This window comes from Pinus tabuliformis, chromosome 1_1 (assembly GCF_031772625.1).
Source record: "Pinus tabuliformis cultivar Carrire ecotype Pingquan chromosome 1_1, CPIR1, whole genome shotgun sequence".
Taxonomy (NCBI): Eukaryota; Viridiplantae; Streptophyta; class Pinopsida; order Pinales; family Pinaceae; genus Pinus; species Pinus tabuliformis.
The window spans coordinates 937,188,009-937,260,097 of record NC_142297.1 but is presented as its reverse complement, the minus strand read 5'-3'; the positions used below and the strand labels follow the sequence as shown (position 1 = coordinate 937,260,097).

The 72,089-nt window shown below is 36.8% G+C and overlaps 1 protein-coding gene and 1 long non-coding RNA gene across 2 annotated transcripts; both read left to right on the top strand.

Annotated features, from left to right (window-relative positions):
- Window positions 1–28,907: 28,907 nt before the first annotated feature.
- Window positions 28,908–29,520, top strand: LOC149217549 (uncharacterized). Its single transcript, XR_016250684.1, has 3 exons — window positions 28,908–28,981; window positions 29,090–29,174; window positions 29,288–29,520. It is a non-coding gene; the product is annotated as an uncharacterized LOC149217549 (long non-coding RNA).
- Window positions 29,521–32,674: 3,154 nt separating this feature from the next.
- LOC149217548 (cysteine-rich receptor-like protein kinase 42) lies at window positions 32,675–34,238 on the top strand. Its single transcript, XM_089390270.1, has 4 exons — window positions 32,675–33,140; window positions 33,237–33,471; window positions 33,607–33,748; window positions 33,867–34,238. The coding sequence occupies exons 1-4, from the start codon at window positions 32,675–32,677 to the stop codon at window positions 34,236–34,238; spliced, it is 1,215 nt and encodes a 404-aa protein (XP_089246396.1).
- The last annotated feature ends 37,851 nt before the right edge of the window (window positions 34,239–72,089 follow it).

Sequence of the window (72,089 nt, the reverse complement as noted above, 5' to 3'; positions counted from 1 at the left end):
GGTAAATTGTCTTGATAGATCGAGAAAAATTCCTAGCAAATGTCGTAAAAAGGATTGCATCCCAAGGTATTTAAATGATGATGTCTACAAGGGGGTAGTCCTCAATGTTGATAGGCCAAGGGGACGAGACATGACATATATGTTATGTTTAATATATATCATATGGGCCATGAAACCGAATTAGATGGGACCATAGGGTTGGTGATGTGGCAGTGCCACATAGACAAACATTATGCAATGGACCTTGCCTAAAGGGTGGAGGGATTCCAGATGGGGTCCATGTGGTAGAACAATGATAACATGGCAAGATTTTAATGGCATGAATTCAAGCAGTCATATGTTTTTGAAAAAATTATATCACCAAAAAGCTCTCGATGAGCCGGATACAATGACGATGTCTATTTTAAGTTTTGAGAAGTTTGGAAAATGATGAATTTTTTAGACACCATTTCCATGACAAGACTATGGAGGTTGGGTCAATGATAGTAACACATATTTCTACGCTTATTATGGTCTTTGAACTAGAAGGGGGTATGCTACATTATTAAAAAGCGAAATTGTTAACATAGATATTTTATCATTATTGTGTTGAGAGGTGCATTCTAGAACCTAGTATGAGGGAGATGTAATTATTTCTATGCTCAACTAAAGTGTCATGTGTCCCTTTTGAAATAAAAATAAAATATACTCTAAATAAAAAATAATGTTAGCTTTACTAAAAATAAAAATGAATATACAAGTTTGGTTTTTAATTAAAAGCATTTCAAAACATTAATTACAACCTAGTTTGAAGGAGATGTGGTAAAAATATTTCACTGTTACTTTCATATATATAAATAAAATATTTCATAACATAATTTTATATCAATTTTATCAATATAAAGTAATTAAATGTAAAGAAAAAAATTATATTTGCCTGATAAATATTTCAATACAAATGGTTTGAATATCCATGTTTTTAATATATTTCAATATAAACTTCTTTTATATATAATAATGTTTATGATAATCAAATATTTCAATGTTTAAAAAAATTAATTGTTTAATTTAGTTACTTCCTAATGAGAACTAAATGTGTAATTCATTTAATTTTTAATATAAAATTAATATGCAACATTAAAAAATATGAATAATAATAAAAATATTCAATACAAGTGATAAATAAATGATTTCAATGTCAGCTATGCATATATGTTCATATTAAAAATATATTAATAAGAGAAAAATATTTTAATATGAAGGATGTAGTCCATAAATAAAATATTTAACATAAGTCAACTATGCATATATCTACATATTATATAAACAATTAAGAAAACTAAATTGTTATCCTTAAAACATTTTAGTATTTCAATGCTCAAAAAGAAGTAATGGTCAAAAGTAAAATAATTTAGCTATTTCCTAATAAAAGCAAAAAGTAAAATAAATCATTACCCTTAAATCATTTTAGTATTTCAATGCTCAAAAGGAAGTAATGGTTAAAAGTAAAGTTGTTTCCTAATAAAAACAAAAAGTGCACGTCATTAAATGTTTAAGATAGAATTGATATGTGGCATTCAAATAATAATAATAATATTCATTGTGGATATAAATAAAATATTTCAATGTCAACTATGTATATAATTATTATAATATATATATATATATATATATGGACAATGTACATATAATATAAACAATTAAGAAAACTAAATTGTTATCCTTAAAACATTTCAACTAGTCTTACTATTATTATATGTATTGGCTAGTCAAATGTGTAAGTTATTCAAATTTCAATATAAGTTGATATGTGACATTCAAAAATATTAATAATAATACAATTATTCAATGTGAGTTATAAATAAAATATTTCAAAGTCAACTACACCTATATGTAGATATTATATAACACAATTAAAAAAACTAAATTGCTATCACATTTTAAAATCATTTCAAACAATGTCACTATTTTATGTTTTGGCTCATTTTCATGTAAGTTTTTTGGTCAATTTTGTTTAAAATATAAGAAAAATTAGTTGAAATTTGTCTCTTTATGTATAATTTTTTTTTTTCCAATTTTATACACTAAAAATTTTTTCATTAAAATATTTTGTTCCTCTTTACACTTGTAGATCTGTAATTAAGATGATATATATTGGTTACTAAAATAATTTTCAAATGTTTCACATACATAATTAAAAATTCATATATATATATGACTGTGTTGCACGGGTACCCGCACCCGGGGGTGGGGTTCTCGAACCCGTCCCGGGTTCTCGCACCCAAGTACCGGATTCGGGTACGGGTTCTTCCCAGCCGAACCCAGAAGAACCGGGTTCTTCAAAAAAAAAAATTGGGTTCTTTTCCTTTAACGGGTTCTTGGGTTCTTCGGGTGCTTGGGTTCTTCGGGTTCTTCGGGTTCTTCGTGTGCTTGGGTTCTTGGGTTCTTCGGGTTCTTCGGGTTGGGTTCTTTGGGTTCTTCATAAAAAAACTATATTAAAAATTTAATTTTCAAATAATTTTTTTTTATTGAAATTTAAAAAATGATATGCCATAAACGAATGATATGCCATAGAATATAGAATATATGCCATAAACGAATGATATCATTTTTGGAGTCATTGATGGTCATTGGTCTGGATTGTCCTTCAGAGATGGTTGTAAGGTCTTCTGAATGTTTCTCAAGGAAATTTTCTGCCATCATTTCCAAAGATTACAGTTTCCAAAGACTATCTTTGTTCACATTCCTTAGCATTGCTCTGTGGGCATCACGTGCTGCTCAAGGGTAATGAATCATTGTAAAAATTTATCAACAGTGATAAGTTTTCCAAAACTTATGCGCGACATAGTATTCTGAAATCATATATGATTATGATATCTCAATAAAATATATGTAGGCTAATCCCACTAGAATCTCTTGGGTTGTGTTATATTCTTTCCATGACTAGCCCACGTAGTTAACTGGAGGGTTAGAGGGGGGGCGAAGCCCCCCCTTCGTTGTGCCAATTGCGCAGTGGGGGGCTCATAGGGGGTTTGAGGGGGGTAGGTAGGCCCCCTCTACGAGGTTTGGGGCACGGCCCTGGGGAAATTTTTTTTGGACCCTATATTAGGTTGGATGAACCTACCTATGGTTTTGTGCATGGTTTTTCGCACATGGTTTTGAACGTGATCGTTTTCGGTCCATGGTTTTGGACGTGATGCTTTTCAGTCCATGGTATTGGATGCTTTGGCTTGTATAAATATGTATTGTAACATTGAAAGGAACATAAAGAAAAATCAATCTAGTAGTCCTAGTTTTGGGATCCAGGGGAAAATCTCTGTGTATATGTGTTTTACGTGTTATTCTCTCAAATTGTTTATTTTCTATGTTTTATAAGTCGTATGCAGGAAATTTCTGTACAGGGTTAAAACCTACATTTGGCATCAAAGTTGTTTTGGCTTCAAGGGGACACCTTTGTTGCTGAGGGGTTTTGCTCGGGCTTGTGGTAGACCCTGTTCAGTGGGAGATTTGTGCAATCGACTCTGGTGTTGAAAGAAGATGGCGATCAGTGGAAAGATAGAGATCGAGAAATTTAATGTTCATAGTTTTGAGTTGTGGAAACTCAAGATGGAGGATCTGTTGGTGGATAAATATCAGTGGATCGCGGTAGATACGGGTACTAAACCAATGGGAGTGTCCAATGAAGAATGGAATAAGTTGGATCAGAAGGCAAAGAGAATAATAGGATTGTGTGTCTCAGATTCAGTATTGCTGAATGTATCAGGGGAAGCTACGACGAAGGTTTTGTGGTACAATTTAGAGACTTTGTACCAATCTAAGTCTCTGGTGAATAAACTGTTCCTATAGAAAAAGTTGTATAACCTGAGGATGAAAGATGTAGACTCGGTGATAGAGCATCTAAATGCATTTAATACTGTGGTAAGTCAATTATTATCTGTTGATATTAAAATTTCAGATGAAGATAAGTGCATCAGTTTGTTGTGTTCTCTACCAGATTCATGGGATAGTCTGGTTATTGAAATAGGTAGCAATGCAACTGCCTTGCAGCTTGATGAAATAGTCTCATCCTTGCTGACAGAGGAGATGAGACGGAAAAATATGGAGAGCCAGAATGGTGATGCCTTGTCTGTACGAGGACGGTCCCAGAACAGAAACAAAAATAAATCATCGAGTGGGAGATCTAAATCTCCAGGAAAACTTGTAAAGGTGGTGTGCTGGAAATGCGGAAAGGAAGGGCACTACAAAAGCTACTGTAAATCTAAAGCTCTTGACAAAGGAAAGGGATCTGATGATGCTCCGTCTGCAGAGGCGAAAACCACCTCAGATGAAGGTGGGGATGTGTACTTGGCTTCTTCAAGTACACATGTAGATCATGAGGGATGCTTGATTGACTCAGGTGCATCCTTTCACTTCAGTCCCCATAGAGAGTGGTTATACGAGTATGAGAAATATGATGGTGGTGACGTATTCTTAGGGGATGGTAGGAAGGCTAGAATCGTTGGTCGTGGAAAAGTAAAGTTGAAGTTGCAAGGTGGAAGGGTTAGAACACTTCCGGGTGTTCTGTATATTCCTGCATTGGCCAGAAATCTGATTTCTGTAAGCAAGCTGGATGATACAGGTGCAAGACAGTGTTCGAGAAGGATACCTACAAGATGGTTTAGGGAGCACTGGTATTGATGTGGGGAGTTCGGATTGGCACTCTGTACAAGATGCAAGGTAGCACTATTGTTGATGGCTGCAATAGTTCTGTGGTTCCTGAAAGTGGAGCAGAAAATCTAGCGGTCTCTAGAGAGAAGACCATGCTTTGGCATAAAAGGCTTGGACATATTGGAGTGAAGGGCCTTCGAATACTTCATGGTAAAGGTATGGTAGAAGGTATGAGTAATAGCTCTCTGGATTTTGATTTCTGTGAAATTTGTGTATATGGGAAGCAGAATCAGGTAAGTTTCCCCTCTGGTGGTAAGAGGGTGAAACAGATATTAGAGCTTGTGCATAGTGATGTGTTTGGACTTGTGAAGGTTCCATCACTGGGTAAGTCTGTGTACTATGTATCATTTATAGATGACTTCTCAAGGAATACATGGATATATTTCCTTAAGAAGAAATCTGAAGTCTTTTACAGGTTTAAAGAATTTAAGGCTTTGGTGGAAAACCAGACAGAGAAGAATATAAAGGTGTTGAAAACAGATAACAGTGGAGATTTTTGCAGTAAGGAATTTGAATAATTATGTAAGAAGTGTGGTATAGCACGGAAAAATACTGCTCGATATACACCTAAGAAAAATGGAGTTACAGAAAGAATGAACAAGACGTTTACGGAGAGGGCAAGAAGCATGCTCAGTGGTGCTAGGTTAGGACAAGAATTTTGGGCAGAGGCGGTGGAGACAGCATGTTACCTGGTTAACATATCACCTTCATTAGTGTTGTAGGATAAGACTCCACAAGAGGTATGGACTGGTAAGAATCCCTCTCTTTCACATCTAAGAGTATTTGGATGTGATGCATATGTACATGTTCCAAAGGATAAAAGAACCAAGTTGGATAGTAAATCTGAAAAGTGCATCTTTATTGGGTATAAGGATGGTTTAAAGGGTCATAAGCTTTGGAACCTAGTAACAAGGAAGGTTGTGTATAGTCGAGATGTGGTGTTCAGAGAGGTGAAAGATGTTATTAAACATGAAGTGCAACCAAAGGAACCTGAGAAGATAGAGTTTGAGCTTAAGGAGGAGGAATCAAAATCTACAATAGAAGAGGAATAAGAAGATCAAGAGCCACAAACTCCGGGTGTGAGAAGATCAGTTCAAGAAAGAAGGCAACCAGAAAGGTATAGTCCATCTGCTTTCTGTTCAAATTTTTCTTTATCTATTACTGATGATGATCCCAGAACTGTGAAGGAAGTAGTAGATTTAGAGGATGGAAAACTTTGGAAAGAGGCCATGGTTGATGAAATGACATCTTTGCACAAAAATGAGGCTTGGGATCTGGTGGAGTTGCCGGCTGGAAGGAAACCCATTGGTAGCAAATGGGTGTTCAAGAAGAAGACAAATGCAGAAGGAAAAGTGGAGAAAAACAAAGCTCGGTTGGTAGAAAAAGGTTATTCCCAGGTGTCGAGAATTGATTTTGGTGATATTTTTTCTCCTGTTTCCAAGGTAGCTTCTATTAGATTACTTTTATCTGTTGTTTCTGCTTTTCATTTTGAGGTAGAACAGATGGGTGTGAAGACAAAATTTCTTCACGGGGATCTAGAAGAGGAGATCTACATGAAGCAACCTGAAGGCTTTGCGGTCAAGGGTAAGAAAGAACCGGTATGCAAGTTAAAGAAGTCTTTGTATGGGTTAAAACAGTCACCAAGGATGTGGTATCAGAAATTTGATACATTTATACAGGGACTTGGCTTCACCAAAAGCAAAGAAGATCACTGTGTGTATTTTAAATTAATTGGTGACCGTGTTAGTCTTGTATGTGGATGATATGTTGTTGGTTGGAAATGACAAAGAAATTATTTAAGATTTGGAGACCCAATTTTCCTTCGAATTCGACATGAAATATCTTGGTGCTGCAAACTATATTTTAGGCATGGAAATTAAAATAGATTGGGAAAAGAGGAAGCTATGGTTAAACCAGAGGAAGTATGTCGAAACAATACTACAAAGGTTTAATATGTAGGATAGTAAATCGAAGAAAGTTCCTATTCCTGTAGGTGTGAAGTTATCTTTTGAACAGTGTCCCAAGACACAAGAAGAGGAAGAGGACATGTCCCATGTTCCATATGCAAGTGCAGTTGGTAGCTTGATGTATGCAATGGTCTGTACTAGACCAGACATTGCACATGCAGTGGGAGTATTGAGCAGGTTTATGTCAAAACCAGGGAAGGAGCACTGGACAACAGTGAAGCAGGTTTTCAGGTATTTGCATAGCACTAGTGATTATGGTTTGTGCTACCAAGGAAGATTTGTATTGGACAGAGTTTTGGATATTTGTGGCTTTGTTGATGTGGACTGGGCTGGAGATCTAGATCAGAGAATATCTAGAATTGGGTATGTGTTTAACCTATTTGAAGGTGCAGTCATTTGGATGAGTAAGAAACAATCTGTAGTGGCACTATCAACTACAGAGGCAGAATACATGGCAACCACTCATGCAAGCAAGGAAGCAGTTTGGTTGCAGAGATTGTGTTCAAGTATGGGGTTAGTACAGGGAGCTATAAGGATAGACTGTGACAGCCAAAGTGCAATTTTATTGGCAAAGAACCCTACTTACCATTCAAAGACAAAGCACATTGATGTTCAGTATCACTTTGTGAGGAATAAGATAGAAGACAAAAGGGTGTTGCTGGTAAAGGTGGACACTTTGAAGAATACTATAGATGCATTGAAAAAATTTGTGAGCTCTGAGAAGTTCCCTTGGTGTAGTGAAACAATGGGCATTGTAGGGCTGGATAAATAACTAATCTCTCCTGTGGCCCCCTATGGAAAGAAAACAACAAGTGGGAGAATGTTGGGTTGTGTTCTATTCTTTCCACGACTAGCCCACCGCCCCCCCTTTGTTGCACTGATTTCGTAGCGGGGGGGTCACAAGGGGTTTGAGAGGGCCAGGTAGCCCCCCTCTACAAGGTCTGGGGCAGTACCTCAGGGAAATTTTTTTTGGACCCTATATTAGGTTGGGCAGACCTACCTATGGTTTTGTGCATGGTTTTTCGCACATGGTTTTGGACGTGATGGTTTTCGGTCTATGGTTTTGGACGCCATGGTTTTCGGTCCATGGTATTGGACGCTCCGGCATGTATAAGTATGTATTGTAACATTGAAAGGAACATAATGAAAGATCAATCTATAGTCCTGGTTTTGGGATCCAAGGGAAAATCTCTGTGTATGTGTTTTATGTGTTATTCTCTCGCATTGTTTATTTTCTATGTTTTAGAATTCGTATGCAGGAAATTTCTATACGGGGTTAAAACCTACATAATCTTGGTCCATTTAAGTGAACTAGCCAATCTCACTAGCTAACATCTTACTCAGCCAAGTGAACTAACCAAACCTCCCAACATCTTGTCAACAAGACACATTACAATGGAGAATCTATATTTAGTTTAAAGACTTCATTACATGTAATCCATGAACTATAATACCACAAATTAATGATGATTGAATCAAATACATATAATAGGAAGTGACATTAGAATAACCCACTGTTTCAAGAGCCGAAATGAGACATGTCTTGAATGTAAATGAAAATGATTTGAATTGAATGAGATTGAAACGAAAATACACACAGTCCCTTCTCCACTGCCCAAGGATTGAGATCCTGTTGTAGCGGTTGCAACACCCTCCAAAATTTTGGCCTACACTTGAACTTTGGAGCCTACTCTCGATCATGTGATTAATCGTTCCTTAGTCACTTATTGGTAAACTAATGAGTTCAAACTACCTTCTTTGATCTTAAGAGTTGTTCACACTTTTACCTTTATATAGTATGTGTCATCTTCACGCACGAGGATGACCGCTTGTCATGCAAAGGGAAGTTTGTTTTTCTTCAATGGAAAATATTTGTGAAAATGGGTTGTTCTCATCATATATACATGTTTTGCACTCATTTCCAAAGTTTCATGCACTATTACACAATTGTCTCCTTTATATTCACAAAGTCTATCATCGGAGCCGCACTTGTTATAAGCTACCACAAATGTTGTTGCATTAAACGAAGTATGTTTTCATATGTTCTGGATGGTCTATGTTGTATCACTAAGTGTTCAAGTGTGTGATCGTAGTCAAGTTCTATCATTGTTCACATCGGTTCCATTGATCCCACACTTACACAAATTCCAAAGTATTCCTAGCAACCTAACCTCATCTAACTTTTCTGACCTGCACATTTCCCATCTACCACCCTCAAGCCTTTTCCTTTCCTAATAGAACTACGTAATGAGCAGGAAGCCCAACCTCCCTTGGCATCCAAAATTGTGCAGGTTCTTCCTCTAGTGTCCTTCCCTCCACTAGAACTCATTGTCTCCAGAAACTGCATCGTTTTCTCCCTGAAGCATCTCAGTGGCCTAGTCTACCTTGCCTCCTAAAACTACATATATTTTTCCTCCCAGGGCCCTATCCAGCAACAACGACTTCCTTCTTAAGCTGTGTAATTTTGTCTTTGAGTGGCCATTCCAAAATTATTCCTTCCCTTAGTGAGGGTTGTGTAGAAATTTCCCTCAGTCTAGCCTGAGCTACGCACTGCGCAGTCTCAGTGATCAAGCTTGACCCTTGGCTATTTGAACTGTGTAGTTTTGCAGTCACTAGGTCTTCTCCCCTAGATTTTCACTTAGTGCTGACCCATTTTATGAATCCAAGTGCATCATCTTAGACTAAGGGTTTATCATACTAGATACATGAATTCTACCAGGTTGTGACAAGATAATGAAGAAGGATATTAAGAAGGATGACATGCTAGATGACTCAAGGAGTTGAGAAGAAAATATTGTTACCATATAAGAAGACCAAGTAACCTGGGGTATGATAGAAGATTGGGACTACATAAAGACTCCATCTTATGCATAACCCTTTGGAGGGTAGGTATGAAAACAAAGCACATCTTTCATGAAGTTGAAATACACCTCTTAGTGTATCAAGATGGACCACTTATAATTTTCATATCATTATGTCTTCAATGACATGTATGGTTGCAAGCACTAAAACCCATTCCATATGTTTCCTCTAAGTGTATTTTTCTATTTTCCTTAATGGATCAATTGTTGTCTTTTGGTATGTTTGGTTGTTATGTCATGTTTCTAAACCTTTCTGGTGATCTCGAAGGTTGGTCTTTGTGTATAAGAGTTGTCCTAGCCATGTAAACACATTTCACACTCATACACAAAGTCTTGAGCGTTAACGCACAAGTGTCATCATGGTCGTCCTAAAGTCTATCTCAAGTGTCGCACTTGTTGTTTCTTGTCATGAGATAGTCACTCAGAGGGTAGTTCTTTGTTTCTTGTCCCGGTGGTCTATGTTTTCATGTCGTCGAAGTATGTTAAGTGTGTGATCATAGTTCAAGTTCATCACAAATCCATCTTCCTCCCACACTTAGCTATTTTCAGAAAATCTTCCCAATAGGTCAACTCGGATTCACCAGGCCTCGACTAAGCTACGCACTGTGTAGTCTTAGCCCTCAATGATGTGACCTTGATGACTAGAATTGCACAATACGTTGTCACTATCCTCCAGGGTAGTTTCATTATGCAATTTCAAAGTTCAACAACCTTCCCTGACTCCTAGAATTGCGTAGCAGTTCCTTCAATTTCATCTTGAACTATGCATTTCACACTTTCAGTCCTCAATATTTTCCCTTGCCTATTGGAATCCCATAGTGCATAGAGAGCCAAACCTCCCCTAGCCTCCAGAACTACACAGAAGTGTCCCCCAGTCTCCTCCCACAGTGATAGCTCACTATCCTCAAGAACTACACAGTTTTGGCTTCCATGTCTATTTGTTTCCCAATCCTCCTTGCCTCTGAAAAATTTGCAGAACTAACCACCCTTGGCCTCACCTTGCACCAACCACTACTGAATTAAATTGCGCAATCATGTCTCCCAGTGGCCACTGTGCAATTTTTCTCCTCATTGAGGATTGTGCTTAAAGTTCCTCAGTCAAGCTTGAGATGTTCTCTACGCAGTCTCAGTGATCAAGCTCTCTCCCTACCAATTGGAAATGCATAACTCACAGTCACTGAGGGCGCTGCCCTGGACCCCATAAAGTGGGGTTACGGGTGCCCCTCAAACCCTTTGTGACCTCCCCCCCTCTAACCCCCGGTTAACTACATGGGCTAGTCGTGGAAAGAATATAACACAACCCAACATCCCAACCTGTGAATTTTCCCAAGCTCATTCCATGAACGACAATGCACCATCTTAGAGTAGGGAGTTTTCGGATTGATGTCATCCCATCATGAGTGAATTGCAGGAACAGGTACACTCTCAAGTCATGGCGAGATGATGAAGAAGGAAAAGTATGAGGGAAGCATGCCTAGGGAATCACTTGTCGTTGAACGAGAAAAGGAGCTTATCAAGAAAAATCAAAGGGAACACATGCATGCAATTACCTCTCAAGACCAAAGATCATTGAAAACCTTGCACCACCAAGATATGCGAAGGAGAAGAGAAAGCAAATCCAAGAACACATCTATCACTCAGCAAAAACATCGGCTTGACATTGCCATCTCAGCTGGCCAGTCCATTTTAGCAGTGTCATGTCAAGTCGTGTCATGAGTTGTCAAAGGCCACATCACTATTATGAGACATGTATATTATGTAATGTAGAAGGCCAATGGACACACATGAATATGAAGAGCCATGTCAGTTGAAATGTCATAGGAAGTTGAATAGTCATGAGGGAAGTCAAAGAGTCACAAGGGTCAAGCATCACCCCTTGGTTATATATACCCCCTCATTATATGAGAAAAATACCTTTCACCTTGGATCCCCCCTACAACACATTAGAGAGATCAGCTAGTTCTTTTAGGAGCAAGGAGTGGCTCCAATGTCCCACTACTGGGGCTAGTGATGTACAATGTAAATATGTGTCTTGGAACTTTTTCTTAATTACAGAATCCTTTTCACACCAACACTTTTCCATGCATGTCTTATGGATGTTTGTAAGACTATTCTATGAGAATTTTTATTTCATGTTCGTTTTCACATGTACTAAGATAGTTGAACTATTTCAGATTTTTTAGTGCTTATCTTGTTGGGATTGTGTTTTAATTATTTTTACTACTATCTCATCCTTGTGGACTACTCTACAAGATACTAGATAGACCTTTCTATTTTGGAGAATTTGGTATCTACGGATAAATACTAATTCCCTAGATAAGTAGTTGTATCTAGAATAACAGTTTAAAGTGTTTTAGTCTTTTCCTATAAGCAATAGATAAGATGACAAGATGAGAAGACCTACTTTTAGTTCCACTTTCCTCTCGTCTCCCTTGTATCGATCTTGTCACTCCTTCCTGTACTTAATACGTTTGAGAAGTACCTGTAAACACAACAGAAAAGAAAGAATCAGTCAAAGCACACGATCTATTAAATATAAGTGAAAAGAATCATATACAATTCACACATATAAGCATTATGAAACAATACAAACATATGGGAGAAAGGTTCGAACACTTTATTGCATAGAAGAAGGATTTACAACCATTGGTGTATGATTCAAAGCCATTCCTCCAGCTTGGATCCCATCCACATCACATCAAAAGCATGACAAACTTGTAGCATTACAATACTTGCTTCAAAGCCAAATCTCATATCAACATTATCTCCTTACAATTCAACATAATCCAACCCCTGATCACTTAGATGAGTGGTCAATTTATAGGGAGATGAAGGAGGTTTTGTCATAAATGGTGGTATTGAATGAACTTCCATACTTAGAATTAGTTCCATGGAGGAAGGGATGAGAGGATAGGATGCATCTTAACTCATTCCTCATCCATTTTTGAGCTCATAGGAGTTCATAAGTGAGGGAACCTTCTAGATGACTCTAAAAGATAAGAATATTCCCCAAACCCTATGTGAATTTCGCTCAAACTTGCCCAGCGCAGGTGAAAGGAAGCCTAAGTGCTCTGTAGAGCACCCTGGCATGGACTTAACTACCCTGCAGCACACCATTACAAGGGCTTACCTACATTGGTCCCTATAGAGGCTATTTCTAGATGTCTTCAAGTCATGAAATTGTCTGGGAAGGAGGAATTCACTGGGGTGACTTATTTAGGGCATGTAGAAACTGAATTTAGGGTTTGATGAGCCCTAAAACACTGATCTGGATGATGGGATTGATGTGCCCAAATGGATCTGTAACACTTTCCTTACTCATCGGTTCTAATGATCGTCACATCCACCGTGGAATACTTCACTGGATGGTAAATAGGTATTTCCTTGCTCATTGGTTTTAACGACTGTCGCATCCGATGTGGACTATTGCGCTAGATGTTAGACGTGTTTTCTATTTCACATGTGCCTCTTCTTGGGTGGTACTATTACCTATCACGTAGAGGCTCACTTTCCTCCCCCATTTTTTGCAGTAATAGAATCTAGACACAATTATGCTACACACTCATGAGGCACACTCACCTTTTTGTTCAAAGATACCATTGCATCACTTTTCTGTGTTGATAGCTAGAGCTAAGGCAAATATTTGAGGATTTGGCAACCGTCCCTTTATACCTGATGGGACTCCTACACCAAACGATGTGAGGTCTAATTGGGATTTCATATTGGGGAGATCCCCTTTGTTGATGGATTTCTAGTAACGTAAAAAAAATGTGCTAGAAGGAGGGCCAGATGAGAGGATGTTCCCATTCAGTCTGGTTTGAATCTCTTATTTAAAATGGCTCTTCCCAAAATCATAATCCCAAGATGTTTTCCTAAAGATATTAATTCTACCATCCTTCTGGAATTTATTCATGATTTGTCTGAATTTAAGTTCGATGGTGAAGGTGAATCAACTTTTCGTGACCATCTGTTTCAAGTTGTCTGGTTTTGTTTTTGTCACGAAATATGTTCTAAAGATGTTATATCTAGATTACTCACCCTCACATTTGAAGTTCGTGTGAGTCAATGGTGTCATACATTACTCATTGCTTCTATCAATTCATTCAATTAGCTTGACAAGTTTATATATAAAGCTTTCGATAAGTATAACCACCAAGATGTTTGTGAAATAATCTGTTGTTTAAGAATGAAACCTGATGAATTAGTTTAGGATTTTTTGGATCGGTTCCTTCACCTCTCCTGCAAAATTCCTAAAAAACCTTTGAACTCGCATTTCTTGAGATGAGAGTTTGAGCACTTGGTTCATGTATTCTTATACGGTGAGCCTGAACCTCCTATTTTCCCTTCTTCCCCAACTCTTTCAAATCATGAGGCACCTAAAATTTTAGAGGATTAGCTTATTACCCATTTCATTCCTTGTCCTCATCCTTTTTCAGTAATAATGTGGGTGCCTCCTTGCGGTGATTGCAAAACTTGGAAATTTGTGAATCAAATCTCCAGTCCATATTCTCATTCTTCTCCCGCTTTAATGGAGGAAATTCCATAATGGCTCATAAATCCTACAATGACTCACTCCTCCATTCCGTAAGAGGAAGTCATCAATCACAACTACAATTTCAAGACTGATCCAAATTTTTGTTATCCTTTATCTTCTTCACATCCTAACTCTTTGTACCATGACCCACTTGATCAATTGGCTTCACTGACTAGTTATTCACGTTCTCTTGATTCTCAAGCTGTTGGATCAAATTGCAATTAGGTACAAGGTAGTCACATTACGCAGGTAAAGGAGCAAAAATGTGAGGGAACTTTCAATTTATCCTTTCTATTTCTAAATCTTCCATGTCAAAACAATGAGTTTCCGTTCTTGAATGATTCTCAATCTGCTAATCCCAGTGGAAAATCTAGTAAAATCAATTATTTCTATAAACCCCCAACCTTGGATAGTAATCATCCCAATGATGATAAATCTATTTTCGTATGTCATGACGAATTCCTAAGTACATCGTATGATATTTCGGTTCCTCGTGAATATTTTGATTTAGATCTAGAATCTGCTTCGATCAAAGAAGATGTTCATATCAAAACTTCCCTTTCACCTCACTATCCCTTGTGTCCTACCATTTGTAACACATCCACTTACGATGAAGATACTCCATCTTCTTTCCTTTCTTCATCTGATGAGTTATCCCCTCGATTAACACAAGGCGGTGAGGTTGTCCATGATGAAATTGAAATTAGTCAAAACACAGAGAACTCTTCCCACCCCCCATCATCTCTTATTTTGCATGAATACAACTCTTCAAATCAACTTTCTAATGAGATCTCACCAATTCATTTATCTTTGAATGTGTTATAAGAAGAGCCTCTTCAATTAAGTAATATGATTGGTGGAGCTGAAAAGTCCAGTGAGACCTGTGACAGAGATGGCTTCCATCCGGTGAGCATTTTTGAAATCAGCAACAACAGTTATCCTCAAACCATGCATGATTGGGTTCAAGCTTCAAAATGTGATTCTACAATATTGGAAAGTTCCGAGACCTGCTAGGGAGTTGAGGAACTTCAACTTCCGTTGATGGTTATGTCAGAATCTCACAACTCTGGTAAGCCCCTCAAACTAAATCATATTTGATTTCTCTCACACAATCCGTCTGTTTGCATGGTTTCACTCGATGTGGATTTCTGCGTGAAAAATGTTTGGTATTTCTGGTGTGATCTTTCAAATTTGCAAGATTTTACTTCTAACAAAATTCAAGAATCTGTTACAGTTCGTTCATCTTCATGCAAATATCTCACATCCAACTCGGGTTGGGAATGTCCATCTCTCATAAATTCATGGAATTGTGAAGATGGTCATCTTAAGAACTATCTTTTCCTACAAGAATCATACTTATCGAATTTATCCCTTAATGGTCAGTGCCTTGGTCTTCTTACGAATATTATATTGCAAATACATCCTCTCATCACACCAGAAATCTCCTTGAGCGATAATGAATGCACAAGTTTTCAAAAGAATCAAGTTCTTCTCCATTCACCATGCCTCAACTGGTTTCATGCATTCGAGGTGCTAACATCCATTTTAAACTTTTTTTTATGTCTATGATGCTTGCATAATTTGTCATCAGTTGCAGGAAGGTGGTCTTTCATATTAGGAACTTGGTTTAATTGTTTAGACCATTTGCAAGTTTGTTCAAACTTATTTTTCTTTATTTATTGCAAACTAGGAATCTGGTACTTCAATTAGTTCATTTGGTCATCTCTCTATCTTGGGTGGATGTCATTTAGCTTATCATTTTCCCACCAGCACATCCAATGACAGTTATTCCACCCCCCTTTATCTTCATTGTTCAACATCTCTCTATTCATATATTTGTCAGTCAGGTGAGGCACTTTAGTCTTCGCTGATGGTTATGGCAGGTCCTCATTGTCTTGGCATGACTGTTGAGAATGATCAGATGTATTTTCCCTTACAAGATTCCCATCGTGGTCCTGCTTCTCGAATCCAAAATTCATCTTTTCAAATATCATGAGTTTTTCTAGAGGGCCATCGTGAATTTTATGTTCCAATAGTTTAATTGCTGGAACAATCTTACTGGGAAAGCTCTGTAGCAAACTACAAGTTTCAGTCTTTTCTCATGCCTGCTAAGGAGCTCGGTGTAGATGAAGACACATCTGTAAGAAGCTTCCGAGGTTTGTTGAAAAATGGTATTCATCAAAAAGGTAAACATGTGAATTGGATAAGAGAAGTGGGTGTGAAACACCTTTCTTCCCACATGCAAGACCTTCCTTTTCTTGTGCAAGTTTTCCAAATTTTTATACATTCTGTTGCACATTTCTTTATGTCTATTTTAATTGTTCATATATTTGTGGATGCAATTCAGGAATGAATACAGTGGCTTCACTGGAAATTTCATTATACATGATCATGACCTCCCAAATAATAGGTTAGGAGTCGGATTAGTTGCATCTTAGTTTTCCCTTTCTTTCACTCATTTTGCGCTCATTCCTCGTAGTTTTTCCTTGTTTTTATTATTATGGTTCTACATCACTTTTGCTTTATTCATTTTTTTCTCTTGTCTTTTGATTTTGTTTCCTGGTACTGTGTTTTCTTTCTTTCTTCTTTATCTTCTTCCTTGTTGAGTTTTCCTTTTCATTTTCTTCATGCAAATAAGTGTTGTGCCTTGTTGTGTTGTGGCTTCCGATCGTGTGTGTGGCTAAAGTTCAAAGAGTCTTGTGACACTGCAGCGCTTGGCTAGTCCTATATACATCTTCATTGTAATTGGTGTATCTTTGGCTAATGAAGTTCTGACAGGAAATATGATCCGTCCGTAAGGAGAGCTTTGGTCCAACGATCAACCTGTGTCTAGTCTAGGAACCTCATGCCTATACTCAGTTTTATGCTTTGGTGTTTTTAATATTATCCAACTAGTAGAAATGGAGAAGGGGAAAATATAAAGGAGAAAACCTAAATCATAGGTCTTTATATGATTCTATGAAAGAACAACCTCTTCTTCTCTCAATATGTTGGGTTCCCTCTTCCGCCCCAAAATAAATAAGTGTTGAGGCATAGTTCTCTTTAAATAAATAAATAAAGTTGAAAGAAGAGAAAATCTTCCTACGCAGAGAGGCGCAGTAGAAAACTCCACTGGGGTATTGTCCAAGCTCGTTGGTAGTGGAGAAATTCTTGTGTTCCAGTGTGACTTCGCTGGGGTACTATCGAGGCTTGCTGTCGGCACAAAGCAACACCAGAGATGAAAAACAATGCTCTGAAAATCTTAATCTCGCGAGATAAACTACCCTTCCCAATTCGAAACACTGTGATCTAGTTGAATCTTATGTTGTGTTCAACTAAGAAGGTACAAAGGGGACCATGTCTTCCCATGGGGTAAGTGGAGAAGCCAAAGTAATCTACATAATGAATCAATACTCCTTGAAGGACCAAGGCCCTACACTAGAAATGAACCAAGATAGAGAAGCTAGAATTCAACCAGTGTGTCACCAAGTGTTGTAGCGGCTATAAAACCATCCAAAATTTTGGCCTACACTTGAAGGAATGCTTATCCTTTTCATATAATTATTTCTTCAATGACATGCATGATTGCAAGCACTGAAAGTCATTCCATGTGTTTCCTCTAAGTGTCTTTCTCCCTTTCCCTTGTTGGATCAATTGTCGTCTTTTGGTATGTTTGGTTGTTATGTCATGTTTGCAAACCATTTCTAGTGATATTGAAGGTTTGTCTTTGTGTATACAAGTTGTACTAGCCATGTAAACAACTGTTTCACTCATACACAAAGCCTTGAGCATTGTCACAAAAGTGTCATCATGGTCATTCTAAAGTCTATGTCAAGTGTCGCACTTGTCGTGTCTTGTCATGAGATAGTCACCCAGAGAGTAATTATTTTTTTGTTGTCTCGATGGTCTATGTTATCGTGTCGTCAAAGTATGCTATGTGTGTGATCACAGTTCAAGTTCATCACAAGTACATCTTCCTCCCACACTTAGCCATTTTCAGAAAATCTTCTCGACCAGGCAACTCAGCCTCATTAGACCCCGACTAAGCTGCGTACTGCGTAGTTTCAACCCTTAATGATGTGACCTTGCTGATGGGAACTGTGTAGTGCATAGTTACTATCCTCCATGGTAGTTGCACTACACAATTCCAAAGTTCAACAACCTTCCTTGACTCCCAGAATTGCGCAATAGTTCCTTCTAGTTTGACTTGAACTGCGCATTTCACACTTTCAATCCTCAAGATTTTCACTTTCCTATTGGAATCTCGCAGTGCACAGAGAGCCCAACCTCCCTTAGCCTCTAGAATTTCACATAAATTTCCCCCAGTGTCCTCCCTCAATCAAATCTCACTATCCTCAAGAATTGCATAGTTTTGGCTTCTAAAACACTATGTTGCCCAGTCCTCCTTACCTCTGAAAACCGTATAAAACTGACCACCCTTGGCCTCACCCTACACCAACTGCTACTAACTTGAAATGGAAAATCTTGTCTCCCAGTGGCCACTACGTGATTTTTCTCCTTAGTGAGGACTGTTGTCAAAAGTTCCTCAATTAAACCTGAGCTATGATTTGCGCAGTCTCAATGATCAAGCTCTCTCCCTGCCAACTGGAACTGCACAATGCGCAGTCACTAAGACCTGTCTCCCAGCCTATGACTTGTCCCAAGCTCATTCCATGAATGACAATGCATGATATTAGAGTAGGGAGTTTTCGGATTGATGTCGTCCCGTCATGAGTGAATTGCAGGAACAGGTACACTCTCAAGTTATGGTGAGATGATGAAGAAGGAAAGGTAGGAGGAAATCATGCCTATAGACTCACTTGTCGCTAGATGGGAAAAGGAGATTTTCAAGAACAAGAAAAGGGAACACATGCATGCAACTACCTCTCAAGACCAAAGATCATTCAAGGCCCTACACTCCCAAGCTATGCGAAGGAGAAGAGAAAGCACATCCAAGAACACATCTATCACCCAACAACAACATCGACTTGACATTTCCACCTCAGAAAGCCAGTCCATGTAAGCAGTGTCATGTCAAGTCATGTCATGAGTAGTCAAAGGCCACATAACTATTATGAGCCATGTATATTATGTAAAGTGGAAGTCCAATGGACACACATGAATATGAAGAGTCATGTCAGTTGAAAATTCATATGAATTTGAATAGTCATGAGGGAAGTCAAAGAGTCACAAGGGTCAAGCATCACCCCTTGGTTATATATACCCCCTCATTGTATGAGTGAAGGAATCTTCACCTTAGCTCCTCCCACAAGGCATTAGAGAGATCAACTAGTTCTTTGACGAGAAAGGGGTGGCTCCAATGTCCCACTACTGGGGCTAGTGATGTACAATGTAAATATGTTTCTTAGAACTGTTTCTTAATTACAGAAGCCTTTTCAAGCCTGCACTTTTCCATGCATGAATTATGGATGTTTGTAAGACTATTGTGTGAGCATTTGTATTTTATGTTCTTTCTCACATGTAGTAAGATAATTGAACTATTTTGGTTGTTTTAGTGCTTATCTTGTTGAGATTGTGTTGTAATGGTTGTTATTGTTATCTCATCCTTATGGAATATTCCGCAGGATACTAGACAGACCTTTCCTTACTCATCGATTGTAATGACCATCACATCCGCTATGGACTACTCGGCTGGGTAGTAGATGGGTCTTTCCTTGTTCAATGGTTGTAACCATTGTCGCATCCACTGTGGACTATTCCGCTGGATGTTGGATAGGTATTTCTGGTTCGTGTGTGTCTCTTATTGGGTGGTACTATTACCTCTCACTTAGAGGCTCACTTTCCTCCCCCCCTTTTTTGTAGTAAGAGAACCTAGACACAGTTGTGCTACACACTCACGAGACACACTCACCTTGTTGTTCAAAGATACCATTGCATCACTCTCTTGTGATGACATCTAGAGCCAAGGTAGATCTTTGAGGATTTGGCAAACGTGCCTTCATACTAGATGGGACTCTTACACCAAATAGTGTGAGATCTAATTGGGACTTCATATTGGGGAGATCCCCTTATTTGATGGATTTCCAACACCATCAACACATCCGCGTCAGATTCATGTACAAATGACAGTGCTTCACATTCAATTCAGAGCTGCATGGATTCAATATCGAGGCACTTATTGTGCTAAAGATGCTAAAAGCAACTCACCTCATTCACCTTCTGTGGTAGATACCATATGTATCGAAGATGTATGTTTCTTATGGAGGGTTGGTTCACTAATGATTAGGTTGTGGAAATGGTGGATATGGTTTTCTATCAACTCACATTTTCGATATATATTTGAATTTAAGATAACAAATGCTTACCAATACATTTCCTACCGAGAAATACACTTTCAATAGTTCATTTAAAATGGATAGATAATCATTGAATCTTAAATAATGAGGACTATAGAGGACCAGTGATAGAGTGCTCCATGCCACCCAACATTTCCTTCTCATTATGGATTTATAAATATATAAAAAAACAACTATATATAAAATATTGTCCACTGTTGGCGGAATTCAACGAATACTTGTTATCTTTTTTCTTTTTAATGCATAGGCAAAAGATTAGGCACGAGATTTTCATATAATTTAATCAAAAGAGCATGAACACCAAAGTTCCCTATTTTGTGTTTTAAATGGTAACCTAACTTTCCTTTTTATAGCTTCCTCACAAAGTTTTCTTTCTCCTCATTTGGAATGTGGTTGGAGCACTCTTGGTCTTGATATTGTTTTGATTTTTTTGATATTTTTAAGGAAGATTCTCTAAATTTTGGCTAATTCTTCTTCGTTCTCATCTCATAAGAAGTTTCCATGAAGCCTTTCCATGTTCAAATTTTCCAATGGAATTTCTTCTATGGGGGAGATATTGGCACCTAATATAGAAGAAAGTGCTCCAACACCTTTTCTATTATTGCATCATTAATTTGATCACCAAAACCTTTCATTGCAGTTGCAACTTCATCCACCCTAAGAAGGAAACTACCTATGTTTTCACCCACATTCATTTTCAAGTTTTCATATTGCATCATGTAAACCTGGAGGTTGGATTTTTTAAGCTTGCTCTACCCTTCAATTTTTTTTACGAGTGTGTCTCACATTTGTATAGTTGACTCATACTACATCACTTTGAAAAATTCTTGCAAGTCCACCCAAGATTGCATTCATAGCCCTAACATTGCAATAATAGCATTTCTCGCCAACTTCATCAATTAGAGGGTTTTTTGTGTTCTTATACCCATTCAACACAATTTTCCAAATATCCATGCCAAGTGACATCAAATAAGTCTTCATTACGATTTTGCAAAATAGAGTTTGTCTCGTGGAATAGAGGAGGTCATATTGAGAATGAACCAACCTACTTGACACTTTTCTTGTGAGATCTTCCTTTTAATGAATAGGCTATTACTAATGACTATTTTACCAATGTTGAATACTAAGAAGGGGGCTAAGCCAATATTCGTATTACTTCACACTATAAATGTGACATAAGCCCTTGCTAGGGGGGTCTTTGGCTTAGGATTAAGATATGGTTAACATTAAGATGTTTTGTACATTGAAATTAGTTCACCATGGCTATGCTAAGGAAAAAAAAACCTTGAGCCTTTAACCATCTCCGGGGTAGGGAAATGATAACCTTAAGCTCTAAACATAACTTCTCAAACTTAAGCACCATAAGAATATCTTCAACCCACCACACAAGACAATGGATGGGTTTTAAGGACTAGGCAATCATTAAAGAATGGAAACAAATGCCTTACAATTTTATTAAAAATTATTGAGTTCAAAAGCTTTAAATGAGTCTTTGAACCCACATAGGATGTTCGTAGTGGGATACAAATACCATGAATGAGGAAATTTCATGAGATGTATTTTTTATATGTGTTAATTTTACATTTATATTTATATATGCAAATTTTACATTTTCTTAATTGATTCACACAAATTATGAATGATAAATGTATTTTATTCTCGAAATGGCTAAATTTTCCAAGAAACTATATGAAATAATTAGAAATATGATTATTTTTATAAGAATATATTTTATGATTGGCAATTTAAGAATTAATCAAATTTAACAATGCTTTTACACTGAAGGTAAGTATGGATCTTAAAATTTTCCCTAGCAATGAATATATTTTTTGTATGAGAAATGTACTTAGATGTATATAAACACACTTAGTTGGGAGACAACAACCTTAATCCCTAGTTAAACTTCTAGAGCTCAAACTATACATATAACCTAGAAACCATGACAACAACCCTCTCCAAGGATTCTTAGGCATCTAAGTTTAATATGGGTGCCATTACAAACTCTTGAACATCATGGATGCATTTCATTTTCTTGGCCATAGTCAATCGAGGGAGAAAGGACTTCCAATGCTAGGTCTTGCTTCTTAATATCAAGCACCATGGAGGGGTCCTCCAAGCACCAAATTTGATCTCTATAGGCTATCATTTTCCTCCAAGGGTGTTATAGGTGCTAGGATTAGGTTAGTTGTGAACCAAAAATGAGTCTCGAGGTATAATCAAGGTAAAGGGATAACAACAAGGTTCTTGAGAGCTAAATGTACAATTTCCTTAAAATTTTTCAACTGTTATAGTGAACAATCTGAAATCTGAAAACTAGTTTCTTTTCACTAAAACACAAAATTTATGTACTTCAAAATTGCAGCGAAATAGAACAAAATTAAACACACACTCACACACAATTTTTTTTCTAGGGAACCCAACTAGGGAAACCCTCTTACAAAATACAACTGAGCAATTGATCTCTTACAAAAACTAAGCAATTGATAGAAAAACTGAGCAATTGATTTCTTACAAAATATAAATCTTTCAATATGAAAGACACTTTTCTTTCCTAATTGACATAATCTTGAACCCCTTGCAAGATTTTTGATCTCTACTGCCTTCTACCTAGTACCAACCTGTGCACAAGCTGAATCTCTTGCACACTCTTCTCTTGCAAGATCCACGCACAAACATGTGCTTCTTATTACTTGGTCTCATCAACTTATGCTCACCAAAGCAATGCATAAACTTGTGCCTTCATTCCTCCTTTTTAAAGGAAATTAAAATGGACAAAATTAGTGAGTTTTCTAATTAAGGAATGATTTAGTTAGCATGAGTTAAATGCTCATGCAACTCGACCTATTTCAAGTCAACCACTTGAAACTCAATCACTTGTTTTTTTCCTCAATCAACTCACATTGGTAAATCAAGAACTCGACTTTAAATTTAAACACATTAGTTAACTACATCCTAACTCGTCATAATTTTTAGGTATTGATTCCTAAATTATAGGAACTCATATGAATTTATAGGGAATCTCCTATTTTTTAGGAACTCGAGCCATGCATAAGATGGAACTTGTTTTAGCTCTTATGATTAAGGCACAAAACAAGGAACCCTTTTCTTGCTAATATTTTCAACACTCCCTCTTAGCAAGCAAGGTGTTCGTGGAAGAACCTTGCCCACCTCATTCTGTCTTCAAGTCTCCTAAGTTCTTTGCTGCTGCAACTACTCCCTCTAAACTAAAAGGCTTCCCTGCTTTCTTTTGCAGAACCTACTTTGAAGACCTGTTCTTTCCCACCTTGTTTTGCAAGTCCATAATCTTCCACTATTAATGATCATAACTCCTTTTGTGTCACTAAACTTTGGCTCACTGATCTTCCCAATAAAATGCCTCTATCTCCACTAAGAAGTCTACTCATTGGGTCTTTTGGATCTGCCCTCTTATCAATGGTTTGGCCATTTTCAACCCACTGAACTAGGGTTCCAAAACACTGCCTCCTAGCAACTCATTAGTCCTTCAATGATCATTGTATATGAGGACTTCAAGGATTTCCCACTTATTGGATGCTCCATAACGCTACTCATAGTGCACATAAATCTTTGCAGTCACTATGACACATCAACACTATTATCACTCTCCTCAAGGCCTACAAAAATGCCACCACATCGTAAACTCTTTGACTAATCTAGGGTTTGCAAATCAACCACTAATAGTCCATACAATTATTTTTCTTAGGTTGCTTCAGATCTCTGACCAAACACCACTAGGGAAGTCTTCCACCTAGCAATATATCTCCATAATCTTTGTTTCCCTTGCATATCTAGGTCTCCTTGTCAAATAATTGACAAAACTCAGACCTCATACATAGCCACTCCTTGAAATATATTTGCACTCATGGATCCATGAGCTGCCGCCCTAATTCTTTTTAGGATAGACCTATAATATACTCTCATCAGTGCTCCTTTGGAAACCATATAAGGACCCTACCTCTATCCATACTTGCACTCATCTTTTGGGCTGAATTTAGGCTTGAGTGGCTAACTGTCCATAGACTGCAACATATTTAGACTAGGCCATCTGAATCTTTTGTTCAAATCTAAAATATGTTTGTTGGTCGATTTTGTTCACTACTTTGATACCATGAAGAATTTCCTTGAAATTTTGCAAGTTTTATAGTGAACAATCTAAAAACTAAAAACTAGTTTCTTTTTCACTAAAGCACATAATTTCTCTAATTCAAATTTGTAGTGGAATAGAACATAATTGAATACATACTCACACACAATTAAACATAGTGTTTTTCTAGAGAATCCAACTAGGAAAACCCTCTTCTTGATGAGAATTGTATTGATAGAAAAATTTAGCAATTGATCTCTTACAAAATATAATTGTTTCAATATGAAAAATACACTTGTGTTTACTTCTTGATCTAACCTTGAAACCATTGCAATACTACTACTCCCTCCTGCCCTGTACCTAGTACTAACATGTGCACAAGCTTCTCTTGCACATTCTTCTCTCACAAGCTCCACACACAAACTTGTGCTTCTTATTGTTTGGTCTCACCAACTTGTGCTCACCAAAAAAGTGAATAAAATTGTGCCTTGGTTCCTCCTTTTAGAGGCAATTCAAATGGCTAAAATTAGTGATTTTTCTAATTAAGGAATTATTTTTTGCATGAAACTCGTCCTATTTCAAGTCAACCGCTTGAAACTAAATCACTCGTGTTTTTCCTCAATCAACTCACACTAGAAAACCAAGAACTTGACTTTCAATTTCAACACATTAATTGAGTGCATCCTAGCTCATCCTAATTTTTGGGACTAATTCCTAAATTATAGTAACTCGTGTTAATTTATAGGGAATCTCCTTTTTTTTTGGGATTTTTTTTGGAAAAAATATTAACATGAACCAAGTTTACATAATTAGTTGATATGTATTATTATTATTATTGATATTTTAATTAGTAAAGTGTCAATTTTCACTTTTTAACTAGTAATAATAGTAATAAAGATTAATTAATTTTAATTTATTTTATAGTGTTAATTAAAAATGAAATAATTGATGTTGAAAAGTTTTAGAACACTCAATTAAAAGAGGTAAAAAAGAACTATAACTATTGATAATTATTATTAGTCCCTGCCTGGGACTAATAGCGATCGATCGATCGTTGACCATACATTAATCGGTCTTTTGACCAAAAAAATTTGTGCACTATCAAAATTTAACCAAAGTTTATCTCTGCAAATATCGGTGTAAGAAATTTATAACCAAAGTTGTGAATTGGAGGTCTTATTGCACGCTTCACGTGCCCCGATGTTATTTCAGCGGGGACAAATTATTTTACCGTAAGTTTTATGTTTAGGTGCCTATTTTCCTTTCCTGCATGTTCTTATGCAAATATCGGTGTAAGAAATTTATAACCAAAGTTGTGAATTGGAGGTCTTATTGCACGGTTCACATGCCCAATGTTATTTCAGCGGGGACAAATTATTTTACCGTAAGTTTTATGTTCAGGTGCCTATTTTCCTTTCCTGCATGTTCTTCTCCGTGCCCTGCATGAGCGCCTTGCATGCAGCCAGTGCCAGATGTCTCTTGCTCGGGCTAATGCAGCCAGTGCCAGATGTCTCTCGCTCGGGCTATCAATTCTCCGCAGAAGGCAGCTACCAGCAGCTTGGGAGAGTAGTTCAACATGGGCTTTTCTCCTCGCTCGGGCTATCAATTCTCCGCAGAGAGTTTTCCTATTCCGAAATTTGTTCAACCCTTCAGTTCTTCCAATTCAAGGTGGTCCTGATTGGAGATTCAGGAGTAGGGAAGTCCAATCTGCTCTCCAGATTCACGCGCAATGAATTCTGCCTCGAGTCCAAATCTACAATAGGCGTGGAGTTCGCAACTCGCACAGTGCAGGTAGATCAAATTAGATCCCTGCTCTTCTCTTTCTATTCAATACCTTTAACCTTACTCGCTTCCAAATCTGGTAAAACCCATCATTGTTTTATTTCAGATATGGTATGGTATGGATCACTGTTAGATTGCTCAATGACATGTTATTGATTTTGGAGTTGTGGGTCTGCTTAATGGTCCACCATGGTTGGTGGGTGTTTTTTTTGGGTCTTATGCTATAGAAAGGAAGCGTAGGATTTAGGGTCGATCCCCACATTTTGAAAGGGATTTAAGCTATATATTGGGCAATTCATCCCATATCTTTTTTGTGAGCAGAATCTCAGTGCTGGTATTTGAAATTCTCTGATATCTATTTATATCAAGTTAGGTTGAACTCATCGAACATCAGCCACACACATCATGTTTTAGTTAACTGGATCTCGGTAGCCTTCACCCGCATCGTGTTTTTCCGAACCCGATACTGGTGGCATACGTCAACATCCTGTTTTTTAGGAACCCAATTTCTGTTGGATCCACCCACACTCGATCTTTTAAACTGAAATTCATCGACATATATTGGTATCTTGTTTTGCAAACTCATTCTCAGTAGTACCCCCGACATCGCATATCTGTCTCTCATAACACAACACAATCTGAGGATAACCAGCCCGCATATTCATGCTATGGATTTTAAATTTTAATCTGGGACAAGTTACCAAACCTTGTCTATTAGAACTAATTTTATTTAGAGTCAGGCGACATTTTGTTATTCCTCTTACAACCTGTTAATTTGAATCGAGTCTTTGTAACGCCTACACCTATCTTATTTAATACTATGTCCAGTAAAACTAGATATATCATGCTACTAATCCATATCTTGTAAGATCGAATTAAATCTTTGTAAAATGAGCACCTGTCTTGCTATCTTTCCCAAAATCTGCATAACAGTTTAACAGATGTTCTGCCCACACACTATTATCTGGTTATGTTAAATGCTTTCAGTAATAAATTACACAGGATGTTCCATTTTTGTCTTTAATTACATCACCGTACTATTAGCAGTATATTGTTATGTGACTGCAATCCTGGTAATCACTCAACAAATGATCCACCTACGTCTTAGGAGCAAATACTGAGCTTCTCTTGCTTTGAACTGAATATCAGAAGCCTCCTCCCACATCCCTGTAGTATTCACCGACACATTATTATATTCAACTTAATCAAAGTCTCCTGCAACATCCGCTGGCATCTTGTTATATCAAATAAAATCTTTGTACCATGAATCTACTTTTGGTCATGTCCAATCATATCTCTGTTTGTCAACTCACATCTTTCTGCAATGTTTTCGGTAGTGGTTTGGCAAAAGATCTAGCACCCCCACCTCTAGTTATGTTTAATAAATTTGGAAAAATATGCAAATGATCAGTTTTTGTCAACTTCAACTAAATACCTGTGGTGTTAATCTCAAAGTTAGTTGATGACATGATGTAATAGTGCCAAACAAATGATCTATCTAGATTCTGAATGTTACATCTGGTAACATGAAACTAAATCTTTTCAGATATACTGGACCGAATAATACTGTCTTGTTAGCTTGAACTATGGTTCAGTAAAATCCACCGTCTTCTGTACACCACTTCTGCGTTGTGCTAAACTAAATCACAATCACAATGTCGGCCCTGGGGAATGATCCAAGATCAATAAAATGAACTAAATCTTAGCAATATCTGGCCACATGTTGTCATTTCAAACTCAGCTCTGGTAGTGATCCGTGAGTGATCCATACACAAACACAAATCTGCTTATGAGGAGTCAATTCTCAGCAGAGCTGTGTTGAACTACATCCTAATAATATTCATCCACATTCTTTTATTCTGCAGTCAGTTTTCGTCATATTTCATCAACTGTTCCTTTTTGTACGCCTGTAGCTGAGTCTGTTTAAATTAAACCTTTCTAACAAAATACAATGGCTGCTTTAGTCTTTTGAAGCAGTGATCTGTAGGAGCCTACCCCAAAAAGATTGGACCATTATACTTTATATGTTACTTTGAATAACTAAAAGAGAATGGCAGGAAGCCTGAAAAAAAGGATCTTTCATGCAGATTATTGATATTCAGAATCTCATTGTTCAAAAAATTGGTGTTGGCAAACAATTGCTGAGGGTCCAGACATTGAGTCATTGGAAAAGTTGGCGCAAACATTGGAAAATCTTGGCAAACTGCAGCACAAATCAAAAAATACAAATAAAGATAATTTTATTTTCCGTATCTATATATATATATATATATATATATATATATATATATATACATGTCATAAACTAAGAGCAACATCAAATAAGCACATTGGCACAGAAAAATGGAACAAAACACCAATATATATTATGTAGTGGATGCCAGATCCTAAATGATACAACAAAGTCAGTACTAAAAAATCCTGTTCGTTGTCCATTCAAGACTAATAAATACAAAAATATCAAATATATAATAAATGAATCTCATCAGCATTATTCATCTATAGTGATTAATCCAAGTGTGAGCTATTGATTGACTGCAGGTCCATCAACCGCACAGGCTTTCTGGGGAATCTTATAGTCAAACTCCCTCAAGTTCTGTTGTTAATTCCAGGTATGGTCTTTGCCTCTCCATGAGCGGACACACTACCTTCTTTTCAGTTAAAGTCTTCGGTGGTTGTGTTGAGGGTGACTGCAGTACACTGACACCCTTTGCTACATGTAGACCAACACGGCGACGGGAGGTCCGACATAAGTAAGCGGGGCTTTTTGTTTACAAAATTAACTCTAGCAAATGTTTTTTTAGTTGCATGCCTAGAACAAACTAATTGATTCCACCAGTGTGGTGAATATTTTTCTGCAGGTAAATTTCCTGACTGGTTCTTGGGCGAGTTTTCTAATCTTCTCGAGGGCCTCTCATGCTTATAGAAAGTGCTTGTTTCCTCCAGGTGCTACTTTCGACCTGTTTTCAGTAGTCCCAGCAATTTAGAGTTTAATAACTTATTCGAGGGTTGTTCAGACTTGCAAATTTCCATGATATCTTATTGTTGTTTTATGTCAGGACCTATGACGCTTCAAGTCGATTGATAGTATTGGCTTGCGTCTCGAAGGGGTTTCTTTACACTGAGTTATGCAAAACCTCTGTTATTCTCAGTGTATAATTGAATATCTAGACAGTTGACATGTATACTTATTATCCAAGAGGTTTTTCGACCATTTTACTTCTATATTGACTGTAAAGTTTATATGTATATGGCAGCTCCTTTGATTTTTTTTAATACAACGTTCACTATTGTTTCGACATGTTTTTAAAAGGAGTTTTTGACAACATTGCCTTCTCTATATCATTTTCTGTATGTACTCAATAGTTCTTTTCTTGGCTCTGCAATAAGTTTGTCGACGTTCTTATGGAATTTGGCCTTATCGCCTGAGAGGATTTTCCCGCTTAGTTTTAAAACCAAACTATTTGTTTTATGATTAAATTGACGCATGCATAACGACAATTCCTACTTAGCATCATAATTGTCTGCTCATAATATTAGAGGGTTTGTTCTCTGTGTTTACTAATTTATTATTTGTAAAGAATAAATAGCAGACCACAAAGAAGCCAAACAGTTGATGGCCATTGTCACATTCTATTTACTGAGGGGTAATTGAGAGGCATGTTCTCTAGCCTCAACCATATTTCTTTATTTATTTTTATGTTTTTTAGTTTTCAGAAACAAGGTGGGTTCTGTATTTCTGCATGTTATATTTTTATACTTTATGGGCCTAAAGGCAAAAGTTTTCAATTATTCAATGAAGGTCTAGTAAATTAACACTCATGCTCTGTATTTTTTTTTCCTAAGTTGATTTCCTGCCAATTGAGTAGACCCAGAGTATATAATCGCTGGGTTTAAAGCTTTTAATTAGCCATACCATCTATTGGTTTTCTTTCCAAAGCCACGGTTATGTAGTCATTTTGGATAAACTGATAAAACAAAATGAGTGAAATACCATTTTTCACAGAATGAATGGCACCGACTCCCTCGCGATGGCAATGCTCCTTGCAAAACCATTTCTGTATAAGTAGAAAGAACTACATTTTTAATATGCCCGATTAATCTCACTAAATAATCATATTGAGAATAAACAGACATAGGCAAAGTAATTCTATAGGGAGTATAAGAAAAATACTTTACTAATGGAGAAATTGAATTTGGTCACTGGCAGTGAAAACTGAAGAGCGTCGAGAGGTGAGTATCGACAGAGAGATGGATTTCACCACCAAATACATTGGTAACTCTATTTCACTGTTATCACAAATGAAGAAAAGTAAATTAAGCGAGAATTTCATCGTTTATCCTTTCGAATGATTTTCAGGGATGAGAGCCTGCAAACAATATTTTTGTTCTACAAAGAAAAAGCCCAGTTCAGGAATAATGTATCAGGCATGTTATTCATGTTATTGCATTTGAGAAGAATATAGACATTTAGTTGCCACATGAAAGTGGAATAGTTGATCACTCATGCATTTAGAGCTCCTTTTTTCAGAGATAAACAAATCCTTTGTTTTGTCGTTGGAAGACAAAGTGCTCGACATGTGTTCAGGCAAATGCAGGAGTAAGTTGTCTGTTCATATTGGCCCATCGCGATAATGGGAATATATATACTTTGTGTATATATTTCATTATAGAAAACCCATGGACTTGCGGCTCAGCCGGTCCTGCTAATAATAAAGCTTAATAGACTCATTTACATAGCATGCTCAGATATAGTAAATGAATATAAATTGCAAAATCTGTGAAGCAATTGTTGCGTGCCTGAATGTACCGTACAAATTATTCCACTACCTTAATGATCACTGGAAAGCCAGGCCCAGCAATGCATATAAATCATTCACAACAGAACTGTTTGGTCTTGGTAACCAAAGCCACCTAACAGTGCAAGTGAAAAGTCTTAGCCTTCTTATATGTTACATGCGCTGTAGCTAGGTGACCCGCCTAAGCGGGAGTGGAGGCAAAGTAGCTTACCTGCCCTCACTCTCTAGAATTATTGCCAAGTAGCTATCTGCTGGTCAACAACCCGTGACGAAGAAAGCCAACCAATATGTCATAGACATGATGAGGCAACGCGATGAGGCAACACATAAGTTTTGGTGATGAATACTACTTGTGGAGCTTCTTATGGAACAAAGCCTTTGGTGCGAGTGGAAGGTTTTGCTTCAAAATACCGAGTCACATTGTAATTTGGCAGCTCTTAGCTTAAACCCCTTTTTATATCCATCCGAGATATAAATATCCGAGTGTTCGTCATCCCTTGCAAACAACTACATAGAGTTGTGTTTTTATAAACTCTGCGAAATGATTTTCATGTTCAAGAGGCCTTTAGCAATCTAGCTCCATCAGCGTATACTTGCTTATTCTCGAGCGTTTGTATTGTTGTTGTCGCAGACCCGGCAGGGACTACCGCCACGACAGTGGCTCCCTTGTTAATTATGGTGTAGTCTAATTTATAGACAAAATAGTAACTCTTTTTCATTGGGCTATACAATTTCAAGCAAAAATGTGGTTTTTTCTTAAAATATATTTTTGCATGCATAAATGGATTCAACGCTTTGAAAAAAGCTGGAAGGCACTGATTTTTATAGATTAAACAACTTAAGCTTAAAGTTTTAAAGATCGCTACATTTTGATTAAAATTAACTAGAAAAAATATATGAAAAAAATATTCCAATCTATAAATTAGACTACCAATAAAATAAAGTTAAAAAAAAATGAGAAATAATTAAAATAAAAATTAAAGTAATAGAAGTAAATATTGGTAAAATTGAATTAGTGTTAGTATGAAATATTGCTATTAACTGTTAAATTAGTATAAAATATTAAATTATAAGAGAAGTAAAAAGAATTAAGATATTAGATTATTAAAAAGTAATTAAAATAGAAATCAAAATTAAAAATTGAGTTATATTGATAAAAGATGCAATTAGAAAGAAAAATAAAAAGAAGGGAAGGGAATAGGGGTATGGTTGGTTTTAGGGGAAGGGTTAAGGGGATTAGAAGGGGTTTTATTAGAATAGATTAAAAAAGGAAAATAAAGAGAAATAAGCAAGGTTAAAAAAACAAAAGGAGAAAAAAGAAATAAGAAAGAAGGAGATGCTATGAATGAGTAGGATTGACATTAGTGTTAGGGGATTAAATTTAATGAATAAAATTGACATTAGCATTAAACAATTAATCAATTAATCAGAAGCATGCTGAATATATTGACAACAACAACTCGCTTTCATGTAAGCTAGCATCATACTATGCTAAAGGAGGGAGGGGATACAAACAGAAGAATTTTTTTATTATACTTGGATTTACAATTTACTATTAATATTTTCATTTTGAACGAGTTTTCCAAAAAAAAATTAAATAAAATGAACGAGTTTTCCAAAAAAAAAAATAAATAAAATGAAATGAGAATGAAAAGACGCCAGGAAAAATATAGATCCATGATAAAAGGTCAAGTTGCGTGCAGTAGTTTGCCAGGCCTGAGAAGGTACGAGCAGCTCCATTCATCAAAAACTTTACGAGGAGCAGCAGCAGCGAAGAGCGTTGAGCTCATGTCGTGCGCTGCGACGGCGATGAAGATTAAACAATTAATGAGAAGCATGCTACTTACCTTCACTCTATTGACGTGTCTGCACCTCTCAGTGGGTCAACAGATAAATCTTCAGGGGGTTCTACCTGATGGCAGAGAGGTTGCAATTAAACGGTTGAATATAGGTTCAAGGCAAGGAGACAATCAATTTCTGAATGAGGAAAATATCATAACTCGTGTTCAGCACAGGAATCTAGTGAGATTGCTTGGTTGCTCTGTTCAAAGATCAGAAAGGCTGCTAGTTTACGAATACCTCCACAACAGTAGCCTCGACAAGATTATATTCGGTCTATTTTTGCTTTCTCTTTAAGCATGAATCCTGGAATCTAGTTTGTGCACGTAGCTTGCTAATTCATTTACTTTCTGTGATGCAATAATTGTAGATACAACAAAACGCCATTTACTTAATTGGAGAGAGAGGTATGATATAATAGTCGGAACTGCACGTGGGCTTGCCTATCTTCACGAGGAGTCTGAGATTCGAATCATCCACAGAGATATCAAAGGCAGCAATATCTTACTGGACGATAAATACCGACCCAAAATAGCAGACTTTGGGTTAGCCAAACTATTTGGAGAAGATGAAAGCCACGTTAGCACTAGAGTTGCAGGAACTCGGTACTCTTGATCTTCCAAACTTTATTTAATAAATTAGAGGATCTGAACCTATTACAACTCCTATGTATTACAAAGGATCATATAATTTTAAGACAATTAAGATATGGAGATTTGATTGTACGTAACATTGCACAGTGGTTACATTGCGCCTGAGTCCTTACGCGGACAGTTGACAGAGAAAGCAGACGTATTCAGCTTTGGAGTGCTTCTTCTCGAGATTATCAGCGGAAGAAAGAACCATAGTTTGCTTCAACACATGGAGTTTCTCATTGAAACTGTATGGCTCTTGTACTGGATCTCATTTTTGAAGTAGAAATTTTCTAAAAATGTCCATGGAATTATGATTTTTTGGTAACTAATGTTTTTATGTTTTGTCGACATTGGTCAATTACAAGACATGGAGACTGTATAACGCAGAGAGAGCATTAGAAGTTATGGATCCAACATTGGAGGGCAGTTACTCAGGGGAAGAAGGGCTTAGAGTAATTAAAATTGGTCTTCTGTGCACTGAAGCAGCCGCAACGTTGAGGCCTTCAATGTCGCAAGTAGTGTCGATGCTGACAGGTGAGCAACAGCATATTCCTTTGCCCACAAGGCCTGCTTTCGTAGATGAGGAGAGTGTATTGGCTGAACGTGGTAAAGTTACTCCTCGTGGAGATTCTAACAACACGTCAAGCAACAGTCAGTCGTTGGAAGTAGGCACCACATCTTCTCCTGTCCACTCCCGAGGTGGTAATCTCTCATTAACCACCATGGAGCCAAGGTGATAAATAACGCGATGCCTTGTTATTATGTTTATCTCCATTGATGTAAATAAGGCGGCATTTACACTGCTCATGCGTAAATGTGATATTGGTTTTGACACAGTTAAAATATTAGGTATATAGAGACGCTAACAACAGTCAGTGTTCTAGCACATCAGTAACCACTATGGAGGCAATGTGAAAATAAGGCGGCACCTTGTTATCATGTTTATATCCATTGATTATAATAGTCGACATTTACACTGCTTATGCTATAATGTGATATTGGTTTTGACACGGTTAAGCACGTCAAACACCCTATTTGGTTTCATAGATTCATAGATCTTAGTATCTTATCCCCTTTAGGTGCCTGGCTTTTCATGCCACAAGACACTTCATTGCAGAATGTCCAATGTTTTCTTGGGTCACTTAGTCTTGGAAGGCCCAGGATTGGCATCTTCACGGATGGCGAAATGTTGAGACACATCCTTTGAAGGTGATTTGGTCCTTGGGTCTCCAATTACAGACCACTCGACCACACTAGAGGATTCAAATATTCCTTTTAATTCTTTTCTGACATCAATTAAGTAAGTACAAACTACTATTTTGGCTCCTTTAGTGCATGGACAGGGTGGGTCTATGGGCCAAGCTCATTTACAGGCCTCCTTATCATCAAAAGCCACATTAAGAAAAATTCTAGTGTCCCATTCACCTATTTACATGACCAAGGAGAATGAAGTTGATAACTATTGTTCCCCAAGGGATGCATGTTCCTCACCCCACCATTTTGGGACTTACCAAGGGAATTCCTCCTCACCCTTATCTAAGGATACATATTTTGAAATGTTGGCCCAAGAGGGGGCTCTTGGCCTTGAGCCCTTGAACATTGAGAAGGGTTTTTTTAGGAACAAGAGTTGATTGTCAACCCTGAATCGAGGAAGAATGTGACAGTTTAGAAGAAGTGAGGTATTAAATATAAGAAAGTTTCCTCCTGCGTGGGGTTTTATTCAGATCTAAATGTTTATTTTTCAGAGGCTTTGGAGGAGCCCAATATCCCCCCATTGATCCAGGTTTCTCTAACAATGATATTGGTACTATGGAGGTGTTACACTAAAAAATGTCACCATGACTATTTACAGTTAGTATGGCTCAATCAACAGTCATGCTACCCTCTTAGGCAAGTCTTATGCCTCTGCTATCCATCTCAAACTCAAAGAAGAGAGAAAGTCTTGTAAAAAATGTGTTTATCTCTGGGGTCGCAGGTTCTCTCAAGCCTTACCTGCGGGGACGCTCACAATGTTCACAAAGTCTGCGTCTTTGGACGCTCTGTATGTCAAAGGACAGGTGCGTCCTTCTGTAAAAGGCAAAATGCGCAAGTTTCATCTTAAAAAAGTTACTTGTGGTTACTTCTAGAACTTTCTAGAGGTCGGTTTGATGAAATGGATGCGCCTCCAGTTGGTTCATGTATCTCTATTAAGGAGGAACTTATCCCATCAATAAGGGAGCTATCCCACCCAAAGAGGGGGATTATCCCATTGATGGTGGACCTGAATAACCTCTTTACAGCACTATAAATAAAGGCATTGAGCCAGAGGGAGGGGAGGTTGAAGCTATACATTTTCTTTGGGTAAATGCTGTAGGAATTAGGACTCCCATTTAGAGCCTTGTGAGGAGAGATTGTCTTTGCTTGATTCTACTTGGAAGTGGGTGAGCTTTGTCAAAGTAGAGGAAAACCCTTGATGGACCCTGGGAGGAACTTGCACAACACCAAGGCCAGGTTGTAAGAGTTTCTTTGTTTCGTTATTAATACAAACTGGTTTATTTTTCTCAATAACTTGTGTTAATGAGTTATTTCATGTGTTCCTTGGTCTGCATGTTGAATGTATGTTTTATTATATGATATCTCTGGGGTCGCAGGTTCTCTCAAGCCTTACCTGCGGGGACGCTCACAATGTTCACAAAGTCTGCGTCTTTGGACGCTCTGTATGTCAAAGGACAGGTGCGTCCTTCTGTAAAAGGCAAAATGCGCAAGTTTCATCTTAAAAAAGTTACTTGTGGTTACTTCTAGAACTTTCTAGAGGTCGGTTTGATGAAATGGATGCGCCTCCAGTTGGTTCATGTATCTCTATTAAGGAGGAACTTATCCCATCAATAAGGGAGCTATCCCACCCAAAGAGGGGGATTATCCCATTGATGGTGGACCTGAATAACCTCTTTACAGCACTATAAATAAAGGCATTGAGCCAGAGGGAGGGGAGGTTGAAGCTATAGATTTTCTTTGGGTAAATGCTGCAGGAATTAGGACTCCCATTTAGAGCCTTGTGAGGAGAGATTGTCTTTGCTTGATTCTACTTGGAAGTGGGTGAGCTTTGTCAAAGTAGAGGAAAACCCTTGATGGACCCTGGGAGGAACTTGCACAACACCAAGGCCAGGTTGTAAGAGTTTCTTTGTTTCGTTATTAATACAAACTGGTTCATTTTTCTCAATAGCTTGTGTTAATGAGTTATTTCATGTGTTCCTTGGTCTGCATGTTGAATATATGTTTTATTATATGAAATGCAAGTGCTTGGTAATTGTTTGATTGTTTGTGGTTGCAGGAATTGATGTGAAGGAGGAGCTCATCCGGATCGGCAAGGACGGGCTACAACAACAGCGTTTTGGAATAAGGTAAGCCTAAACACTTGTAGTTTTCATGTGGTAAAAGGTATATTTAGAGAAAGATTACTCCATTTTGTCTTGTTTGTCGCTAGAGAGTTTAGACTCCTAGGGAGGTCAGTTGTGTCCGCCCAAATGACTTTTTCCGCCACGACAGGAGGTCTCTATATCTCTGGTTCTTAGAGGGGATATATTTGCATATGCCCTGCCTTAATGATACTGATGTCTATGAATGTGAGGGGCTTTGGGTTAAGCCATAAAAGGAGATCTCTATTCAACATTATCAAACTTAAGTAGCCCTTTGTCATTCTTTTTCTAGAAACAATGATCGATAAAAAAAAATTAAGGACCATTTAATCAAAATTTGTCCGACCTGGGAGATATATGCGATGTGTGCCTTGGGCCTCTCGATGGGGGGGTTAGCAGCCATGTGGGATCCCCAATTATTTTCGTTTAAAGCATATAAATCAATTGTCAGGATAATTTTTTTCAGGCTATATGCGAGGTTCAAGACATCAACTTCGTATTGTTAATACATATGCTTTATACTCTAATCAGAAGACATTTTGGGACTGAATTAATGTGAGTGTGCTTTTGGGCCTAAATTCTCTTATATTGGCTCGAGATTTGAACTTGATAATGACAAATGAGGAGGTTTTGGGCTAGAAAGGAAAACTAGATCCTTTAGCAAGTTAGTTCAAGGATTTATTTGATCATAACTTTCTTATGGATATTGTCCCTTGTTCCCTATGCCCGATGTGGAGGAATGGGTGATCTGGGCTGGAGGGAATTTCCAAAAGGCTGGACCAGTTTCTCGTACATGCATTTTTGAATGATAGAATGAGCCAACTCCAGTCTTGGATATACTTTGATGACATTTATGACCATCATGAAATCTTCCTTGAAAGGATAGGGAAAAATAGTTTGCAAGCTCTCCCTTTTAAGTTCAATCACATGTGGTTATAGGAGAAGGAATTTGATGAGATTGTCAGAGCCTCCTAGCTCACTCCATTAGAGCCACCCCATTTTCTCAAAATGGTGGTGGTCCTTCACAAGCTTAGAAGGTTGAAGATAGAGGTAGAGTTGTGGGTTTGTAGGTAGAAAAAGTAACTTATCAGGGACTTGAGTGACATCGATAGGGAGGATGTCGTCTTGAATGACCCCACATGCCCAAGCTTCTTCGTTCAATCTATAAGTAAGTTTCTCCTTAATCTAGCGACTAGGAAACATAAGATATTGAAACTTGAAGAGGAAGAATGGAGATTGAAAAGCAGGGCTACTTGGGTGGTGAAAGGGGACAAGAATACACATTAATTTCACAACCTAGCCTCTAAAATGAAGAAGAAAAATACCATATGGAACATTAGAGATGTGGGGAATAATGTCTTGACTAAGAAGAAGGATATACACAAAGAGGCAGTTCATTACTTCTGTAGTTAGTTTAGGGAAAAGGATGGAATAAGAAACTCTAATAAGTTGGAATTCACTAACCTCTTCCCCTACATGGTGGATGCAGAGACTAATGCAGAGTTGTCAAGGCTATTATCAATGGAGGAGCTACAGGGGGTAATGAAAGCCCTAACTCATGAAAAATCCCTGGCCGTGATGGTTGGCCAGTAAAACTCTCTTACACTTCAAAGACCTAATGGGATTCAATATATTGGACATGGCTAAAGAATCATGACTTCTAGGCTCCATTCCAAGTTTTATTAATCACATCTCCATTACTCTAATTCCCAAAAAGACCAGTCCTTCATCCTTTATAGAGTTTAAGCATATATCCTTATGCAATTCTATGTATAAGATTGTTTCCAAATTAATTGCTAATCAAATCAAAAATACAGATTACATGGGAGCAATTTGTTTTTTTATCTAGTTGAAAAATTCAAGACATCGTGGCCATTTCCCACGAATGCATCCACTCAACCAAATTACGCAAGTTGGAGGCATGTCTAGTGAGAATTGATTTGACCAAGGCTTTATGATTGCATCGACTCGGAATTCCTAAGGTTTATATTGCACAAAATTAGGTTTGCTCGCATGCTCATAGACTAGATTATGGAATGTATTTCTTCAGTGAATGGTTGTTCTCATTAATGGGATTCCAATTGATTTATTCAAGGTCATAAGGGGTCTTCGACAGGGATGTGTGCTATCGATGTTCCTATTTATATTGGTCGTAAATGGATTAATTAGAGATATCAGAGAAGCCAGAGCATTGGGGACGATTGTTAGTTGCAGTCACAAGATGCACTAACAATTCACACCTCATGTTTGTTGATGATGTCCTCTTTACCTGGGAAACCAATATATATGAATGGATGAATTTTCACTATATTCTCACTAGATTTAGGGATGCATCAGGGCTCATAATGAACAAAGAAAAATTAAAATTGATTACTAAGAGGTTGGAAGCGGAGGCTGTAGGGGAGATTTCCAATTTGTTTAAAGTTAAAGTGAGTAGGTTGGCAAGTAGTTTGAGGTATTTGGGCTTTCTATTAAAGCCAAACAAGTACAAGTGTTGGGACTAGAACTGATTAATTAAAATGTTTGAAAAAAATTAACACTTTGGGATCATAAGTGGATGACCCTCGGAGGAAGACTAATCATGATGAAAGCTATCATATAGGGTATTTCAGTTTATTGGATGCACTATTCTAAACTATCCAAAGCAATCATCAAAAGAATATATGTGATAATCATTAATTTCGTTTGGGATGGAGCATGCAAGAAAAATATAATTCATTTCGTTTGGCTAGATGTTATATCTTGGAATGAGGTCAATGGGGGATGGGGCATTATAGCGACAAAAATATTTAATATGGCTCTACTTGCTAAAAAACTTGGCAAGCATTCAATGGGGCAGGTTTATTGGAACATGTTGTTAGTGATAAATATCACAATAATCTTAGCCTTGAGGCATGGATCAATGAATGAGCTCATGAAGAAAGAAGGAATTATATGTATAGAGAAGTTTGATGCAGACTAAGTAGTGGCTTGTGGGAAACTTGTGTTGGGAGTTCGACATGGATGACAATATTATAGTTGGCCTAGTTTCCATTAAGATACGGAAGGCTCGCATTTACTCTTTGCTCCTATTATCAACTGCTTAAATCCATTGGGCATCCATACACTTATCCACCTTGCAAGCCATAGATAGTCCACATATCCTATCCTAAGTTGTTCGAACTCTAGAGACCTTGGGCTCCTAGAGGCTTTTGTAATAGAGTGGGATCGATGTCGATTTAGGATCAGTCATGCAGGTATTATGTTAACTGACAAGGAAAATAAAATATCACGGGAAGGGTGCGAGAATGTTGTAAAAATTATGGTCAAGAAAGATCTTCTTACATAACACAGGGGAATAGGCTTTCGAAGTCTATCTCATGACTATCACAAGCATGGCGATGGGAGGTCCCTTTAAAATTGAAGTGTTTTTGTGGTTGGTCTACCATAATCGGGCACTCATGTGGAGGAACCTTACAAGAAGGGGTTTTTAGGGTCCTGACATATGTTATCTATGTGGTGGGGTGATGGAAGAGGTGGTTCATCTTTTCCTCACATGTACATTTATGACGGCTACGCAAAAAGAGTTATTAATGTTACTGAAGATACAAGTAGATGTGGACTACTCTTCCATGGGTTACAAGTTGCATTACGAGATTTATAACTTTTTATCAACTCCGCCTCCATCATCTAGTATGTTCCTTCACATAATTTACATTCTACAATGATGAGCAATATACTAGTTTTGTAAATTTTGGTGAAATTAAACATGCCAAATTTAATGTTAACACATCATAAGTAGACGAAACTCATACTCCTACCCCCTCGCCACCGACTCCATCATATGGTATCATCTTTCACATATTTTACAATGATAAGAATAAATAAGTTTTGTACATTTTGGTAAAATTTAACATGGCCAATCTAATGGTGAGGCTTTGTGTTAAAATTGGCAAAAGGAAAAAAACGTAATGTGCTTGGGTTAACTCTAGGCACAGTGGCTACTTTGGTTGGGTTAATTGCAGCCATAGGCCTCTTTCGTTTTCGCCCAAAACAGATTTCTCAAACCGGAGGTTCCAAAATTACTCAATCATTCAGTGTGCACCTTATTATCTTGTATGTGGTGAAATATTTTCCTATTTCATTACATAATTTATTTCACATATGAGGAAGGGGAAGTTACCTTGTCACCTCCTATGTCGAATTTACAACTCATTTTTCAAATATGATACTATAAGGAAGGCTACCTTCAATTTTAAAGCAGAAAACAAACTTGGTGAACGAGGGTTTGTATCCATCTTCAAGTTAAGGGCCTAGGATCATTTCCTTCCATTGAATTACATGCTAGTAGGTAGCAAGTCCAAGTCAGTTATAATGGAGAACAAAAAATAATTTTTAATTTCATTGATCTTCAGGGGGTTCTACCTGACAGTAGAGAGGTTACTATTAAGTGTAGAATATAAGTTCAACTCAAGGAGACAATGAATTTATAAATGAGGCAAATCTCATCACTCATGTTCAACACTAGAATCTACTGATATTTCTTGGTTTCTCTATTGAAATGCCAAAAAGGCCGCTAGTTTATGAATACCTCCACAACAGTAGTCTCGAGAAGATTATATTCGGTTTGTTGTTGCTTGCTCTTTAAATTCTTAATATTTGCTTGAATCTCGGAATCTTTCAAGTTTGTGCACATAGCTTCTTAAGTTTTAGATACAACCATTTACTATTTGTGATGCAATATATGTATATACAACAAAACAACATTTACTTAATTGGAGAGAGAAGTATGAAATCATAGTTGGGACTGCATGTGGGCTTGCTTATCTTCAAGAGGAGTTTGAGATTCGAATCATCCATAGAGATATAAAAGTAAGCAATATTATACTAGACAATAAATACTAACCCAAAATAGTAGACTTTGGCTTAGCCAAACTATTTGTAGAAGATGAAAGCCATGCTAACACTAGAGTTGCAAGAACTTTGTAATAATTCTCCCTATAGTTCAATCTCTTAATGTTCCAAAATTTATTCAATAAATTGTAGGTTATGAACCTATTACAACTCATATATATGAGAAAGAATCATATAATACTAAGAGGGTTAAGAGATGGAGATTTGATTATGCAGTGGTTACATTGCACTTCAGTATGCCTTACGTGGACAATTGACATAGAAAGAAGATCTATTCAGCTTTGGAGTGCTTCTACTCAAGATTATCAACAGAAGAAAGAAGTACAACAATATCTCTCAACACAGGGAGTTTCTAATTGAAGTTGTATGGCACATGTGGACCTCATCTTTAGAGTAGAATTTTCTAAAACGTCCAAAAACTATGATTCCTTGCTAACTAATGTTTTATGGTTTTGCCGATATTGGTGATTACTAGACGTGAGACTATACAACGAAGATAGATCAATAGAAGTTTATGAATTCCACATTGGAGGGTAGTTACTCATGGGAAGAAGGGATTAGAGTGATTAAAATTGGTCTTCTGTGTACTCAAGTAGGTGCGACATTGAGGCCTTCAATGTCACAGGTGGTGTCCATGCTGACAGGTGGGGAAGAACATATTCCTTCACCCACAAGGCCTACTTTCATAAATGAGAAGAGTGTATTAGCCACTTCAGACCAAGTTGAACGTGTGACAACTAATCTTGTGTGAGACCCTAATGACACATCAAGCAATAATCGATCATTGAAAGTAGCTACTTATAGGATTCCATCTAATGTCCACTCTGCAGGTGGTAATATTTCATTAAGCATTATGGAGCCAAGGTGAAAGTAAGGCGATGCCTTGTTATTATAGTTATCTCCATTGATTATAATAAGGGTGTATTTACAATGATCCCGTGTGATAATGTGTTACTGGGTTTGACACAATCAAGCATGTCAAACACTCTATTTGGTTTCATAGATTATGACGAGTTTGATAGTTTCATGATATATTGGTTCATTCTGAGATGTGATGTTTGACTATCTAGGATTAGAGGTTGATTATCTTTATTCTATCTCATGCGCGTGTTTTATTTTTTACAATTTCAAAGGTAGTTCATAAGCTAAATATATCAAAATTTTCAATATTTTTACTAATTTTAAAATATTAAGAAATAATTTTGGGTTATTCCAAAATATTTTGAATATATTATAATTTATGAAGTAATGGGTAAAATAATACTAAGTTGGTCTGCCTGAGGTAGCTCAAGTGGCGATGGCCATGGAATGAAGTCTCACCGAACCAGAGATCTTAGGTTTGAATCTTGTGCTACCCCCCCCCGTAGCAGGGTGAATAATGGACATGTAAACTTGAAAATCGGAGAGTCCTACCAAGCTTACAAAAAAAATTATAATACTGAGTTAATTTCTTAGATTGAGGGCTTCTATTATTCATGATTTAAGCAAAGATCACAGCGAAATCAAATAGATATCTTAGGGCCGACACGTTGCAAACCCCCATTGAGGTTCATCATCAGGACAAAGTTGGAGAGCAAGATCAACATATCAAATATTTATATCAGAGATACAACGATAAATTTTTAATAGTAAAAAAGATAAATAATATAAAATAAAATGGAACATTATAGGAACCAAATAAATAGTTAAAATAAGCAATTTATTGGTTATTTATTTATTTTTAATTAATTAATTTTTATTGATCTAATACTCCTATATGACTGAGTTAATTTCTAATTTTTTTTACCTAATTTAAAATAATTCAAATTTTTGAGATGTGAAAGAATAATTGTAAGCCATTCTTTATGTATTGGGATTATTCATGCCATAACCATTTCTAGATTGTATTGAGGGCTCTATTTAAATGTGGAATTACTAGGGCTTTCCATAACTTGAGGGGATTTTAGGCAATAGTTACATGATTTGAGAAAGGTTGTGACACTTTAGTCTCTAATCATGATTGATTGTACATTCTTCTCTCACCATCTTCCTATAGTTCTTTAATTGAGGAAGGAGAATGTTAGTAAGGGTATCCCATTCAAATTCAACAAAGTGTGGTTGGAGGATGAATATTTTAATAAACTACTTAATACTTCTTATAAAATGGTGGAGGAGGAGCCAGGGACATCAACCATGTATGTGATCACACAAAAACTTAGTTTTCTGAAGAGTAGAGTGAGAACCTGGGAATGTAATAAAAAAAATCTTCTATTATCAGAATTGAAGTTGACTGTGGAAGAAATTGATAGTCTTGGCAGGATAATGGAATAGATGGCGCCTTCTCACTCTTTACTAAATTGTCTGAAAGAGTTGTAAGCGAAGAAGAGGCACATATTAGAGATATAAGAGACTACCTTACACCTCAAGGGTAGGGCTATATGGCTTAGTGAAGGTGATAGAAATACTTTTTTCTTTCACCACTTTGCGAATCACAGGAGAAACAACAACGTTATTTGGCATATTAAATCTAATAATGGGGAGTCAATACATTCTATGGAGGATATTCAAAGAGAAGTTGCCACATATTTTGAGAATTTCTACAAGGCTAGGGTAGAAGTTAGCATCGAGGATCAGACATGGGGATTGGAGGAATATCTTACCATGTTTTATGAGGAAAAATTTGAAGCTCTATTTCACCTTGTTTCTCATGAGGAGATACTTTAGGCCTTCAAATATTTTGCGAAAGATAAATGTTTAGGCCTGGATGGCTGGAAAGTGGATATTTTCATGCACTTCTTTGATTTGATGGGATAGGACATCCTAGACTTGGTTGAAGAATCTTGACTTACTGGATAGATTTTTGGGGCCATTGACTCCACTTTCTTTGCTTTTGTTCCAAAAAATTTTACCCTTCCTCCTAATTTCAAAAGTCATAGCAGAGTGCACAAAGAAAACTCTCTCGTAACTCATATCTAGGCAACAATTTGGCTTCCTACATAATCGTCTAATTCATCATGTTATTGCCACAACTCAAGAATGCATTAACACCATTCACACTACGAAACTGGAAGCAGTAGTTATGAAGGTGGATTTAAAAAGGCATGTGAATGTGTAGATTGTTCTTTCCTGTGGCTTATATTGACTAAAATTGGACTCACTATACGCAATGTGGATTGGATAATGGCATGTGTTACTTTGGTGTGGTCCACTGTTCTGGTTAATGGATCCCCATCGAGTTTTTTCTAGGTGGGAAGGGGATTGGGATAGAGATGTTCTCTTTCTCCCTTTCTCTTCATACTGGTCATTGATGGTATAAGTCTAAAAATTAATAAGGAAAAGGTCTCAAGTATTATCAATGGTCATAGATTGGCTAATAGGATTAATGTTTCACATTTGTTTTTTGTCAACAATATTCTTACATTTGGGATGGTTTCCAGAGCACATTGGATGGCTCACTCCCTCTTACTGTCCTTTCCATGCAAGCAAAGAGGGTGAAATCTAACTTGAATTGAGATTCCAAAGCATCTCCTCATGCTCCTAATGTAGTCTCCCTATGGGATTTCTTATGTAGACACTTGGTTGCATAGTGTCCATATTCATGGTAGTGAACACATTTTATTTTGGTAAGGTCATTTTTCTTGCCATTGTTCTGGCTGGATTCTGCCTCACCTTGGGACTAAATGGCTTTTGGCTTCTTTACTTTGCCAACTAGAGCACAATTTTCTTCCTCTCTGCAATGGATGTGACACCATCTCTATTGTTTCTTATGATCTCCTTCTCCACCAAATTAGACCAAAGTCTCTCCCAATCTAGTAGCTTGTCTCTTCCATTAACCAAATCCTAATAGTTGTGCCAAGATTTTGGAAGGCCAAGGAATGATAATATCACAAGTTCATATGATGGCACATTTTATCCTACTCCTCCAGGTTCATCTCGAGCCTAAGTGAATCTAGATAGGTATTGAGGAATTGTTTCATTTTTTTGCATTCAAATGCTCCTGAGTTTATCTCTCAATGCCAATTTCCTGGCATCACTGTGATTCTAGAATAGATCTGTGAGAGTTTTCCACATTGCAAAAGGTGTTTCCTTTCCATGCAAGTTCGAAGCCACATGATCTCTAACACCCTACAAAATAATCCTCATGACTCTTGTTGTGTCTTTCTTTCACTGAGCAAGTGCTTGTGCATCTGATGTTGTTGGTTTTGGAAAAGTTCTTTTTTGTATATTGCCATACTCCATTATCAGCCAGGATAACTTCCATTTTGTCTTTCCAAGCACAAAAATTCGAGGTGCCCTCCAATGCATACTCTAGCCTCAATTCATTGAAAGATATTTTTCCTACATTGAAGAGAATCTGTAGAAAAAACTACGCAAATTGAAATTTATCTAAGAGACGATTTGGAACAAGGTTTCTATGTAGTCTTCTAAGGCTCTGATACCATCTAGAAATTACAAGAAACTTTCTATTGCTTATGAAATCGAATTGAAATCAAGAGACATAAATTTCTTCTACTATTTTGTGGAAAGGAAAACACATGATAGAAACACATGAAATAACATGCAACCATCAAAACACAAGGAACACTATGATTTTAGAGGGGAGCCCAACTAGGAAAATCCCCTCCACTACTTTCATTAATTTAGATGAGAAAGAGAAACAACTACAATGTTTTGCTTCAACTCTGAAGCACGCCCTGCACTGTAAAACTATTCTCCCGCTTCCTGGCCTGCTCTGGCCAACACTTAGCCAATTCAAGCCTGAACCAACCTCCTATTTCCTTGAGCAATCTTGGAGGAATTGAGCTCCTAAATAATAGGGAAAGCCCTATTTGCGCAAATCCAAGGGGAATTGATCACTTGCTCAACGCAAAAGCATTGTACACTCAACAATATACAATTATAAATACAAATGTTCCTTTTCCATCCACTCAACTAGGCAATTCGAATTTGATGCATGCTTGGGTCTATTTTTAGTTGATTGACTACTTAACTGAGAGATCAATGAGTTAACAACTATTATAACTACTCAAATGACCTTAAACTGACTCAACTAATGACTAGAGCTCACTTAACTGAGTTTAACTAACAATAACTCAACTAGACTAAATTTTAGCAATCAACCGATGCATAACTCTACTTCTAGCCTATATCTCGAATTTACTAATGTAACTAGGAGACAAAGCCATGTCACTTTAGCTAACTACAATCAAAGTCATTGGTTGATGTGGAAAAACGAATTTTCTCTATTTGACTAAGGCACTAGTCAAAAACTGCAATCCAAGTCACCCGTTGATGTGGAAAAACGAATTTTCTCTATTTAACTAAGGCACTAGTCAAATGAAGTGTTTTCTTGCTACAAATTCAACAAATTAAATTTTATATATTTATTTTTTACACCATATTTCATTAAGTTGTATATATATTTAAAATAAAGATATCATTGTTAGATTTTAAGCTTTTGTGGTAGTTTTTTTTTACCTAGAACCTAAAATATATTTTTAGGTTCTAGGTAAAAATATATTTTTAGGTTCTAGGTAAAACAATGGGAATAATTAAAACTAAATAAATAATTAATTGAAATTTTTATAAAACTATTATAAAAATAATAAAAATAAAAAATAAAAATAAATTAAAAAATCATACTGCAAAGATATTTTTTATTTGAAAACATTAACTCTAACCAAATTTAACATATTTAATTAAGATGTATTATTTTGCATTTTTTTTTACTGGTAAATATACAAAGGCATACATACACTATAACCCCTTGAATTTTGAACTTGTGACCTCTTAGGAGGAAACACATGCTCTTAACCATTGGGCCCACTCAAGCTATATATTCATCATAGTAAATTTTAATCATCATAATATTCATTAAGTAAACCAATCCATTTATAGATGAAGTTTTAATAAATATAAAATATAACGGTTGTAGTGTATTAAAGAGTTAGTTAGGTTGCATTGACTTTTAATAAATTTAAAACATTAGATTAGTGCCACTTCAACGCCTACCAATTTCCTAGAAATTTGAGATTATTCCAATTCTAATAAGTTCCTCCATGATAAGTTCCTCATTATTATTTACCAACATAGATCCATCTTAAATACGGATCTAACATGAGCCGAGAGAGATCCAATTTTTTCAAGTTCAAGTTCAATTTTTTTATTTTTTTTTAGTTAAAATCGACCCATAACCTTTTTATACATAGTTAATCAAGTAAATATGTGCATTAGTAAGACATTCTTTAGTTTTTTTGTTTATATTTATGAAGCCTTCAATTATATCAACCATATTAATATTTTTAATGTGGTTATACTAGTATTAATTATAATAATCAATTAATATATAAGCATCACACTTCTCATATACAAAATTTCAATTATAAAATAAATTTAAAATTTTAATTATAAAAAAATAAAAAAATCCTAATTATAAATAATAAGTTTAAAACTTTAATTATAAATAAGAACGTCCTAACTATAAATAATAATTACACGATCATAATGCCGACAAATTCTCGTTCGTATATAAAGCCTATTACCTGTGTACAGCCCATTCCACGCCTTCAAGAAATCCAATAGGTAGACGACGCTTTAAAATATTCCATACGTAATTGTAAATTTGAAACAAGAATAGGTGGACGACGCTTTAAAATATTCCATACGTAATTGTAAATTTGAAACAAGAATAGGTGGACGACGCTTTAAATAAAGAAACAAGAATGGTAGCCGAGGCTTTAAATAAAGAAACAAGAATCGTAAATTTGAACGACTCTTCAATGACTTTAAGAAAAGTAGAGAAACATGAATTGTAAATTTGAACGACTTTTTCAGTGACTTTGAAAAATATAAAGAAATAAGAATGGTAAATTTGATTTTTTTACAAATTATTATTATTAATATTATTATGGAAAGAAGTTAAATTAAATGGTATATATATAGATATATTTATGTTTGAAATTTATTATGAAATGTGTGTCTTACTTTATGTTTCTTGATATAATTATTATTATTATTATTATTATTATTATGAAAAGAAGTTAAATTAAATGGTATATATATATATATATGTTTGAAATTTATTATGAAGTGTGTGTCTTACTTTATGTTTATTGGTATTTAGTATTTATTTAATTTATATGATAGCACTAATTTTATTAAAATTATATTTTAAATTTTTATTTATTTTTTTGTTAAATGAAGATTATATATATTAGAAATTTTCTATTGCTAATTTTATTAAAAGTAAATCAAACAAATGATATAAGTTCAGATATAATGACATAAGAAAACAAAAAAAGATTGTTAGTGTTGGACTAAAAAAACCAATATCATAACATCTATTGTGCAAAACTAGGGCATCAACTATGGATAGTCACTACCCTCATGTGAGAATGAGATGTTCGCTGATCTCTTGACTAGAATGGTTAGCTTGAGGTTTATACTATCAATTTTTTCCTTAGTTTGTTAGAATTTGCTAGAATTCCCCTATTGAGCCTTCCTGTACCTCCCTATACCTATTACAATATTCAAATGAAGTTTGGCTTGTGCTGACTTTGTGTCATGATTGATGAAGTGAAAAGAGTGCATGGAATGGGTCAAATATAATGGAAAGTGGAGTCCCCTTTCCTATGAGTTGGTATCAAAAGAAAAAAAACCTCATTCTTGGACAACTTTCTAAGAATTTTTTTAGTATTATAATAAAATGTTACAATTTAATATTCATATTTTTCAATTTGAAGCATCCTTCCAAATTTTTAACCCAAATAAAAATTTAAATAAACTTAAATAAAATAAAAAAATAATCACAAAGATTTAAACTTGACCCCGAGGAAAAATAGAACGATGATAAAAGGTCAAGCTCGCTTGAACTTTACAAGGCATGAGAATATAGGAGCATCTGGATTCTGCAATTATCAAATTAGAAAAGGGAAGCACGTTGAACTTTGCAAGGTCCAGGAATATAGGAGCAGAAGGGAAGAGCATTGAGCTAATGCCCTCTTAACCCTTAAGAGGGTTAAGAGATGGAGATTTGATTGTGTAGTGGTTACATTGTGCCTGAGTACGCCTTACTCGATAGTTAATAGAGAAAGTAGATGTATTCAGTTTTGGAGTGCTTCTACTCGAGATTATCAACAAAAGAAAGAAGTACTATAGTGTCCCTCAACACATGGAGTTTCTCATTGAAGTTGTATGACACGTGTGGATCTCATATTTAAAGTAGAAATTTTCCAAAACGTCCAACAACTATGATTCCTTGCTCACTAATGTTTTATGATTTTGTGGATATTGGTCAATTAACAGACGCTGAGACTGTATAACATGGAGAGAGCACTAGTACTTATGGACCCCACATTGGAGGGTAGTTAGTCATGGGAAGGAGGGATTATAGTGATTAAAATTGATCTTATATTGATTAGAGTGATAATGAGGAGGAGTGGTGATGGCAAGGAAATGTGTTTGGCAAACACAAGACTAGGAGGATGGTTGGTTTTGTTCCATCTGTTGTGATAGGAAGATGTTTCGGGAGGAGGATATGGGGACACATGTTATAACATGCTAGTGATGAAGTGGACCAAGGGATTCAAAGGTATGGAACGTGCCAAAATAGAAGGCACACAAAAAGAAAAGGACATGAAGAGCTAGGGGAGAGCTCAGATAGATAATATAGCTTTATATTTTTAGAAACATACTTGGTTCTATATAAAGTGTTGTGTCACTTTTATTTTGATTTCAGAGTGGGGATTTGGTAAAGGCACGAGTCATGCATGGCCAAGTGGAAAAGATTCAGAGAAACATGTGACAAGTGATATGGAGGCCTGAGCTCTTGCTTTTGATACGTTATATTAGCAAAAAGTTTGATTTCAAAAGTCAATATGTTATCAAATTTTAAATTTTGAATGAACATGTTAATCTTGTTTGCATCAAAAACATGAACCAAATCAGTGGGGTTTTTATTGAGTCCTTATCAGTTGTAGTCAATTTTATTAGTGAGGATGAGGTCCAAACTTCACATATATTAATCTAATATTTCAATCAACATACTAGGATTCTTTTCATTTCATATGCAGTGAGGAGTTTATTATTTTGGCCACAGAGAATTCCCTTCATGATCAAAATTAACTTTGAATGTTTCACTATGTATATATGTTTGCTAAATAAGTTGAATTCAATGTTTGTTAGTTTTCCATTCTTCTCTGCTACTCTGATCTTTGTTAGCTTTCCATTCTTTTCTGCTGCTCTAACCTATGTTATGGCTTTAGGACATTTCCTTTGCAACATCAGGTGCTAGTAATAATAATAATAATAATTTTATATGTAAATATCTACATCCACTTTTAATGGCAAACAAAATAATTTGGAGACTATATAACTCTACATAATTGTTTGATCCCTGCTAAGACCACTCTAAAACTTAAAATAATGATCTTCACCAATACATAAAATATCTCCCTCCACATTCACCCTAGATGCTCGATCAAAATATGCGGAGGGGTATGAGAGTATGAGTGGTCAACTTCTATAGCTACGACCCTGCGTTGATTATTCACTTGTTATCCTTATAGAAGGAGATTGAAAATGACCAAAACCTGCGCTGCAACATGAACAAGAGAAAATTAATAATTAATAATTATTATAATTATAATTAATAATTAAATTAACTTAGATTTATTCTAACATCTACTAAAGGTGGAGAGGAATCAAATTTTTAAGAAGTAAATTTCTTTTAAAATGAAAACAGATTTATTTTTCCTAAAATTTGATAAAATCACAATTAAAATGAATCTATACTGATATTTAATCAATAAACCAATCCCAATTTATAGATAAATTTTTAATAATAAAAAAATATAAAATTTTATAAAAACTTTAAAATTATAATATTAATTATAATAAAAAATTAAAATCAAATTTAAAACTTTAATTATAAAAAAATTAATGTCTCAATTATAAATTATTATAATTGAAACTCTTAGTAATCAGTGATAATAATTGCAAGATTATAATGCCGACGATGGAAGTTTGTTCGAATATAAAAACGCCCATTCCACGCCTTCCAGAAATCGAGTAGGTAGACAATGCTTTAAAAAATTGCATATTTAATCGCGATGGCGAGGACTTTGACTTTGAATTCGGAGGTTCTGATAATTATATTATTTGTTTCTGATAAAAACTGACTACTCTTCATTGACTTCGGACTTTTTTATGTTTCTGATAAAACTAACGGCTCTTAAATGACTTCGGAAAAAAATTCACAAAACAAATAAATAAACTAGACGCGTAATTTTGAATTTTTTATCTTATTAAATTTATTGTGGAGCATGTATTTTGATGTTTATTGGTGTGTATTGTGTAAAATTGTATTTTAAATTTATTTCGGTGTTTACCAAGTAAAATTATATTTTAAATTTATAATTTTAATTATAATTTTTTTTGGTTTGAACTTACTCGCATTATATTATGTTAAATGAAAATGACATAATTAAAAAAAATTTAGCTAATGATCTTTTTGAAAAGAAATGAGGCCAGTAAGTTCATAATTTCAAGGTAGTTTTTTTAAGTAAATCATTTTGTAAATAGTAAGTTATATAAATACATGGGTTATGTTAATGTTAATATACATCGAGGATAATTTATTTAGCTAAGGGTTTGTCGAGAAGCTAGGAGCTTTTATGGTGAGGCTTCACAAGAAAAGAGTCAAATAAATCAACCAAGTGAAGAAACAATCTGTCCCATAGGATATCTTTAGCCAGGTCGATGTTAAAATAATTTTCTTTCTTTCGATACAAGTTGACAAAAAAAACTATTATAGTAGAATCTCTAAGCATCAGTGATGGGTGGTTAGATAGAATCTTTAATCTCTTTGCCATAATTGTTAGCTTGCAATCTATACTATCAATATTTCCCTGTCTGTCTTCTTTTACCTCTCTATACTGCATGCAATAACAAAATGAGGTTTAACTTTATGTCTGCTTCATGGCAAATGAGGTTTAACTTTGTGTCCGCTTCATGCCATGATCAACAAAATGATGTCACATGTGTTAAATATAATAAGAACCACAACTCCCTTAGATGTAAACTGATATCATATCAAAACAGAAAAATGATCACTCTCAAACTTCACTCTTGGATTTTTTTTTTTTTACTATATTTAAATTTTATAATTTAATATTAATATTTTTCAATTTAAACTAGTTTTCTAAATTTTTAATTCAAATAAAAAGTTACATAAAATGAAAAGAGAAGAAAAAAACCCCGGAAAAAAATATAGATCCATGATAAAAGGTCAAGTTTGCCCGGCCTCAGAAGATACCAGCAACTTCGTTCATCAAAAACTTTACAGGGCCTAGCAATATAAAAGCAGCGTGACGAGTCAGAGGAGTGTTTAGTTAAGCTCATGCCCAGTCAGTTTATGTTATGCAATGTGATTATGAAGATAAAATCATTAATTAAATTTCTTGAGATGTAAATTTTTTTTAGAGTAAAAGGAGATTTAATCAGGGGTGAAGAAGTAAAAATATAGATCCATGATAAAAGGTCAAGTTCGCCCAGCCTCAGAAGATACCAGCAACTCCGTTCATCAAAAACTTTACAGGGCCTAGTAATATAAAAGCAGCATGACGAGTCAGAGGAGTGTTTAGCTAAGCTCATGCCCAGTCAGTTTATGTTATGCGATGTGATTATGAAGATAAAATCATTAATTAAATTTCTTGAGATGTAAATTTTTTTAGAGCAAAAGGAGATTTAATCAGGGGTGAAGAAGTGGGATTGAAACTAGTGAAATGAATCACATAGCGTCAATCATCACTTCTATGAAGATAAAATCATTAATCAAATTTCTTGAGATGTAAATTTTTTTAGAGTGAAAGGAGATTTGATCAGGGGTGAAGAAGTGGGATTGAAACTAGTGAAATGAATCACATAGCGTCAATCATCACTTCCGGGGCTTGCACCCGGTAAGCAGGACTTCCCGGGAGGTCACCCAACCCAGATCGCCTCTGGCTCAAGCGCGCTTAACTGTGGATTTTTCCCCACAATCAAGCCCACTTAGCTTGCTACCCCATTTCCAAAACCTTAGCAAGTATCGTGCATCATGAACCATTCAAGTAGAGATCCCTTCACTCTTTTTTGAATTTAAGTATGGGGGTTTACACATTGCATTATTTTAGATATCATTTTGGGATTCAATTATATTATATTATATTATTTGTTTCTAATAAAACCGACAACTCTTCAATGATTTCGGAAGAAAAATAAGGAAACGAATAAAGAAACCAGACGCATAAATTTGAATTTTTGTATAGTTATTAAATTGATTGAGGAGGACGTGTTTTGATGTTTATCTTGTAAAATTGTATTTTAAATTTATATGGGTGTTTATTAAGTAAAATTATATTTTAAATTTTAACTTTATATATTTTTTTAAATTATTTATTTTAAAAAAAAAGCTAATAATTTTTTTTGAAAGGAAATGAGACTAATAACATAAGTTTAAAATTTTAAGGTATCTCATTAAAGTAGAACATTTTGTAAATAGAAATTTATAAATATACCTGCTATGTTAAGGTTGACATATATTTGGGTAGAATATTTAGGTATCAATAATGGGTGGTCAAATAAAATCTCTAATCTCTTTGCTAGAATAATTAGCTTGCAGTATATACTATCAATATTTTCTTGTTTGTCCTCTTGTACCTCTCTATAATGCCTGCAATATCAAAATGAGGTTTAATGAGATTTAACTTTGTACCAACTTTATTAATAAAATGATACACGTGTCAAATACAATGAGAACCACAATTTCCTTTAGTGTGAGTTGGCATCACATCAAAACATAAGAATACCCACTCTCATATACCTTCTTTGGAAAAAAAAATTGATTATATTTAAATTTAATATTAATATTTTTCAATTTGAACCAGTGTTCTAAATTTTTAGCTCAAATAAAAAAATTAAATAAAATGAAAAGAGAATAAAAAGACCCCGGAAAAGAATATAGATGATGTTCAACGTTTCGACGACTAGTCAGCGTTTCGACGACTGGGTTGAGGTGCAAAACAACAACGATTATGTTTATGGGCTTCACGAGTGCAGAGGAGAGATTTCAGTTCCTCAGACTGCCAATGGTGCACATCCACAATAAAAGTACAACTGGTTCAGAAATGTCAAAACAGTACTTCTGGATTCGTTCAACTAGAATGTTGCTTCTCACATTAGGACGATTATTATTCTTTTTACGATTATAATGAGGGTATCCAACCCTATGGTGTTGCTTACAACCCGAACACCACTGCCCTGCCATTCGCATCTGTTGTTTTAAAGGTGTTCTCAAATATTACCGAAATAGCCGTGTGGAGTCCCAAACTTTTTACTGCACATGTATTTGAAGACGATTATTTGCCTTCGAAGCAGATCTACAGCTTAGCCCAGCGTTGGACAGATCTGTCCCAAGCGATCTGCCAATCTTGTTTTTATGCCGCTCAGTCGAATATAACATTTGGATACCAAAGCTAAGAAAATGGAGCTATGTGCTACCAATTGCGTTACAAGATTGATCAGTTTTTGCACGCTTTTTTTAGTAATATTAAATTTGTAACTTAAACTAAAACAATACAATATAGAACCAAAAAAATAAAAAATAAAAAATTGTAAAACATTATAAAATTTGTTGTGATGAATTGTCTTAGTGGAACATCCATAATAGTTTACAAATAATCAAAGATGGAAAGCAAACACTATGGGATATGGTTACATTTTCTTATGGTCACATCTTCTTGACGCAAAAGACTTGAAAAAATCCATATACTAACACATAGGTCCCTTGTAGGGGTTTTTTATAGGCATTTAATTGTGATACATATGTCATAAGTGTAGGAATTTACAGGGTAAGTTCCTCAGAAAGAACACCAAAAGGACACCGCTCACAACCAGATCACAGATCAATACACCAGTATTTTTGACGTGGTTAAAACCCTCAAAGAGGGAAACAGTCCACGGCCTGTGCCAACGTGGCTACTACAGGCAATTTATTAATCAAAGAATGAAAATTTACATAAGCTTCTCTCATGCATGGATTACCCGAACAATGACCCTCCATGCGCTTTAAATAGAACTCATGGACCAATCGGGTGTCAAGCCACGGATCAAGTGTCGGTAATACCGAGGAGAGAGTGAACCGTCGGATCACTACATATCGTGACCGTCGGATTGTAAGTTACAAAATGTACAACGGTAAAGAAACACACTTTACCTAACTCTATACCTAACTCTATACTAGACCAAGTTGAACTTAACTATTTCCTATGTGTCGGAATATCCTAACATCCCCCCTTAAGAACAACTTGGGATAGGATTGAAGGATTTACAAATATGACACAATAGGAGAAGGAAGGAGGCACTAGAGCCTATCCCCCCTTAGTGACAACTTCCTAAACTCCAAGCATATATCGAAGTTTAGTGAACTTCGCCTCTGTGAGAGCCTTTGTGAAGATGTCTGCAACCTGATCATCTGTTGAACAATATTGCACTTCAAGAACATGGTCATGAATGAGCTTTCTGATGAAGTGCATGTGTAGTTCAATGTGTTTGCTGCGCTGATGTTGGACTGGATCTTTGCATAGCTGAATGGCACTTTGATTATCACACCAAAGTGTGGTTGGATGCTGCTGCTCAAAGCCAAACTCTGATAGGATCTGACGAAGCCACAAGGCTTCCTTACTAGCTTCCACGGCACCACGATACTCTGCTTCTGCTGACGAAAGAGAAATGGCAGCCTGTTTCTTACAAGCCCATGTAATAAGTCCTGAACCAAGAGTGAAGACATAACCGACAGTAGACTTCTGATCATCAGGGTCACCAGCCCAATCAGAATCAGTGAAACCAACTAATAGAGGAGCTGCTTTGGCACTGTAATGAATCCCAAACTATACTGTACCTCAAACATAACGAAGTATTCTTTTAGCTGCTTTCCAATGACTTTCACGGGGGTTTTGCATAAAACGAGCAACAAGGCCAACAGCAAAGGAAAGGTCAGGACGAGTATGGGTTAAATACAAGAATTTTCCTACAAGTTGACGGTATAAGGTAGCATCAACTTCAGGAGAAGTACAAGAGACTGAAAGTTTGACTCCATACTGAAAGGGAGAAGGGGATGGCTTACAGTCTTCCATGTGAAAATGACGAAGAATATCACAAGCATACTTGGACTGGGAAAGGGAAATACCCTCCTTGGATTGCAAGACTTGAAGACCGAGAAAATAGTGTAAGTGTCCTAAGTCTGTCATTTCAAATTTCTTTTTAAGGCTGGACTTCACATGGTTTATAAGGTTGGGATCACTACCAGTAAGAATAAGATCATCAACATAAAGAACAAGGATGATAAGAGAGTTGCCCACTTTCTTGGTGTAGACAGTATTGTCATAATAACACCTAGAAAAGCCAGATTCCAAAAGAAAGCTATCCATTTTGGCATACCAAACCCGAGGAGCTTGCTTGAGACCATAAAGAGATTTCTTAAGTCGATATACAAGGCTGGAGTCTGTTTGGATGAAGCCAATGGGTTGTTCCATATAGATTTCTTCATGCAAGTCCCCATGCAAGAAGGCAGATTTAACATCCATCTGATGGACTTCCCATTTTAAAGAGGCAGTAAGGGAAAGAACAAGGCGGATAGAGTTCATTTTGGCCACAGGGGAGAAGGTTTCAGTGTAGTCAATGCCTTCAACCTGTGCAAAGCCCTTAGCAACAAGACGAGCTTTATGTTTATCAACTTTCCCATCTGGTCCATACTTGGTTCTGTAAACCCATTTACATATAACAAGTTTGCGTCCCTTTGGTAGAGGAACAAGATCCCATGTATCATTTGCCAACAATGAATGATATTCTTCATTCATAGCTGCTTCCCAATGTGGATGGCCTGAAGCTTCTGCAAAAGTGTCAGGATCATGATTTACTGGAGCTTGAGCCAGTAAAGAAGAGGCTCTTTCAAACTGTGAACGTGTACGTTGCTGATCTGTAGGATCACCGGCAAGATCACCTGCTGCATCCCGAGTAGCACAGACCCATCTTGGAAGTTGAGGATCCTGAGAAGGTGGGGGAGGATTATCATCCTCACTTTCATCATCTGAAGAAGAAATGTTTTCAAAAGTAGAAGAGATAGGAAGAGGTGGCACATCCGCCGAACTAGGCTCGCAGGCCGATTTATTTTCATCAAATTTTACATCTCTTCTAATGATAACATTTTTGGACTTAAATGGAATAAGTCTATAACCTTTTACATCTTCAGAATATCCAACAAAAGTACATTTCTCACTCTTAGGTTCTAAAGCTTTATGCTTTTCATCTGGAATATGGGCCCATGCTTCACTTCCAAAAACACGAAAGTGACTTACATCTGGTTTAATGGAACTCCAAGCTTCTTCTGGAGTGATATTCTTTAGAACCTTAGTAGGAGTGTGATTGATTATATAATTTGCACAATTAATTGCTTCGGCCCAAAAACTAAGACTGAGTCCTTTAGATTGCAGCATACAATTAGCCATTTCCTTTAAGGTGCGATTTTTCCTTTCAGCTACACCATTTTGTTGTGGAGTGTATGGAACAATATGTTGCATTTGAATTCCATTTTCGGTGCAAAAGTTGATGAATGTGTTTTTAACATATTCTCCACCATTATCAGTTCTTAGCTTAAGAATTTGATGTCCAGATTGTTTTTCAACAAAGGCTTTGAAGGCCAAAAATGTGTTAAATACTTCGCTCTTGAGTTTTAAGAAATATACCCAAGTGCGTCTGGAGAAATCATCAATGAAAGTTAAGAAATACTTGCAGCCAGAGAATGAAGCAACAGGAAGTGGACCACATAAATCACTGTGCACAAGCTGTAAAGGGGCTGAGGCATGCCAAGAGGCACGTTTTTCAAAACTGTCCCGATGATGTTTTCCGAGTACACATCCGGAACAAACACCATCTCTGCAAGATACCATAGGAAGACCTGTCACCATATTTTCTTTACATAGATGCTGAATGGAGCGATAGTTTAAGTGACCAAATCGCTCATGCCAAAGTTTGCTCACTTCATCATTATGAGCAACAAATACTGAGGGAAGATTTGATGACCCAAAGTTGTGAAACTTATACAACCTTGTGGAATCATAAGCAATACCAGTAGCTAGAATCTGTTTAGGATCTCTCAGATCCTTGATTACAACATCATGAGGTGAAAATTCAACAATTTTACCTTCACCTGAATGAGTTATCTGATATACAGATAGAAGGTTGCAGGATAAGGTTGGAACACATAATACATCATTAAACTGACCATTGTCTAGATGAACAGTTCCAGTCCCTACAACATTAAGAGATCTATTATCACCAACATATATATTTTTGGTGTTACAATCATTTAAAGAAGAAAACATGGCTTGGTTTTTGGCCATGTGATAAGAGGCTCCAGAATCAATGAGCCACTCATGAGAATGAGAAGAAGAAGATACATTTAATGCATAACCAGACTGAGATGATTGACAACGACATGCAGAAAGTGCCATTCCTAAAGTTGAAGTTGAATTATGCTCCACATGGATGTTATGTTTCTTCATTGCGGCTTCCAAGGCTTCCATCTTCTTAAAGCATTTAGATTCTAAGTGGCCATCTCGATTACAAAAGTTACAATGTCTATCAGTCTTCTTCCATTTGTTTTTATTGGTCTTATCATTTTGCTGAAATGATCTTTCAGTTTGAGGTTGAGTTTGCTTAGGACCCTTGTTTGGTTTAGGACCATTCTTTTTAGGATAGGACTTCTTAGGATTCTTTGAATTTGTTTGCTGCTGGGCGGCTAACGCTTTCTTGGAAGAGTTTCCAAGATTAAGAAGACCAAGGTGTAAGAGTTTTTCTTGTTCTCTTATTAAAGAATCACAAAAAGAGTCAAAGGAAGGGGCCTTGTAGTCTTTTCCTTAACAAATGAAAGCTTCCCTTGTAGAATGGAAAGTGGAAACAAATACAGAGTAGGCTGGTCCCAACTTAGTAAGGATGGAATAAATAAGGTTACTATCTTCTTTCTTAACCTTAACACCTTCCAAGAGATATCTAAGGGTCTTGAATTTGGACAAGAAATCTTCAATGCAAGAAAAATTATTAGGATCCAATGTAAGCAACTCATTTTCAAGTTGATGGGCTCTAATTTCATTTTTAATCCCAAAAACTTTAGTGATTTGTTCCAATGCTTCATGAGGAGTATCAAGTTCTTCAATATGGAATCTAAGATCAGGAGAAATAGACATCCCTATCAAACCACGTGCTTGATCTTGTCTATTTTCCCATTTTGCAGCCTTGTCTTCATCTTTTGGTTTCTTCTCTTGGCCTGTGGCTATTCTGTAGAGACCTTTACTTCTAAGTAAATCTTCCATGTAGGATATCCATTGGAAGTAGTTAGTGCTGTCAAGAATGACTTGGCATGGACTTTCCATTTTAAAAAAACTGAAACTGAATATGCTAAAAGTAAGTGTTCCAATGGATAGATCTCGAAAAATTAGGCGGTTTTAAAAAAAACGGCTCTGAAAAAGGCTTCCAGATGAAGAAGTTATGGCTTTTTTTAAAAAAAATTGATGAAGTTGCCGGCAAAGTGCGCGAATGTGCGGAAATGAAAAAATCCGCCCCCACAAAATGGAGACTTGAACCCAAGACCTCTACTCTCTTAAAATAGCTTTGAACCAATTGATCTATACAAAAAATTTGAGAGAGAGAGAGAGAGAGAGAGGGGGGGGGGGGGCTTGGTTTGCGTGCTTGCCTTGAGAAAGCTCTTTTTCCCTACAAAACACAAAACACAAAACCCAACACGGACATGCAAAGAAAACGAACCTTATGGCTCGAAGTTAGCTTTAGCCAAAAAACTAGATATTTAAAAAAATGAACCTTGCGGCTCAAAGTTAGCTTTAGCCGAAAAACTAAATATTTTTCTCAATGTTTCTGATTTTCCGAGATCACACTAAGGTGCAGGGAAAAGAGCATACGCATGAGAAAAATCCTTCCTTTCTGTTTCTGATTTGCCCAGATCGCACAGAGTCGTAGGGCAAAGAGCATACGCAGAAATGAAAGGTATAGATCCGGTTAATAAAAAGCTAAATAAACTGAAACCGAAATAAGCAGAGAGAAAATAACAGTAAACTGCAAATAAAGACTGTATACCTCCAGATCTTAAAAATGACGCAGCTAGGGCTACCGGAAACCTTTTCGCGTGAAACGAAAGGGGTTCCTCACTGGAACAGATGCTTCGAACACAACAGAGCAGTCCTCTCGGCCCGAAAGCAGTCAGAAACAACAGATCTAGGAAACGACAGTCGAATGCAGTTCTACCGGCTTCAGATTTGGATCACCAACGGACGCGGCCCTCAAATAGCTCCGATACCATGTAGGAATTTACAGGGTAAGTTCCTCAGAAATAACACCAAAAGGACACCGCTCACAACCAGATCACAGATCAATACACCAGTATTTTTGACGTGGTTAAAACCCTCAAAGAGGGAAACAGTCCACGGCCTGTGCCAACGTGGCTACTACAGGCAATTTATTAATCAAAGAATGAAAATTTACATAAGCTTCTCTCATGCACGGATTACCTGAACAATGACCCTCCATGCGCTTTAAATAGAACTCATGGACCAATCGGGTGTCAAGCCACGGATCAAGTGTCGGTAATACCGAGGAGAGAGTGAACCGTCGGATCACTACATATCGTGACCGTCGGATTGTAAGTTACAAAATGTACAACGGTAAAGAAACACACTTTACCTAACTCTATACTAGACCAAGTTGAACTTAACTATTTCCTATGTGTCGGAATATCCTAACAATAAGTAGTTCTTTTTTCACTTAAAATCAGTTTTGATGTTTAATAACGCTTAAGGGGGGAAACAAGGGGTTTGAGCACTAAGTGAAGCTTCCTAGAATAAAGTTCCATGAATAACATCTGATCGTGATATAAGCCCTTTCTAAGGGGGTATTTTTCCTAGGATTAGGATATGGGTGACATTAACATGTTTTGTACAATATAATTGTGTAACCACCCCTCCCATATCCACCCAATTTCATAGGCCTTCCAGGGTAAACATGAGAGGAAGATTTACTATGACATGACTCAACCTCCTAGGTATAATTAAGGAAGTGAGATCAACAAAACCAAAACCTTATTGACTTCCCGCTGGTGCTACAGGACCTAAGGGCTAAACCACAGGTGAAAATTTGAGAATCCCACTAGAATCTACTACTACAACATTGAATAGACTTCTCCTATTTGTTGATTATTGAAACAAATTATCTATTGCTTTCTACAATAAATATCGAAGCTAATACAACTGCAGCCTTCACTTAATTAATTAATTTGCCTAAAATAAGAATAGAACAATAGAGAAAAGATATACACAAGTGATAGTATTTTTTGGGCAAATGTCCCCAGAAAAACCCAATGCGGGAAAGCTGGTGCAATAAATCTAAGGGTTTTTTATTATTATGCAGTAATTTTCTGAATACAACTTTGGATGCCCTCCCGGCAATCTAGTTACAGAGAATAACTGGCAGAAGAAATCTATGAAATTACCTCACTCTACCCAGCAAGTCCCTGCTAATCTAACAGTTGAACCAACATGTCCCCGACTATCTCTGCGCTACCCCTGCGTTAGCCTATAGGTTCTGCATTAGCTCTACGCTAGGTTTATTTTCTCTCTCGAAGCTTTGACGTCAACCCTCCCTGCTCAGACGTCAAACCCTCCTGGAAATTTCAGACTTCTGCTAGGAGGACTGTGTTACCTCTGCGTGAGCCCTTATGACTCAGCGTCAACCCCTATTGGGTCTTGCGCTACCTCCTCCTAGTGTCTCTCTACCTCGTTGTTGCGTATTCTGGCTCAGGAGAATATTCTCCAACCAAATTATCCCTGCCCCTCACTACACAAGCTCACTATTGAAATTCTCATGGTAGTTGTTCTGCTTCATAAAATCGAACTTCTAAACTCTTTGTGTTTCCTTCCAAGTGACCCTCAAGTCTCCTTAAATAATATCCTTGTTGACATTCAACGACCCATATTAGAAGCTAATTAACGGCTAAGATCATTTTTTCTTGATCCTAGTCTTCTTCTAAAAGTTACACCCAAATTTTATATTAATACCCTTTAATTATTTTATTTTCTTAAGTTTAGACTTAGGGTCCCTTTAAAAATAATTAATTGTTTTAATAAAGGTATTTTTGGGTGGCATTTCTCAAAACGCTTTCTGGGTTCTTTGAAATACATGTTCCTATGCCTTCCTGCAAAATTTGAGACTGAGAGAACATCTGATGCTACCAGAAATCAACACTCCCTCTTAGCGAGGAATGTGCTCTAGCAATGCCTTCAATCTGAAGCATCACACTCACTTCATAACATCGTCCTCTACACTGCTGATGTTTGACATGTTGTCCATCAATTGTTGCACAGATGTTTCATTTGTACTACTGCTGACCTTGCCACTGTCAACACTGCATTCATACTGCAACTCCCTCTCAATTCTGCATCTGTGTTGCTACTAGAACTGCCACTAGAAACTACCATTGCATTGCAAATTGTTGCTACTCCATCAACAATGAAAAAACATTCTAAATTACTAAACTAACTATGTTTAATATGATACCATGTGAATGTCGGAGCCTGAATGCTGCTAGTCTCTGCACCGACCCTATGAATCTATTGCGTTCCTACTTATCTCTGCTTTGTGCCATCCGCATTTCTTGCCAACTCTTCTCTGTGTTGTTCAGTGTCTGGCGCTCCTAGCCATTGCAACTATCTCTCTAAAACTCCTCGGCACCATCCATCTCTATTCCACCCTGCTACTTCTAATATGGGCTCCCATAGCAAGGAATTGATCCAAGAGGTGGGCTCCTCAAGGATCCTGCGCATTTGTAGCTCTTTTGAACTACAACTCCAAATCAGCCCACCTCCCTCCTGGAGGTATCTCGGCTGTCATGGAAAACTCCTCTTCCTCGATCTTCACGAGTGCAGCCTTCAGATCGTGCTTCTCATCTTTGTCCTTCCTCCTGAGAGGACACTGGGTTGCGTATTGACCCATCTCACCACACTTGAAGCACTTTATCTTCGAGACATCCTTCTTACGTCTCTACTACTCCTACTACCCTTTCAATGTGAGGGTTGCGTTATCCTCATCCTCCTTAGGCTTCAACCCACTGCAGCTTCCATCAAGCTTACACTTGAGAAAGTCTCTCCTCAAAACATTTTGCAAAGCTTCCCTACCGAGGATACTTTGGACAAAGACTTTCCACTCATCTGAGACAGAATTGAGGGCCACTCTAACCAACTATGAGTCTTGTCTAGACCCCACAACAGATAACTCATCATGAGTCTCCTGAAGCTCTGTGAGGAATGGATCCAAACGCTCCCCCTTCTACATGTGAGCAGATCTCAACTTCTTCGCTAAGTGCATCTTTCATTGCTTGGAAGATCCTTGATACAACATTGCCAAGGCATCCACAATACCCTTAGTAGTCCTTCTGCTAGCTACGTGACAAACCACGTGATCCTTTACCCCATCAAGGATCATCCTCTTGGCCTTCGCCATTTCTGCTTGGTACTTCTTCAACGAATCTGCATCTACAGGCACATCCACCACATTGTCAACATAGGTCTTGAGAGAATGCTCGTATAGAAGGAATGACATCCTTGCCTTTTAGAAGACATAGTTGGATGTCGCATCCAACCTGTCTTGATCTCTCAACCAACTGGTTGTCATCTCTGCCAAACAAATGTCGAACTGCACCTCTCTGTTACTTATTTTTGGTGCTCAGCCTATAAGAAAAAGGACTTCTTGGCAATAAGTCTACTTAGGAAAAATTCCCTCACTGTGATTCTCCTCTCTCTTCTGACGATTTTCTGCCCAGAAAACTGCCTACCAAAAAACTATGTCCCACCATCTCTTTCCTCACATTGAGGCTCTACGTTGCTACCTCTAGCACGACAAGGTTTCGATATGGAAGCCCTTCCTCTTCGTCGACTCACTCAGAGAGATACTTTCCTCGAAAGTTCAGCCATCCTGGTTGGGACTGCATAATCCCTCTGGGGATTCGAACTGCTGCCTCATGCAGCTATTCGAACTTCTTCTCTGCTCAATGTTGGGTTCTCTAGCACTTGTCTTCTTGCTTCACGTGCACTGCTTTGATACAATGTGAAAATTCGAGAATCCAACTTGAATCTACTACTTTAGCACCTGATTAAACTTCTCATATCTGTCAATTATTGAAACAAATTATCTACTTCTTCCTACAAAAAATATCGAATCTAATACAATTGCAACCTTCACTTAATTAATTAATTTTCCAAAAACAAGAATAGAACAATAGAAAAATATACACACAAGTGACTTTTGTTTTTGAACAAATGTCCCTAGAAAAACCCAATGCGGGAAAACCTGTGCAACAACTCTGAGGTTTTTTTATTATTATGTAGTAATTTTCTGAATACAACTCTAGATGCCCTACCATCAATCTAGTTACAGAGAAATAAATTGGCATAAGAAATCTGTGAGAATACCTCACTCTACCCAGCAAGTCCCGGTTGATCGGGCAACTGAAATAACGTGTCCCCGACTATCTCTTTCTTGCTCTTGCATGGGCCCTACGTCAGACTCTAGGCTCTGCGTTAGCTCTACGCTAGTTTTATTTTCTCTCTCGAAGCTTTGACGTCAACCTTCCTGGTTTAGATGTCAAACCCTCCTGCAAATTTCATACTTCTGATGGGAGGACTGTGTTGCCTCTGCATGAGCCATTATGGCTCAGCGTCAACCCCTTTTGGGTCCTGCGCTGCCTCCTCCTGGTGTCTCTCTACCTCTCTGTTGTCTGTTCTGGCTCAGGAGAAGATTCTCCAACCAAATTATCCCTGCCCCTCACTGCACAATCTCACTATCGAAATTATCCTCGCAGTTTCTCTACTTCAGAAAATCGAACTTCTAAATTCTTTGTGTTTCCTTCTAAGTGATGCTCAAGTCTCCTTAAATAATCTCCTCGTTGATATTGAACAAACTATATTAGAAGCTAATCAATGCCTAAGATATTTTATGCTTGATCCTCGGCTTCCTCTAGAAGTTACACCCACAGTTTATATTAATACCCTTTAATTATTTTATTTTCTTAAGTTTAGACTTAGGGTTCCTCTAAAAATAATTAATTATTTTAATAAAACTATTTTTGAGTGGAATTTCCCAAAACTCTTTCTAGATTCTTTGGAATACATGTACCTAAGCCTCCGTGCAAAATTTGAGACTTAGATCACAAACAATGTAAACTTTGAAAGGAGAACTATAAACTCAAAACGGGAACTCTGGCCAAAAAACCCCAAAAAAACATCAAAAACAGTGCTCAAAACAAAAAGTGTGTATACTGGAACGATGTTTTTATTTTTTAGGCGTCAATTTTGAACATGTTTTAAAATTGACAGTGACTACAAAATTTACTATCAAATTTTCGTGCAAAATATATCTTCAAAATGAAAGTGATGACACTAGAACAATGATTTTTTTTTTAGGGTCAATTTTCAGTATTTAAAAAAAATGCTAATAAAACCAAATTTTTATGTGTCAAACAAAGTTGTTTATGCGGGAAAAAACACACTAATGTTTTTGGTAGAATATCATTTTTCTTTCCTAAGTATAAATTTAACATGTTTTCAACCATAACATGCTAGATACAAAAAAAAAATTGAAATTTTTTCAACTATAAAATAAAAAAACCATGACATTATGAACAAATTACATCACTAAATGCATTCAAAAGTCATTATTTGTATATTGAATAAAACATATTTTATATCTCTAATTTAATATTGCATTGTAGATATTTTAAACAATAAAATTTATCATAATTAAGACATATAATCCAACAACATAAAAATGCCTCATAACTTCGCATTTAACACCATATGGAAAACATTAATTTTATTTGAAGATACGATGCATACATCAGTTATATAAATTGTCTTAAACAATTATTCAAAATCACTCATGTTTTCTGGCACAACATCAGAATTCACATCTTCAGATGAGTGACTGGATGCTGACGAAGATGTTCCATATTCTTCTCTTTCATCAACTAGTGCCTCATCTGAGTCCACATGCATGCCCAACATTTCAGGTTTCAAAATTCTTCTAGATCTACGACTGGTTTCAGGTGACTCCCATGTCAACACTGTTCCTTCTGGTAACAACCTTTTCAGAATCTCTATCGTCTTGAAGCGAAGAGTTCCTCTCTTTGTTAAATTGAAGTCATAAACAAGTATGTCTACATCCTCCAATTTTAATATGTCTGTGCGGCGGCGATTTACATTTGTACCCTTTCTTTTTCTTTTTCTGCCATTTTTTTTGTCAACTAGCATCTCTGGCTTATACACACCATTGAATGGGTGTGTATTTGTGGCATACCAATGTACTTCAACACTTGTAACATCCTCATTTTCTGTAAAGACCTTTATAAATTTAGCAACCCAAAATGGATAGCCATTGGGATCTCCATCTGCTAGCACTGCAATCATGCAACCCTCCTTAATATCGTGTACTGAACCCCTATAAAGGTCTTCCATGGCTTCACGTTGTGCATGAGATCTTCTGGAACCAATATACATCTCTCTTTCCTCTGCCTGTGAAGAATTAATAATACCTTGAGATTGTTGCTGTTCAACAATGTTTACTTCCTCATGTTCATTCGACACATTTTGTGGCCAAATAAATGGATTTTTCAAAGGTATATCTTCATTTATTGTTGTCGAAATGATATCACTTTGATTATTGAAAAATGACTCCCACCAAACTGAATCAGCAATGTCAAAGTACTCATATGTATATCTAATACATTTTTTAATTTCTTCCAGGCAATCAGAATAATTTATAGCCCTGTTCTGTCTACATGCATTCTGAACTTCACCAACTGATTGTAATAACAATATTTTTGAAGCAAATATTGGATGATCTGGAATGAACTTCAAAAATTGCAATCCTGATGACAGTGCCCATTCTGTAGTAGTTGAATACTTCTTGCCCCATATTAGTGTTTTCCCATCAATTTTTTTGATACGAAATTGATGTTGGAAGCTAATGTCATTAAGTTGTTCAATGCATTTCCCCTCACCATATGATCCCAGAATAAACCTTCGCATGTCAACAGTTTCTTCCAACACATCAAAAGTAGGCTCTGGCATGTATGATTTCTTAATACATTCAATTAGTGATGGCAAGCTCCCAACTTCCTTCCTCCTCAATGTGACTGAAAAACGACTGAAAATCTGATCAATATGGTCATGAGTGTGCCCAACAAAAAGGAAACCAACCTTTACCTTTTGAAAATTTCCCAATTCAACAAGCATGTTTAGATATCCAAAAACAACCTAATTTTTGTTTTCACGGCAAGTGTTGTCCAATTGTAGATACAAAACTTCAGGAAGATTACCAGACCAATGAGAAATCACATTATGAATTATGGTTATGGTCAGGTTTGCATCATTATGAATATTCGGAGCTGTGAAGTACACCCTTGGCAACATTTTCCCATTGAAGACCATACAACCGACCAAGTGAAATTGAATAAAGTTTTCCTCCTGTAAATTTTTGGGTGTGCGAACAAAATGTGGTAAAAGTGTTTTCTTCTGGTCCATACCATCAATTATCAAACCCAAATATTTATTCGGATTATCATAACACTTCTTTCGATGCTTGTACAACTTCTTCCTTTCGTTTGTTTGTTGTTCGCGATGCTCCTGAAGTTGTTTGACAATTAAATCTACACAACATAAAAGAGATTCATTAAGAAATATGTTTTCATAGTTGATGACTATACAATTTTAAAAGTTAAAGTTATAAACGCTTACCTCTTTCTGAGCCTTCACATTTGTCCCTTTTTGATTTAAGAGAAGCACATGTACTGCAAATCCCCATCCTTGTCTTCTTAGGAATACGGACATTGTTGAATTCTTTCTTCCATACCTTCACAAAATATTGATATGTAATAAACTGGCCATGTCCCTCAGCACCTTCTGCATATTCTTTGTATAAGTTGTAGATTTCTCGTCTTGAAAAATTATCTGGAATATGTATTGTCTCTCCATTTGGCATACACTCTCCATGCTTTGAAAAGAAATCTTTCATCCATGACATTGCAGTATTTGATAATGGACCAAACTGTCTTTTATGACGTACTTGGGATCCTTTTCCAAATTTTCTTGAATTCTCGAGAGACGAAAATTCCCAATCGAATGAAACATTTTGAAACCTTTTCTACAGATAAAAAAAGTCCCAATATGATAATCATAACCTGACAATGTAGATTGCATGCACCCAACTAAATATGAATTTTGCATGCTTTTATTCATTGACAAATATCTCTTCCTGCTTTCTAATGCAAATTTGAAATCCATATGTTTCAAGCAATCTTTTTGGCAACATTCACTTGAAATGAGAGCACTGATAGAACTTCTTCTCGTCAGATATTTTGCTCTACCCCTTGCATAACTAGAACAACTTGCATTGATACAAAAAGGTCTGCTCCTACTCCTTGATACAATGTTTCTTGGCAACATCTCCATCATTTGATCATCATTTGTATAAGGCTTTTCATCATCATTAAGAGGAATGTTATCCACACTATGATCAGCTCTGCTTTTCAAATATTGACTTGGAGGATATTCTTCATCTTCCACTTCTTCAGTGCTACTGTCGTAGTCCTTAGAATTCAGACTGAATGGAAAATCTGACTCGATGTTTAATGGATATTCTTCCTCATATGCATTGCCAGTGCTACTCTCATAGTCCATAGAATTAGGACTACGTTGAAAATGTGACTGTTTACTTATTGAAGATGCTACATCCCATCCTTTGTCACTGCTACCTTTATACTCATTAGAATTAGGACTAAGTGCATCATCCTGTCCTTCATCACTGCTGCTCTCATAGTCCTTAGAATTAGGACTAAGAGGACACAGTGACACTCCATTCTTTTGAAATTCATCATCACGCTCTTCATAACTATTGCTCTCATAGTCCGCAGAATTAGGACTAAGTGGACACTGTGGTACTCCAATCTTTTGAAATTCATCATCCCACTCTTCATCACTGCTGCTCTCATAGTCCTTAGAATTTGGACTAACTGGACACCGTGACACTCCATACTTTTGAAAATCAACATCATGCTTTTCATCACTACTGCTCTCATAGTCCTTAGAATTAGGACTAAGTGGACACTTTGACACTCCATACTTTTGAAAATCAACATCATGCTTTTCATCACTGCTGCTCTCATAGTCTTCAGAATTAGGACTAAGTGGACACCGTGACACTCCATTCTTTTGAAATTTGCCATCATGCGCTTCAAAACTGCTGCTCTCATAGTCCTCAGAATTAGGACTAAGTGGACACTGTGACACTCCATTCTTTTGAACTTCACCATCATGCTCTTCAAAACTACTGCTCTCATAGTCCTCAGAATTAGGACTAAGTGGACACCGTGACACTCCCTTCTTTTGAACTTCACCATTATGCTCTTCAAAACTGCTACTCTCATAGTCCTCGGAATTAGGACTAAGTGGACACCGTGACACTCCATTCTTTTGAACTTCACCATCATGCTCTTCAAAACTGCTGCTCTCATAGTCCTCAGAATTAGGACTAAGTGGACACCGTGACCCTCCATTCTTTTGAACTTCACCATCATGCTCTTCAAAACTGTTGTTATCATAGTCCTCATAATTAGGACTAAGTGGACATCGTGGCACTCCATTCTTTTGAACTTCACCATCATGCTCTTCATCACTGCGGCTTTCATAGTCCTTAGAAGTAGGACTAAGTGGAATCTGTGACTCTTTATTTATTTGAAATTCTCCATCCCCTCTTTCATCAGTGCTGCTCTCATAGTCCTTAGAATCAGGACTAAGTGGAAGAATTGACTTTCTATTCATAATGGAAGAATTCCTGCTATATTCATCAATATGAGTAGAGTTGTTACGCGATGAAGAAGTTGATGGTGTATAAATCGAAACTTCACTATCAGAACAATCCATCCCTTTAAAATAGAAGATGTTGAATGATACAAATGGAGAGTCTCCTAAAGATATTATATAGCTTAAAGAATGAAATTTTCCCTCCAAAAATTTTCGCGAAAATATTTCCCTCCAAAAAGTTTCGCCAAAATATTTCCCTCCAAAAAGTCTGTTAAATTTAATTACCTTTATTACTTTGTTCTACAATTTATTGAAAAATGTAAACTAAATTTTTTTATGAAATCATAATTAAAATTGTACACTACAACTTCTACATTAATTATTATAATAGTTAAACCATATAATATTCGCTTTCCAATACTACAATATTCACTTTATAATATTTTAAAACAAATTATCCCACATTCAACCCATTGTAAAACAAATCTATAATATTCACTTTATAATATTGTAAAACAAATTATCCCATATTAACCGTACAGTAAAACATCTATGTAACTTCACTTACATATTAAAATTTCATTATCACTATTACTAACATTACATCCAGGCTTTCTAAAAATCGTTGAAAGACTCATGAATTTGTGGAGCAGCTAAATCGCTATCAACAACATATTCAACAAAGAATTCTCGCAATTAAAAGGTAAGTTAAATTTTTTTCCTTGAAAACTTTTATATTAAATTAGTTTAATGAAAAATAATTTTTTTTTTTAAATTAATAATTTTCCTGAGCCAAAATAACAATTACATCCATCATGAGCATGGTGGGCCCGGTCAACCTCATTTTCTTAACACCCGTGGGTGCGCCCCACCCCCCTCGCCCGCCCGCCCGCCCGGCCCCTCCGGGCGCCCTAACAGTGCCCCCAACTCACCCGCCCGCCCGGCCCACGCACCACCCCCCCCCCACCCGCCCGCTCGGCCCACGCACCCCCCCTCACCCACCCGCCCGGCCCGGGCGTCCTCACCCGCCCGCCCCACCCCTCCGGGCAACCCAACCACGGCCCCCTCACCCGCCCGCCCGGCCCGGGCACCCTCACCTGCCGGCCCAACCCCTCCCGGCGCCCTCACTCGGCCACCCCACCCCTCCGGGCGGCCCACCCACCCCCTCCCCCAACCCGCCCGCCCTACCCGGGCACCCTGACCCGCCCGCCCCACCCACCCGCGGGCGCCCTGACCCACCCGCGGGCGCCCTCACCCGCACGCCCGGCCCGGGAGCCCTAACCCGCCCGCCCCACCCACCCCCGGGCGCCCTCACCCGCCCACCCGGCCCGGGCGCCCTAACCCGCCCGCCCGACTCACCCCCGGGCGCCCT

Excerpts from the sequence above, each read along its gene's own strand:
- LOC149217548 (XM_089390270.1), top strand. The coding sequence starts at position 32,675 with ATGAAAAGACGCCAGGAAAAATATAGATCCATGATAAAAGGTCAAGTT. Across the intron at positions 33,141-33,236 it reads CCTCGACAAGATTATATTCG|ATACAACAAAACGCCATTTA; the intron begins GTCTATTTTTGC and ends CAATAATTGTAG. Across the intron at positions 33,472-33,606 it reads ACTAGAGTTGCAGGAACTCG|TGGTTACATTGCGCCTGAGT; the intron begins GTACTCTTGATC and ends AACATTGCACAG.